The sequence below is a fragment of the Xenopus laevis genome, chromosome 7S (genome assembly GCF_017654675.1).
Source record: "Xenopus laevis strain J_2021 chromosome 7S, Xenopus_laevis_v10.1, whole genome shotgun sequence".
In the NCBI taxonomy this organism is placed as follows: Eukaryota; Metazoa; Chordata; class Amphibia; order Anura; family Pipidae; genus Xenopus; species Xenopus laevis.
Genome location: NC_054384.1, coordinates 91,243,009 through 91,303,790, shown reverse-complemented (window position 1 = coordinate 91,303,790; position 60,782 = coordinate 91,243,009). Strand labels below are relative to the sequence as shown.

Here is a 60,782-nt window from a genome sequence, read left to right as displayed (position 1 = left end):
TATTAGATAAAGGTTAAGTACTGAGTAGATTTTTTTCCAGTAGCACTTAACCAGATCACTAAACTGGTCTTTGTCTTGTGTTTTTGTGACTTTTGAAGTCTTACTATTCTGGTATGCTAGAGCTCTTATGGTTCTGTGTTCTAGAGTCTAAAAACCTGGCCAACAGAACATTAATGTATTGGTATTATTATGTTGCTAATATATCTAGTCAGGTTCTCTCCAATACATCATCCAGTTTGTCTTTGTCAGCTACTGCCAAGATGCTCAGGTTGGTAACCTTAATAACCAGATTGAGGTTGAAATTGCAAGCCAGACAACTGTTACGCAAATGTTAATTTAGAAACACAAAATGAAAGACCATCTGCAAATTTTGAAATCCATCGAAACCTGTATGGGAAGTGTTTATTGACGCATGACATTTTGTCACCGTACCTGAACAGGGTATGAAAGATCCTGTTCTGGTGTGTCCCCGCATTTCATTTATAGGGGTACTGTGATATTAATAAACATATACTCAAAGTTTAGTGGATACTTAACAATACTGTCTCACGAATACATTTAATTTTATTTTTCCTTCTTGTTTTGGAGATGTAGCGATTCTACAAACATTTTTACTGCTGCAAGATAGTTGTGCTATTTGAAAGTTTGTCATTTCACTTACCTTATTTTAGCCTTTAACTAGTATTTGTAAATTGCAACAGGAAAAAGAAATTTTTTTTTTTAAAGTTTAGCAACTCAAGCGTCTATTTGTGTAAAGAAAACTGAAAGATTTAAACATAGAAACGGTTAACATTTTTAAAATTCTGGTAATTCTTAATGACTTGGATTTAAGAAGTGGCCGGATAGCTGTTGAATATACAGTTGTGTTCAGAATAATACCAATCCAACATGACTTACCTGACCAATCAATGGTTTTTGGTAGAAATTATATTTCTACATGGCAAATAATTTACTAGTAGGTGTAGTAGAGTAATAGCAAACCAGCAGGCCCAACACTCATGACATGCATGCTGCTGATTCTGTGTCATTTAATTATTAATTGAGGCTTGTTCCAAATAATAGCAGTGTGGAGTTTTTTGGGTCCAGGGGCTCAGACATTTTGCCATACAACCCCCAAACACTGAATTCATGCCACAGTACAGTGAGAAGACAGTGAAGCATGGTGACCAGCATCATGATATGGGAATGTTTATCATACTTTGGTGTTGGGCCTATTTATCACATACCAGGGATCATGGATCAGTTTCAATACATCAAAATACTTGAAGAGATCAAGTTGCCTTATGCCGAAGAGGAAATGCCCTTAAAATTGGTGTTTCAACAAGACAACGACCCCAAACACACCAGTAAACAGCTTATCCTAGACCAGTGATCCCCAACCAGTAGCTTGTGAGCAACATATTGCTCTCCAACTCCTTGAATGTTGCTCTCCGTGTCCTCAAAGCAGGTGCTTCTTTTTGAATTCTCGGCTTGGAAGCAAGTTTTAATTGCATAACAACTAAATATATTGCCAAGTAGAGCCTCTTGTAGGCTGCCAGTCCACATAGGGGCTACCAGATAGCAATTTTGGGGTGCCAAAGTCCCTTTGGCACCCCAAGGCATTTTTTTTATGCTTGTGTTGCTCCCCAACTCTTTTTACATTTGAATGTTGCTCATGGGTAAAAAAGGTTGGGGACCCCTGTTCGAGATTGACGTTATGGTGTAGCCAGACCAATCCCCGGACCTTAAACTTGAACTAGACGGGGTGACATCAAAAATGCCATTTCTGAGGCAAAACCAAGAAATGCAGAATTTTGGAATGTAACAGGTGCCAGAAGTTGGTGGACTCCATGTAACACAGATGTGCAGCAGTTCTCAGAAACACTGATTATACAACTAAATATTAGTTCATTGATTCAAAGGAAAGCAAAATCTTGAAACATTTTTCAGTTTATACAGTGAATGTTTCAGCTTGTAAAGAAGAATGCAGACACTGCTATTTTTTTGGAACAGCCTAATCATTTTTCTTCACTTTCTGTAAAGGAATAACACAAATGTATCATGTTTTGTATTTGGAATAGAACGTGCAGTGTTCCCCATGCATGTATGGAAATAAAAGCTATTTCTTTTGACCTTTATTCACTTTTTTAAAGCACATTGCTATTATTCTGAACACAACTGGGGCAGATTTATTAAAAATGTAAAAAGTTTTTGTGTTGCAGTCAAAATGTTGAATGTTTCACAACTCTTGAAATTGCTAAATTTATAAAAAATTTACTCTGTAAAAAAAAAAATGTCAGATTCTTGTCTACTAGAAGTTTAGGAAGTGTTCAGTTGAAATACAATAATGTCCCCATCATTTTGAAGTACCAAAAATGTAAGTCATTACAAGCATAGCGTTATTTTTCCCTTTCAGATCAAGCACCCTGTGTGCCTCAAGATAAAGCATTTAGAAGGGACACCTTGAATTAGGTGGTTTCTCATATATATATATATTTAGCTGAACGTATATAAATATATATATTAGCCTTCGCCTGCTCAGACCAGGCGAAGTGCAATGGAGTGTATTGGACTTCCTCAAATTTTTGGTGCAAAAGTCCCCATTTTTCTAAGATCGCAGCCATCACAACACTTCGTCAGGCATAAATTCACTAGGACAACACTAATTCACTAAAGTGTGAAGTTGCGTCCAGGGTGCTGAACGTTGGCGAATTTTCGCTAGCGTTACTTCAGCAATCAAAGCAAAGATGTGCTAGCGTTGCCTAATTTGTATACGGCGCGAAATGATGGATGGATGTATATGTTGCAGCAAATACATTAAGGTTAAGGAACCTTAATAAATAAAATAGTTGTTATAATGCCCTACACATGAGCCCACTGTATAGTTTATGTTCCATATGTTAGAAAATGGAGGGGGGTAACTCAGTTACCCAAAAAAAAATGTAAAAAATTTTTTTGCAGGCTATCACTCCGAAAAAAGGAAAAGACGCCAGCGTTTTTTGTGACTTAGAAAAATTTTGCACTAAAAATTGTGGAAGTCCTGTGCACTTCTGAGCTGGCGAAGGCAAGTCTGGCCAATGAGGTAACGTTCAGTAAAATCCGCATCTTAGTGAATTTGCAGTTACGTCCATTGGCCAGAGTGAAAATTCGCCTGGCGTTAGAGTGAGAAGCAACACTAGCATCTTATCTCCTTCGCTAGCGAAGTGACGCCTGCGCCCGTTAGGAAATCAGCAAAGTCCCTGTAGGCGGTAACACTAGCGAATTGACGCTAGCATTAACCTCTTCGCCCTTTAGGGAATCTACCCCATAGTGAATGCAGACATAGTGGGCCCTGCAGCTATTAACTTCCTTGCATATCTCAAATGCTGAGCTATTCCTCGATTTTTGGCCTTTGTCAATGGAACAAAAACAAGTGTTTTTTTCCTCCACAAATAAACCTTTTACACCTCTTTGTAGTATTCAGAATTACGCCATACTCTACTGAAATACCATTTTAAAAAATCACCTGCTTTGTATTGATGGTGCTTTATATCCAGTTGCTTTTAGCACATACTGTACGTCGAAGGCACATTGAAGTAAATTTTAACGGTGGCCTGATGTTTAATTCAAGAAGTACGTGGAGTACTTTCCAAGTCAAACATGGTAGTTTCATTTGTGAGTAGACTCATGCCAGTTTCAGATAGCCACTAAGCCCCAAATTTTAGATAAGCCTGAAAACAGAGTGGTGCTCAATCAATCAATCAATGGATTTAACGGTTAATTTTGGGGTTTCACGTGATAAAAAAACAAATTCACATGATTTTTTTTTTTACACCTTTCAACCCAAATCTGATCATAGAATAATAAATCTGGCTTTCCTTCAGATAACCTCAATCTAAACTTTTGAAATGATATTAAAACATGGATAATCTGCAGAAATACAATTTCCTATAGTCCTTTTTTTAAATATATGTTTAACTCTATGCACCATGTGTTTCAGATCCTTCAATTCAAGGATTAGCGATTCTTTTTCCCATAAAGTTTGTGAAAATTATATATATATCTGCTACTTGAAGAATTTTAAAGGTGAAGATATCCCAATCAAATGTCTTTTCAAATGCTCTTGTACTTTAAGGGTAAGGGCACACACTAAGATTCCGGGAGATTTAGTCGCCCGATGACTACAGGGGCTTGCCCTGCAAATGCATGTCTTGTGTGCCAGTGAATCTTTGCATACCTTTTCTTTCTTCAGCAGTAAATTTGTTAACCTATATAGAGCTGCACACTTGTAGTAGCCGCTTTCCTATTAAGGCTAGAGAGATTTTGCTAAACAAACCATGCCTACTCTTGGATCCTTGGTTGCCCACCCGCTGAGTGGGAAAGTTTTTTTTTTTTTTCTCCTGCAGAGATGTATGTGGTATGTTGGATTGTTTACAAGTAGGGATGCACCAAATCCACTATTTTGCATTCAGCCGAACCCCTGAATCCTTCGCGAAAGATGTGGCAGAATACCGTACCGAAATCTAATTTGCATATGCAAATTAGGGGTGGGAAGGGGAAAACCCTTTTTACTTCATTGGTTTGTGACAAAAATCACACAATTTCCCTCTCTGCCCCTAACTTACATATGTAAATTCAGTTCGGCCCGGGCAGAAGGATTCGTCTGAATCCTGCTGAAAAAAGATGAATCCTGAACCGAATACAGGATTCTGTGCATCCCTAGTTACAAGCAATGTCAAAGTTTTCAAACCTGCCCAAAGAACAGATATCCATACCAAAAATTGCAAAAACAATAGTATAGGTAGGAGTATGGCCGGCATATGGTCTTTCAGTGGGTAGCACATTGTATGTATTATTGCTACGAAAATTTTAGAGGAGAAATTTCTGTCTTGGTATTTGTGTCTACGGAACCCATTATATGGTTTATTTTCTTTTATTACCCATTGAATCTGATCACATTTCTTAGACTCTTTAGGATTGATATAGATCACTGGAAGCTGCTGTATTGTTATCTTTTAATAAAGTTCTTCTAAGGGTCTGGCAGCGCTTCGTTTTCTGAAGTCGCCCGAAGTTGCCTCACAAGGAAACTTCGGGCGACTTTGGAAAACGAAGGCGCCACGTGTGCATTGCCGCAGGCGATTTTCATTTTAGCTGGCGGAGGGCAAGGGGAAGGTAGTTTGGGGTGATTGTCGCCCCGAAGAAGAGATTTGTCGCTGGGGCGACTAATCTTCCCGAATCTGCTCGTGTGGCCAGACCCTAAAGCTAGCCATAGATACAAAGATATAGTCGTAGGAAACAAAGATTTGTATATTTTTGGATCGTGTGTGGCATGTCCCAACATTTTTCATACCATGGGGATTGGTCGTTTAGTCGATTGGACAGGTTGAAAGATTAATGTCCGCTACCGATAAGATTGCTGCATGTATTGGCCTGATTGTCACTAATATTTGTTGGACATAACGTTTGTGTGATTTGCTTTCTGTCAATTAATGGCCAGAACATCTGATTTGTTATTTTTCCTACTTATTTAGTCTGAATGGTTAGTTGTAGATCGCCAGACGGACTTGAACAAGCGTTCGTCGCACAAAGAATAAAATCTGCATGTCTGTGGCCCGCTTAAGGCTGTAATGCCTCTCTTGCCCCACACCAGGTACAAAAGCTTTTTATATTTCTGTCAGTGAAATATGCTACTAAGTAAACCAATAGCGTTGCTCCCTATTACTGTAGTAATGTATAAATGCAGAGAGGATTGTTCTGGGCTTATTTTCAAAGCTGTCCTGATTCAGCTTTGATTTATTTTCATATACGCCAATATTTTGATTTAAAAAAAAAATCATATATTCAAGGAGATTGTACACATGGAGAAATGAAATTGTTGCAGAAAACACAAGAAAAAGTGTCAAAATATATATGTATTTCTTTTCATATCATGTGTAGTCTATACTTTTATTTAATGGACACATCATAATATAGATGCACTACTGTAAGATGTAGAAGTAACAGTGAGGATACTGGAACCTCTGTGGTCACACAATCTCCAGCTATGAAACCAGTAGTATGAGTTATGGACCTCTGTTCCTCCGACAAAGCGTTTATGCTGCAAATCTATATACTATTCTGCCCAATTTTTCAAACTTTGTTTTTTTTGGGGAGGTTTCCCAGTTGATAAATTAAAAGCAAGGCAAATAGTATGGTGTATGCTTTGCTCCACATCCAGCAAAAAAATCGATATGTTTATAGCCTTAAGGTGACCGTATCGTACGAAACAAATTTTCATACAATATTCGGTGCGTGTATGGTAGGAAAATAGCCGACCGATATTGGCAGAAGACTTGAATATTGGTCGGCTTGTCGGAAAATTTTTATCGGGTGCCTTTAAAGGCATCCAAACATCGGCCATTGTTAGTGCTGAATCCTTACAGGTAGAATTCTATTGTTTTTACCTGTATATCTGACGATTGAGCTCTACACGTGTGTATTGAAACGAACCTTTTCCAAGAAAGATCGTAATTGTTACGCCTATGGCCACCTTTAGATCCATAACGGCTATAGTGAAGGTCTAATATGCTTCTTAAAGTGTTAAGGAATTGTTCTATAGGCAAATCATGACATACTCTGTAATGTAAATCTTATTATCTAATCCAGCTACTCATGGCAATGCAGGGGGAATATGAATGAAACATAAGGTTCACTTTTACATAAAGAATGCATTTTCAATTACTTTTGCATAGTCTTGTTACACTACCCAGTACTATGGGGGAAACTCGGGAGCCACTAGATGACGTGGAGCAGATGTATCCTGATTTATGTAGAGCTTTCTCACTGGTGCCAGTGGCTGGATGGGATAATGCCTCTACTGACATGGGAACAACACTGCAAAACATCAAAATAGTGTTTTTACTAAACTGTTGTATTAAAAACAAATAAAAGTTTAGAAACAAAACCTTTTTTTTTGTGGGTTTCTTTAAAATAAGCTATTGGGTTAAAATACAATTAGACCTTTCAAAGACAGAGAGGTTTGGGCGAGGAAGGTTCACTGGAGTCAAACCAAAAAGGAGACGGCACTCCGCTAAGGGGAAGGCAGATTTATTGCAGTATCCTGCAAAGAAGATAGGCTTTACGCGTTTCGGGACACAATCCTTTAATCAAAAGCATACCACTATTGCCTTGCGGCCATATTTTATACAAAAAGTGTATGGCGACCATCAGGGGGGAGAGTTAAGGGGGGCCCGGCCACACTTACTTGATTAGCCGGGCCCCCCATCTTTCTGAGAGCTGTTGACTTCGGGAAGGCATGGACGTTTAAGGGGCCCTGGCCACCAATTTTCTTATGTGGGGGGGGGGCCTGGCCACCAATTTTTTTTTTCATGTGCGGTCATAGCCACCAATATTTTTTAATGGGGAGGCCCTGGCCACAAATCTTTTTTTAAGGGGTGCCCTGACCACCAATATCTTTTTATTAACATGTGGGAACCCTAGCCACCAATATTTTTTTTTTGTTTTTTTACTGTGTGGTGGGGGCGGACCTGTGGGGTGGGTGGACCTGTAGGTGGGGCTTGTGGTGGGCGCAGCCCAGGAAATGTCATATGGGGCCCTGCAATTTCTGATGGCGGTCCTGGCGACCACTGTTGGGCTCACTGGAGTCAAATTCCCCCAATGTAAATTGTTGTCCCCCAACTGAATTCTGCTGGAGCAGTGGGATGATTCCTCCTGAGCTGCTATTGCTTGATATACAAAGTCAGAATTAGCATGTACTGTACATAACTAGCAATAGCAGCTCCAAAACAAGGCATTCACGACTATGCATGGTGGGGCTAAACGGGTGCCCCTAAAATATATCTTACTAAAATAAAAGGGAACTTGCTAGAAGGCATTTTGAGCTGAGACATACAAAATGTTGTGGTGATAGCAGCAGCCATCAGCTCTGTCCTTCCTAAGGGCAAGGCCAGACATGGTGTTTTTAAAAAAACTAAGCCGGGCGTAAATACACCACTGAAACCACACGCGACCGTCAACATGCGTTTTTCAGCATGTAGGTTTATTTTCCCAACATGCACTTCTCATTGTTCTCGTTCCCCATAATTCCACTGGCCAGAAATAGAAAAGCTATTTAGAAATAGAAAAACTATTTACATGCAAAATGGAGAAGGAATGATCATCAATACGCAACGTAATTACGTCACCGGCCGTAAAAAAATAAATGCGTCGTTTATCTTGCGCGAATTTGGACGCCTTATTTAAAATACGCTGCATATTTACGTAAAGTGTAGTTTTAAACTTGCAGATCCCATAGAGTCTATGACGTATTGGCGTTTCTGCTAAAAAAACGCCAATACTGGTGTCCCATGGCGGATTTCAATTTGCAAACGCCCTGTGAGAATTGCCATAGTGCGTTTTCCATTCGTTTCAGTGGTAGTGCAGTTTATGCGTTTTTACACCCGACGGAGTTTTTTTTTTAAAAACCCAACGTCTGGCCTTGCCCTAAGCCCAGCTCAGTGACTAGACAGTGCTCCCTAACCTTACAGTCATAAATTTGTATTTGTAGACATGTTACCATGAACGCATTGACATGACGTGAACGCATTCTTTACAACGTAATATTATGTTAGTACTTGTACCCTAAAGTATTGTCACCTTAGCAAAATTAATGAAATCGAGATGACAATTTGGACAATTCTTATTTTTAAAACTTCACCAGTTTTCCCAGATTTGAAGGATGCCGTGATTAGAGAACTAAAGAAGTAGCTAGAAATTTTGTACATTATGTTTTGGGTTTCTGTACCGGCCCAAGGCAACCACAGCCCTTTAGCAGTAAAGATCTGTGTCTCCAAAGATGCCCCAGTAGCTCCCCATCTTCTTTTCTGATGATTCACTGCACATGCTCTGTGCTGCTGTTACTTACTGAGCTTAGAGACCCACTCACAATATACAGTACACATAGAATAGAAATGTCACAGTATAAGGCTGATTAGTAATTAATACAGATAATTACTACATGGCAGCACAGAAACCAGTGCAATTAGCATCAGAATTTAATAATCAGCCCTGTAGCATCAGCTTATATTACAGGCCAACCTCATTTTCTGCTTGATAATTTGCGACGACCCCTAAGCTTAGCTTCTCAACAGCTGCTCAGAGCCCACTGAGCATGTGAGTGTCACAGACACTTTCCAAGATGGTGACCCCCTGTGACAAGCTTGAAGTCCTGGATCATTGCTGCTATTGACAGGCTGGTGCAATAAATTGTCTATAAAATACAGTATGCCATTTTTAGACATTTATTTTTAGGATTAATTCTCCTTTAAGATGTGGACTTGCCGACAACTTTATAAGGATCCAACTTTTTCTTTGCAACCATCCCAGCATTTTGGGTTTAAAGGGGTGGTTCGCCTTTAAGGTATCATTAGTATGTAATAGAATAGCCAATTCTCTGTAAGGCTACACAATTATTGTTATTGCTACTTTTTATTTCTCATCTTTCTAATAAGGTCCTCTCTTATTCATATTTCAGTCTTTTATTCAAATCAGTACATGGTTGCTAGGGTAATTTGGACCCTAGCTACCAGATTGTTTATAATGCATACCTTTCGCCTCCCTGAGCGCAACTTCGGGTTTTAGTGAATTAGCGGCGCCCTGGCGAAGTGCGGCAAAGCCAATGCTGCCGCAACTTCGGAGGTAAGTAAATTTGCCCCTTTGACTGGGGAGACACCATTCGCTTTAGAGGATTAATTATATGTAGTTAAATATGAGTAGAAGGCCCGGTTGTACTGTGTATGTGCCAGATTTAACTGGTGAGTATCCGGTGCCAGTGGAGATTTATTTTTCCTCATTTTAATTTAAAATATAACATGGCCCCAATGTACAGGGCTGCATTTAGGTCTGGTGCCACCCTAGTCACCAGACCTCGCAGCGCCCCCAACGTTATAATGCAACATCACGCCTACATTCCCCCTACGTCACTTCCACCCACCCATACTAAGATGCCTGCACCCATCACCCCACAAGGGGAGGCAATTTCTATTTTTCTTTAATTCCCCCCCCCGTTATTTAGGCACCCTAGTTATTTGGGGTGCCTATATACAGATTCCCTGCTGCCCATACGTGCCTATATCCTCCTATGGCAGGGAAAACAGTAAAAAGCCATGTATCCAATATCTTCCTTCATTTAAACGATTACAATATAATAATGAAAAATTTCAACATTCTAATAAGGCTTCACAGTTGCTGTGTCATACCTAGAATAACCAACTGCTGTAAGATTTGGAAATTATGGGTCACATATTAAAGAGGTGTGGTTCACCTTTAAGGTAACTTTTATTATGTTATAGAACGGCCAATTATAAGCAACTTTTCAATTGGTTTCCATTATTTTTTTATTATAGTTTTATAGTTATTTGCCTTTTTCTTCTGACTCTTTGCAGCTTTCAAATGGGCTTTGCTGACCCCTTCTAAAAAACAAATGCTCTTTAAGGCTACAAATGTATCGTTATTGCTACTTTTTATTACTGATCCTTCTGTTCAGGCCTCTCCTATTCATATTCCAGTCTCTTATGCAAATCAATGCATGGTTGCTAGGGGAATTTGGACCCTAGTTACCAGATTGGTCAGAATGCAAATTAAAGAGCTGCTGAATAAAAAGCTCAATAACTCAAAAACCTTCAATAATAAAAAAATTAAAACCAATTGCAAATCGTCTCAGAATATCACTCTCTACATCATACTTACGGGCAGATTTATCAAAGAATTTTCGGATGAAAAAAATTAGAATTCAAGCTATTTTTTTGTGTACTTTGACTAGGGAATATTACAAATTCAATTTGAATTTGACAAAAATTCAAATATCGAAATTTATCTTGTACGGTCTCTTTAAAAATCCAACTTCATCCATTCACCATCTAAAACCTGCCGAATTGCTGTTTTAGCCTATGGGGGACCTCCTAGAACCTATTTGGAGACAATTGGTGGACTTTTGAAAAACTTCGAATTGAATTCGATCGAATTCGCTATTCCTTCGATTTGTACAATTTGAATTCGGCTGAATACGGACCTATTTGATCGAAAATGAACCTATTCAACCAAAAAAGAAACATCGACTTCATTTTAGTTGGTCTTTTTGAATTCGAATTTCGAAGTATTTTCATTTCAAAATTCGACCCTTGATAAATATGCCCCTAAAAGTTATCTCAAAAGGTGAACAACCACTTTAAACCTATGCAGATGAACAAACAGTCGATCAATATCTGCATTGGTATAAGTTATCTGTTTGCTTTAAAAAACACTATGTTAAATGCCAAATAAAGGAACAGTAACACCAAAAAATGAAAGTGCTTTAAAGTAATTAAAATATCATGTACTGTTTCCCTGCACTGGTAAAACTGGTGTGTCTCCTTCAGAAACTCTAATATAGTTTATATAAATAGGCTGCTGTGTAGCCATGAGGGCAGCCATTTAGGCTGAAAAAAACAGAAAAGGCACAGGATACTTAGCAGATAACCGATAAACTCTGTAATATAATCCAATGGGATTCTTCACAGTGTATCTGTTATCTGCTATGTAACCTGATCCTTGAATGGCTGCCACCATAGCTACACAGCAGCTTGTTTCTATAAACTATTGTAGAGTTTCTGAAGCAAACACACCAGTTTTACCAGTGCAAGGAAACAGTACATTTTATTTCAATAACTTTAAAGCACTTTCATTTTTTGGTGTTACTGATCCTTTAATCGGCATTTAACATTTATAATGTTAATGAGAAGAGAAGCTATTCTGTAGAAACTGTGCTTTGAAACTAGAAAAATGTTCTGCTTCTCTGCATCTATTACAATAAACAGATTGATATGACTTTTGTATTTTATTGAGAGACGACACTATTACAAATGCACAATAGTTGAAAATGCATCGTTTAATAGCGGATTTGTCCTGACTGTTCTCAAGACAGAATAGACTGGAGCTTCGATGTTTACTGGCAGGGATATTCAAAAGAAAGAAAAGCTTCACAAATTGCATGAATAATTTGAGTACACTAAAACCATGTCAAAAGCAGGGGAACATTATGGGGCATATTCATCAAGGATCGAATTTCGAATTTGAAAAACTTCCAACTTCGAATTCAAATTAAGAAATTTTTTTTTGGCAGAATAGGTCAGTTTTCGATCGAATAGATCTATATTCGGCCAATATCGAATCGTACGAATCAAAGTAATATCGATTTCGATCGAATTCGAATCAAAGTTTTTCCAAAAAAAACCTTTGATTTCTAAAAGTCCACCAATGGACTCCATATAGGTTCTAGGAGGTCCCCCATAGGCTAAAACAGCAATTTTTTTTTCAAATTCAAATCAAATTTGGACTATTCCCTAGTTGAAGTACAAAAAAAAAAAAAAATAGCTCGAAATTCTATTTTTTTTTTTTTTGATTCGAAAATTCACCTCGACCGTTGATAAATCTGCCCCTAAAAATCCATAAGAAACAAAAGCGGGGAATATATGCAGTTGTACAGCATACATATGGAAAGAACATGAAATGCAATATTTGGGTACCTTTGGACATAGCAGCTTGGCACAAAGACAATCACAGTGTTTCAGTGAAATGAAGGACTTTGAAATATCAGATAGATTTTTTTTTTTTAAATCTCTCTTGCGGCATTTTTAAGTTAGAAAAAATAGATTGGACCTCAATTATGCTTAATAAGTTACAATTATTATGAATGGATTTCCGATTCAGAAGACAGTAAGGGTAGTTTAAATACTATAGGGGTTGTTCACCTTTATATTAACTTTTAGGGGCAGATTTACCAAGGGTTGAATTGAAAATTCGAATATTTAAATTCCAATTTCGAGTTCATTTTAGTGTAATTCGACTAGTGAATATGCCAAATTTGATTTGAATTAAAAAAAAAAAAAATCAAATTTGAATATACTGTCCCTTTAAGAATTCAAATTAGACTATTCACCATCTAAAACCTGCCGAATTGGTGTTTTAGCCTTTGGGGACCTCCTACAATCAATTTGGTGGACTTTTGGAAAAAAAAGTCATTTTTGGGTGAAAAACCTTGAATCAAATTAGATTGAATTCGATCCAAATTTTAATAAATTTGTTTGTTTTTTGTTTTTGTTTTTTAAATAAATTTCGATTGGTAATTTTTTTTCCGAATTTCGAGTTGATGGGAGTTTTTAGAAACTCCCATCAACTCGAAATTTGACCCTTGTATGATATAGAAAGTGATATTGGTAGACAATTGGTTTTCATTTTTTATTATTTGTGGTTTTTGAGTTATTTACCTTTTTATTCAGCAGCTCACAATTTGCAATTTCAGCAATCATGCACTGATTTGAATAAGAGACTGGAATATGAATAGGAGAGGCCTGAATAGAAAGAGGATTAATAAAAAGTTGCAACAATAAAACATTTGTTGTCTTACAGCATTTGTTTTTTAGATGGGGTCAGTGACCCCTATTTAAAAAGTTGGAAAGAGTTGACTTCGGTGCGTTTCCGGCGGATCCAACAAGCTGTGCCGAAACGCAGGCGTCAAATCGGATGCGACGGAAAATAGGGTAAGCAATAGCAATGTCGGATGGTGTCGCATCGTTAATCCGATACAACTGTCGGATCAGACTGCAGCGTCTGCATCCGACAGTCGTGTCTGATGAACTCTTCCCCCCCCCCAGCCTAGCTGCTACCCCAGGCAAACGGCGCTAACTTTTTACTTACCCCTCGGTGCAGATTCACGGCTTCGGAGTTTATGGCGCCATCTTCTTCGCGTCTTCTTCTGGCGCTGCGGCAATTTTCATGACTTTTGCCGCATGCACAGTTGACAAAAAGAGTGCTCCAACTGCGCATGCGCCGATACAGAACTTACTTCCTGATGAAGACTGAAGAGCAGATGGCTGCCGTGAACTCCAATGCTGTGAATCTGCACTGAGGGGTAAGTAAAGAGTTAGGGGCATTTGCCCAGGGTAGCAGCTAAGCTGGGGGGGAGGAGTCTATGTAGGGTAGGGGGGTAGGTTTTTTTTTTAACAAGGGGTTTACTTCTCCTTTAAGTTGGATGTACTTGGGCAGACACTGGCTGCTGACTCTACTGCCACTATAAAACCAAACCACCCTATTATATTGGATCCAATGTGGTGCCAAAATATTGGCCTGTCCAACAGATATCTTGTTGGGTATCGGCCAGATATTTATCACCAGGTTTGAAAAGGCCACCATGCAAAAGCGCACCAGGCTGTGGTTATGTCGACCCTAGAAAATAATAAAAGTAGGTGAAAACTGTTTAATGGAACCAATACGATTACCTTATTAAAATATTATGTGAATAGTCCTGAGCTTTTTCTTTTTTTTTTTTAAATATCTGCTTAATTGTACTGACCTGAATATGGGATAAGGTTACAATTAAAAACAGAAGTATTCATTGTACAACACACTGGATTGAAAACTAGAAAACAATGTTGTCTAGTGGATTAGTGACCTTAATGAGGGGTATATAAATAATACATGGTGTAATCAGACACTTGCAGTTTCTGTACGCAGAAGCAGACTTTAATGGGCAGATTTATCAAAGGTCGAATTTATGTGATTTTTTTTTTTTACTGTGATTCAAATGTACTCACAATTCGAATGGGAAGTTATTTCAGAAAAAAATGTGAACATCTAGTATTCGATCGAATAGTCCCGACCCGAAAATTTGAATTTAAATCGAATCGAGTTTTCCCCCTGAAGAAAAAAACGTGAATGTCAGGAAGGCAATTAACATATTCAATTGGTTCAATGGACCTCTGCCATGGACTTGTAAATGAACTCGGCAGGTTTAGGGCTCTTACTGACGAGCGGTTGTAGCTGCACTCCCAGTAAGGCGCGTGTAGGCGCAGGAATAGACGCATTACGTTTTTTCCAATGGGGCTGTACTCACACAGGCGCGTGTAGGCGCTGAACGCAGGTTGAGACACAACATGCTGCATTTTTCCTGCGTTCGGCGCCTACACGCGCCTGTGTGAGTACAGCCCCATTGGAAAAAACGTAATGCGTCTATTCCTGCGCACCCCTGTGGCTGAACGCAGAAAAACGGAACGCAGAGGAGCGCAGCTACAACCGCTCGTCAGTAAGAGCCCTTAAGGTGGCGAATATTCTAATTCAATTTAATAAATATGCCCCTAAATATGAATTAAAGTTTAAATGTTAGGCACCTCCAGTGATTATATTCGCCTACCTGATACACTAGGCCGGTGCTTTTGTTTGCACTGTCCCTCGTTACTTCTGTGCGAGCCTCTTCTTCCATTTCTGTGCATGCGCATCTGCTCAAAGAAAGAATACGTGGAAGAAGAGGGTGGCTCTGTGGTAGTCGCACAAAAGTATCCCGGGCTGACGCAGTGAGCATACAACGCAAGCACAGGTCCCGGTTATCAGGTGAGTAATTACAATCAATTGGCAGCCCCAGTGATTTTAGCTTTCCTTCTCCTTTAAGCGAGTATTTTTGTTCTAGCTTCAATGACATTTAAAAGGGATATGAAAACTTAATGTTACACTCAACCCAAACGTTGCCCAGTAGTTCAACAAAAAAGCGGTGATGTCAATTTCTGTAACCAACAAACCCTGCACAGACTGATTTGTAGGGGCAAATTCAATAACCTGCGAAAATTCGCCAGCGACGGCTTCGCTCACATCACCACACTTCGCCAGGTGAAAATCGCCAGGACAACTGTAATTCACTAAAATGCGAAGTTGCGTCCAGGGCGCCGAACGATGGCGAAGTTTCGCTAGCGTTATTTCGGCAAGCAAAGCGAAGTTGCGCTAGCGTTGGCTAATTTGCATACGGCGGAAAGTTAAATTTCAATGGACGTATATGTAGCAGCAAATACATTACACTACACAAGGCCAGGGAAGCTTAATAAAGAAAATAGACTTGTTATATTGCCCTACACATGAGCCCACTGTATAGTTTATGTGCCATATGTTAAGAAATGAAGGGGGAAAAAAATTACGATCTTTTGCAACCTATCACCCTGAAAATTGAAAAGTCGCCAGCGTTTTTTGGGACTTGGGAAAATTCGCCTGGCATTAGAGTGCCAAGTAGCGCTAGAGTCAATCTCCTTCGCTAGCAAATTTACGCCTGCGCCCGTTAGTAAATCGGCAAAGTTCTGAAATGACGTCACGCTGGCGAATTAGTCACTTTGCCCTTTCGTAATTTTACCCCGTAGTATCTTAGTGAAGCCAATGACATTGTTAGCATAACCTACTACTATTTTCTTTGGTTATTTATTTCATAATGCCTTTTATCAGGTCCATTTCTTCTGTGCCAAATCCAAAAACTCTTTTTTTTTTTTTTACATCTAGATAGGAAATGGACCCTTTTTACAACATTTTAGAATTCTTTTTTTGTATATTTCAGATTCACTGTTCTCTTGGGTAAATGATATTATTACAGTTTATAGCATTTATTTCTGTTTGTACATTACTTTTGCAGTTTTACCATTCTCAACAGTAGAAAATGATAATGGCAGTAATTCACAGCACTGACTATATTTCATTATTACTTGTAGCCGATGTTACAGCAGCAAAGGTTTTAATATTCAATGAACAGATACCCACCTGTCCAGCACAGGTAATGTCTAACTCTGCTCACAGTCTCCTGTGACACTGCATTTAAACACAAAATATGGACTAATTACAATATCTCAACCCTCTTATAGTTACAGTAAGGGAACGTTACATAAAATGTGGTCGGTGAGGAGCAATAGCAAGGTTATAATATTTGCAAGTAGTTAGTAAGAACCTGGTTACAAAGTCTTCTGTCCTTCAACAAGTGCTGCAGCAGCAGCTAATCTCTCCATTTTATGTGTGTGCCGATGCTTCTTTAGTCCATAGGTATTGTTGAAGGCCTCACCACAGGCTCCACATTTGAAAGGCCGACCACCCTGGTGGGTTTGCACATGTTTACTAAAATACTTTGGGTCCTTGAAAAGCTTGAGGCAACAAGAACAACGCAGGTCTGGTTTAGCATCATGGGAACGCTGGTGCCGAAGGATGGACGAAATGTAAAAGAAACTCTTCCCGCATTGGTCGCAGCGGTAAATCTTTTCACCTAAGTGCACACGTTGATGTTCTAAAAGATTGGAACGGTAACGGAAAGTCTTGCCACAGGTCGCGCAACGCTGAGGACGAGCCACAATGTGCAACCGCTGATGTTCCGCCAGACTAGATGACTGGGCGAATCGTTTGTTGCACAGAGCACACTTGTACGCTCTCTCCCCAGTGTGCACCACTTTGTGCTGACGAAGATACCAAGAATGCAAGAAGCCACGGCCGCAAATAGTGCAGCGGTAAGGTCTTTCTTCAGTATGGCAGCGCTGATGACGCATGAGGAGAGCTGCTTCCCAAAAACGCTTTCCACACACAGAGCAAGTGAAATGCCGCTTCTGCAAGTGGGTGCGCCGATGAATTAGCAGTTCATATGCCCCTGCAAAATTCTGTCCACATACATTGCAAGCAAGAGTGCGTCTTACTAAGTGAACATACTTATGTGTAACCAGGCCAAGAAAGTGCTTGAAACTTTGACCACAAATACTGCATGAAAACCTCTCCCCACTTGGGACCATAGGGTGTTCCTCAAAAGTAGAAGACACAACTCCAGCAGCTACTGCTGCTGCGGCAACTTCAGTTCCAGAAACCACACTGGGGGCACTATTCTCTGAGCAATTTACTTGCTGACCTTCTGCTACATCTTGACATTGACTTACAGGATGGAGACGTTCCAGCGCGGTCTGATGTACTAGCTTGTGCCACATCAAATTTTCTATAAATCCAAAACATTTACCACATGTATCACATACATAAGGCTTCTCATTCATGTGCAACTCCTTGTGGTTCATAAGGTGAAAAGAGTCAGGAAACCTCTCTCCGCAATCTGTACATCCAAATGTAAGTATGTCCGGCGGAAGAGTCCCAATTGCCACTGAACAAGGTAGCTGGAGTCTGTGGATCTGTTTATGGCGTGTCAAGCTCTGAGGATAGCCAAAGACCTTTCCACATAACTCACATTTATACGGTCGCTCTCTGGTATGCACTACATGGTGTTTAGTGAGGTGAAATGACTCTCTGAATCGCTTGCCACAGATTGAACACTGATGCGGCTTCTCTCCAGTGTGAATGCGTTCATGTCGCTTAAGAGTTTCCCGTCTACCAAAGCCACGTCCACAAACATTGCAGCAGAAAGTCTTAGCATTGTTATTTACAGAAGACGGTTTTTGTAAAGAGGTAGGACCAAAAATAGATCCAATTTTCCCAATTACACTAACAGCAGCTTGGCCAACATTTGCTACATCTGTACCTAGAAGAGAAGCTGCATCTATTGTAACCGATGATGTGGGTTCTTTAATCACTTCATTGAGGGATGGTTGCTGCTGTACCAATGGATGCTGCACCAATGGCTGCTGTAGCAATGGCTGCTGCACTAATGATGGCTGCACCAATGGCTGCTGCAAGGCCAGACCTTGCTCATGAACCTGTTTATGTCTCAAAAGGCTCTGGGGGGCAGCATAAGACTTGCCGCACAATTCACATTTGTAATCTGGCCTCTCACCTGTATGCGTGGCTTGGTGCTTCAACAGGTATGAAGTGTCCCGAAATGATTTTCCACAAACCTCACACTGAACTTTCATGGAGTCAGAATGGGTCTTCACGTGACGTTTTAAACTCTCGCGACGATTAAAGCTCTTTGCGCACACGCTACAGCTGAATGGCTTCTCTCCCGTGTGTATGATCTGGTGCTGATGAAGATGACTTTGTTTCTTAAACACCTTCCAGCAAAGGCTGCACGTGAATGGCCCATCTTGGGTTAAAGAAATACTCTGATCACTGCCAGTTACAGACATCTCAGCAGACCCAGCTGCTGCCTCAGACATTGCAGCGGCGGCTGCCGCCACCACTGCAGCTGCTGCAGCCGCCTCTCCGTCTGGGGGAGGGAGTGTATTAGCTTCTGTTTCCTCTTTATGGCAACGTCTGTGTCTTATCAAACTGGAGATGTGATTGTATGTGCGCCCGCAAGTGTTGCACTCGTAGGGCCGTTCACCAGTGTGCACCAGCATGTGCTGTACTAGATGGGATGATTGCTTAAATGACTTTTGACAAACTGTGCAAGGAAAGCGACGGTCAATGAGATATTTTAGGCGGCGAAAGTAGTTTTTATCGTCCTTGTTCTCGTCTTCAGCTTGCACCTGTCCCTGAGCTACAGGGAGACTACGTTTCAGATTGTTGAAAAGATGTTGGTGACTTGATAGATCAACAATCCCCCACTGTGCTGTATTGAAAGTACTGTCAAAAATTGTCTGGGTAGCTGCGATTGGGGGCTGATTGTTGAACTGCTGTGTGGTAGCTATTATATCTGGCTTTTTGCTGGGAGAAAGTGAAGAGGAAGAAGGGGCTTCAACTTTAAATTCTTTAGGTTTTGAAGTGCTAGTGCTTGCAAACTGAACGTGATTGGGCTGGGCCTGATGATTATAATCGTACTGAGGTGGAGGGCAAGGAAGTGCTGCTACGGCCTTTGCGTGCTCATGGTGGTTGTACAATTCCATAGGCTCAAAGCGTTGATGGTTCAGGAACTCCAAGAAATCAAAAGGGTAGTTCTGAAAGTGGATGCCCTCCTCCCCTGCATTAGCTTCCATTTCACAAGTCCAAACTTTCCTGAAAAAGACCAATGAAAAACCAGCAATAAGTTGAGATAAAGTTACATTCATATACAGTCATTGCACTGAATCCCCTAGTTTGCCTTCATCTACTGATGTCTTAACCAAAGTAAGATGCCTCCCCTATGCTTGGGGCCCATGGTATATATCAAAATCAGTAATAATGTAGGAACCTGCCCCAGATGAAGAAAAGTGTTGCAACCACCACCATTCATCTTGTTAAGGGTTCTTACACATGAGCGTTCTGACCTGCGCTCCCCTGCGTTTTGTTGATTGAGCAGGTTGGACCATTTTGCCTGGTTTGGATTAAACACTGCTAATCTAACTATAACAGTAGAACTATAGCAGCAAGAATAGTGTTCCTGGATTGTTCCTTACCAGTGTCTTTACATGTATGGCTAGTCTGCCTACCCAGTTTTTTTTTGTGGAAAAATCATAATACCAAAGGAACGGTCTTCATGTCACTGACTCATCACTCTATGTATCAAACCATTGGTCTTATGAGTACTACAGAAATAACTAGGTATGTATGGCTGCCTTAAATAACAAAGTAGGGCTAAAAAGGTGATACGGAATGGATGTGGAGATGTACCTTACACATAATTGTTTTGCAATCAGGGCAGTCATAGTTATTATTGAATCCCTATTGGTGAATAGATACTATAAGGGCGGGGGCACACGGGCAGATTCGGGGAGATTTAGTCACCTGGCGACTAATCGCCTCTTCTACGGGGCGACAATCTCCCCGAACTACCTTCCCCCTGCTATAATGAGAAAACACCTGTGCCAATGCACTCGCGGCGATTCAATTTCCGAAGTTTCCTCGTGAGGCAACTTCAGACGACTTTGGAAATCGAAGCGATGTGAGTACTATTGCGCTGGTGTTTTCTCATTATAGCAGGCAGAAGGCAGGGGCAAGGCAGTTCGGGGATATTGTCACCCCGCAGAAGAGGCGATTAGTCGCCAGGCGACTAAATCTCCCCGACTCTGCCCGTGTGCCCCTGCCCTTAGGATCTGGGGTGTCCAGTTATATAAACTATATTAAACACCAAAACACATTTAGGACTTAAACCCCAGATGCTAAGACTGAACTAAACATGCATATTTATTGTTTAAGAAAAAGTCATATTTATTAATTAATTATACCTTAGGGGCAGAGACACACAGGCAGATTCGGGACAATCATTCTACAGGCGACAAATCTCCTCTTCTTCAGGGCGACTAATCTCCCCAAACTGCCTCCCTGCCGGCTAGGATGACCGACCGGATGGCACTTGGAACGCTTTGTTTTGGGAAGTCGCCCGAAGTTTCCTTGTAAGGCAACTTTGAAAAACGAAGCTTTCCAAGTGCCATCCTGCTGGCGATTTACATTCTAGCCGGCAAGAAGGCAGTTTGGGAAGATAAGTCGCCGGGCGACTAGTCTCCCTGAATCTGCCCCCGCGTCTCTGCCCTTAGCCAGGATAATTAAAAACACCCTAACGCATAAAAATAAAGACAATGCGGATTAGATCAAGGGGCCCCTTGTATAAATAATCCCATTCAGATATAAATTAGTGAGTCATAGAATCCACTATAAAAAGTTCCCAATGCCAATACCAGGGGATAATAGATGTATAGGTCTGATTCTGCAGATACATTTTGTCCATTGGTTGATCCCACTTTACATAAAACATTTGCTCATGTGTAATTACTACTTTTTATATCTCAAGTCCCAGCATATTATAAAGACAAAAAAAATTATGCTTTTATACTCTGTGAATGTAGACTCAATTTGAACATAAATCACAGAAAAAGGGGATATATTAAATTCCCAAAGTCTGTCTGTAGGTTGCCTGACATGATCCAATATTGTATCGCTTGCCATGAGCAGCTGTTAGGCGCCTTTAGAGTGTCAGCAGATGAGTCAGGGAAGATCACATGTGATGGGACGAATGTGACCCTGTTTAGGTGGCTGGGTATTATATATACAGTGGGCTGAGGCTCAGTTTAGCGAATAATGAATAGGGCAGATTGTAGGAGATTTCTAAAGATATGCCCCAATTTAAATAAATAAATTCTGCAACAAATAGCAAATGTGTCATTTGCCTTTGACTAAATTAAAAGGGTGGTTCACCTTTAAAAGGGGTTGTTCACCTTCAAACAACTAGTTCTTGTCTGATTGTTCACCAGAAATAACGACTTTGTCCAATTACTTTCTATTTTCTAGGTGTCACCGTTTTTCTAATATTAATTATTAAATTAATAAAAGTGTAAAGTGTCTTTTTCACCTTCTAAAGTAGCTCTGGGAAGGGGGGGGTCGCCGACCCTGTAAACTGTTCTAAATTGATACATTTCTTATCTCTGGGTTTCATTACAGGCAGCTGTTAGAATTGATAACAATAGTTGCTAATACTCCAGAGATGCTGCTGAGAAATGGATCAACTAAGGGGCAGATTTATCAAGGGTCGAATTTCAAAGTAGAAAAAGCTCAGAAATTCGACCATCGCATTGGAATACTTCGAATATCGAAGTCGAAGTTTTTTTACATCGAATTTGGCCATTTGCGGTCGAAGTAAAATAATTAGATTGAACAATGAAATCCTTCAAATCGAACGATTTCATCCATCGATCGAACGATTTTTCTTCGACTTCAAAAAAAGTAGAAAAAGGTCCCCATAGGCTAACATAGCACTTTCGGCAGGTTTAGTATCAAAGTCAAAGTTTTTTTACATCGAATTTGGCCATTTGCGGCCGAAGTAAAATAATTTGATCGAACAATGAAATCCTTCTAATTGAACGGTTTTTCTTTGACTTTAAAAAACTTAGAAAAATGCTCTAGAAGGTTCCCATAGGCTAATATAGCACTACGCCAGGTTTAGTATCGAAGTCAAAGTTTTTTTTAAAGAGACAGTACTTCGATTATCGAATGGTCGAATATTCGAGCGATTTTCCTTCGAATCGAAGGCGTAGTATCCTATTCGATGGTCGAAGTATCCAAAAAATTACTTCGAATTTTATTACTTCGAAAATTCCCTTCGAACCTTGATAAATCTGCCCCTAAATGTTGCAGAATTGTAACAATTCAGAGTCTGCGCCTGAATTACTGAGCTGCCCGGCTCAAACACCAACATTCAACTTTAAACTTTTTGGAAAAACAGTAAAAAATAAATAATGGAAAGTAATTGAAAAAAGTCTTTATTTCTGGGGAATAATCTAAAAACAACTGAACTGGGGAAAAAAAGTGTTTGGAAGAAGAAGAACCCCTGTAAATAGATGAGAAGATCTGATGTAGAGGTTGATAATATATTGGGACTGTTCCAATGACATCTATGGATAAATAGTTCACAGGCTCATCTGAGATCCATTGTTTTTTTACTTAAAAACTAAATCCCACACTTATTGCCTAATTGCCTTTGGATGTAGATGGGCGCTGGCAACTGTTGGTCAGAAGCAAATGGGACAGGGAGGACCTGCTTATAAATTCATCAACCTGTCAAATAGATTTCCTGCTCAGCAATGAGATCCCTGGTAGGGACAGCAAGCTGCAGACTGCAATGCATTCCAGTGATCTGAGTGCTAAGCAGGGAAGCTTTTGGACAGCTTTGGTGGAATTGCTGCTGTAGGAAAAGGATGGGCAGCAACATTAGAGGAGCATGTGACACAATCACCTGTTTAAATGAAAGAAAGCCCGAGCCTCCCAGCGGCAGCCACACCCCCTCCTCTGAGCATACCGCCCAACAGTCCCGCCCGATTCTCATCGGTCCCGGATCGCCGTTTAAAATGCCCAGCTCCACGGCACCAGCAGGCCAGCTCTCCCACAGTTTTCGTCACAGTCTCGCGAGATGAGACGGTGACATCACGGCTTCAGGAATGTTTGCGCGCGGTGACGCAGCACGTAGCGTCCCGGGAAGTGAGCGTAGGACGGAAACTATAGTTGTCACGCAGGGCAATGGCTGCATGTGAGCAAAAGTGAAATTGACATTTTTGGCTCTCTTTCCCAGTGATTTGTGACAACAAGGTCTACATTTATTTATATATGTATTTATTTATGTATAATTAATTATTATTAAATTATAATATTAAAGGACCAGTAACTTTTTTTTTTTAAATTTGTTTCTACTTAAAGGGGAAGGAAACCTAGTCGGCGCAAACCCCCCACGCCTCCCGTGTGTTGCCCACCCTCCCTCCTCCCCCCTGGCCTACCCGTCCCGCTGGGCAAATGCCCCTAATTTGTTACTTACCCTTCTGCGCAGGTCCAGTCCAGGGAGCTCACCGACGACATCTTCTTCCACGCGATCTTCTTCCTGCTGTGAACGGCGCATGCGCAGTAGGATCAGTTCGCCGGCGCGTGACTTTTGGCGCATGCGCAGAAGATCCGTACCGGCGAAATGCTCCTACTGCGCATGCGCCAAAACGCCGTTCACAGCAGGAAGAATTTCGCGTGGAAGAAGATGTTGTCTGTGAACTCCTTGGACTGGACCTGCGCAGAAGGGTAAGTAACAAATTAGGGGCATTTGCCCAGCGGGACGGGTAGGCCAGGGGGAGGAGGGAGGGGGGGGGTGGGGGGTTTGCGCCGACTAGGTTTCCTTCCCCTTAAACGAAAAATAAAAACAAGGCAGTTTTAACTTTCAATTTGCAAAGTTTTTATTAAGAAATGACTTACCGATTCTCTGCTTGCGCTCCTCTTCAGAAACGGCGACTGGGCGGCGATCCATCGTTCAGCACTCAATTTCTCCTCCCTGCCTTCTATATAGGGTTGCCACCCGGCCGGTATTTTACCGGCTTGGCCGGTAAAATACCTGCCAGGGCCGGTATTCCAAATTTACCGGCAATGTAGCTGCTGGTAAATTTGTAATATGATCAAAAGGAGCCCTCGGCCTGCCCCCAATCCCCTGCAACTTACCTTTTTTTTCTTCTAGCGCCCCGCCCCTTTTGACATCACGCCCGCCCCTTTTGACGTCACACTCCGCCCATTTGAGGTCCCGCCCCCAGCAGCCGGTAAAAAATTTTATAAAAGGTGGGAGATAGCCAGGGAGGAGAAATCGAGCGCTGCGCGAGGGATCATCGCCCCGTCGCCGTTACTGAAGAAGAGCGCAAGCGGAGAATCGGTAAGTAATTTCTTAATAAAGACTTTGCGAATTGAAATTTAAAACTGCCTTGTTTTTTTATTTCCGTTAAGTAGAAACAATTTTTTTAAAAAATGTTACTGGTCCTTTAATATTATAATTTAGGGAAAAACTGGCAACTTGATTTAAGAAAACACACATTGGATCCAATGTAGTCTCTAGTTCTTTTTAAGATGGCCATAGACTTGCAGATTTTAGTAAAATGCACATACCCATCAAGTGGCTAAACAATTAAGTGAGGAGGGAAGGGGGGGATGTGAGGAGGGCAGTGTCAACTAGGAAGTGCAGAATGGAAAATGAAAGTAACTGCGTGCCCCACATTTTAGTTAAAGAATTTGGGTTTTCGTCTTTAATTAGAAAGGAAAATAATTGTGCACGCACTCCTGCAGCCAAGGTGGTTGAGGTAAAACTTGAAGCTTTATTCCATCATGTTAAAAGGTAAACGCCCTAACGCGTTTCTTATTGAATGATACGTAGTCATTAGTGCCTATTACTATGTATCATTCAATATGAAAAGACGTTTACCTTTTAACATGATGGAATAAAGCTTCAAGTAACTATTAAATTTAAGCACAACTATAGTTTGGTGCTTTAGATAATTAGAAGAGATTTAATGAGCAAGATTGGAGCCAGACCTTTCCTTTTCTTATGTGTTTAATTAGAAAAGGACTTTCATTATCCAGCATCTCATATCAAGTCCCCTTTAAAGGAGAAATCAACCCCTTAGGCGCAAAAATCCCTCCCCCTCCCCCCAGGCAAATGCCACTAACTTGTTACTTACCCCTCCTTCTAGGTCCTCTCCAGCGGAGTTCACGGCAGCCATCTTCTCCCGAGCGATCCTCTTCCTGTATTCCCCGGCGTTTGGGGCAGTTGGAGGCATTTGCCGGTACGGAGCTAATGTGCATGCGCCCGAAAGTCACAAAATTTCCGATTTCTTTTTTCAGAAACTTCGTGACTTTCATCGCATGCTCAGTAGATCCTTACCAGTAAATGCCTCCTACTACGCTTGCGCCACCAAACGCCGGGGAATAAAGGAAGAAGAGCACTTGGGAGATGATGACTGCCTTGAACTCCGCTGGAGAGGACCTAGAAGGAGGGGTAAGTAACAAGTTAGGGGTATTTGCCTGATGGGGGAGGAGGGCCTATGCAGTGGAGGGATTTTGCGCCTAGGCGGTTGAATTCTCCTTTAAGAAAAGAGAATGGTTGAAATTGGTCAAAAGTAATCTTGAGTGTTTAGGATTTTTTTACTCTTGTATCATATGGTCCTAGAGTTTTTTTTATGTATACTATGGTCACATTTTTTACAATATAGGGATGCAGCAAGGGCTAATTCAAGAAAAGTTAATAGTAACCGAATGTAATATTGGCTTTTTAGGCTTTTTCCCCACTCTGGTATCATACAGTTCCAGTGGTTTTTGCACAAACTAGGGTCACATTTTTCACAATTTAGGAATAAGATGGCTGATTTTGAGTTTTGTTTTTTTTCACTGTGAGATCAGAGGGTCCCAGTGTTGTTTGTAGAAACAATGGCAACATTTGACTAAACAGTTTACATCATATTAAGCGGCATATTAAAGAATCTTACCAAACTGGTCTATATATTTAAGTAAATCTTGCCCTTACATCTCTTGCCTTGAAACAACATTTTGTGATGGTCTGTGTGCTGCCTCAGAGATCACCTGACCAGAAATACTGCAACTGTAACAGGAAAAAGTGTTGAAGCAAAAGACAGAACTCTGTATGTTAATTGGCTCATGTGACCTAACAAGTATCGCTTGTTGGTATGTTTGTGTGCAAAGTGATGATCCCAGGGGGCTGCCCTTATTTTTTTTTAAAATGGCAGTTTTCTATTTATGATTAACCAATGGTACATTTTATATAGTAACATAGTAAGTAAGGTTGAAAAAAAGACACATGTCCATCAAGTTCAACCTTTTAATTCTATTTTAACCTGCCTAACTGCTAGTTGATCCAGAGGAAGAAAAAAAAAAAAACACATTTGAAGCTTCTCCAGTTTAACTCAGAGTAGTAATCTACAAAGTAAACCAAATAAAGGTATCACCTACTCTATATTTTGCTATTTTAATCTATGACTAACAAGGTACAACACTCCGTTACTAATACTTAATTTTTTTTAAGTTGGAGACCTCTGATTTGCTTCCATACAAAGGAGAGGCAGTTTAACTTAAAGGGATACTATCATGGGAAACCATGTTTTTTTCAAAATGCATCAGTTAATGGTGCTGCTCCAGCAGACTTCTGTGCTGAAATCCATTTTGCAAAAGAGTAAACAGATTTTTTCTTACATTTAATTTTAAAATCTGACATGAGGCTTAACATCAGCTTCCCAGGTACCCCCGGGCATTTGACTTGTGCTCTGATAAACTTCAGTCACTCTTTACTGCTACGCGGCAAGTTGGAGTGGAATCAGCCTAACCCCCCCCTTTCCCAGCAGCCTTATCAGCAGAACAATGGGACGGTAACCAGAAAACAGCTCCCTGGTAGATATAAGAACTGCACTTCTTAGTAAAAATCCATGTCCCACTGAGACATATTCAGTTACATTGAGTAGGAGAAACAACAGCCTGTCAGAAAGCAGTTCCATCCTAAAGTGCTGGCTCCTTCTGAAAGCACATGACCAGGCAAAATTACCTGAGATGGCTGCCTACACACCAATATTACAACTAAAAAATAATGCACTGGTTGGATTATGAATTAAATTTTATATGGTAGAGTGAATTATTTGCAGTGTAAACAGTGTAATTTAGAAATAAAAAGGCACCATAAAAATCATGACAGAATCCCTTTAATGTCCTAGATGGAAATGTAATGATAGATGCATAGATTAATTACCGGTATTACATTGCAACTTTAATTTAATAGAACTGAAATACTATTATTTTTATTTCAAGCAATCTTTCTGAGAGTAGAACCTTTTTAAAACTAGGATAGGAGAAATAATTGTTGAAACTTTAATTGACAATTTGCTAGAAATATAATATTGCTGTTGAAACTGGATTTTAGGGGTATGTGGGTTCTATTAGCACTTTCCACCCCTGCATTAAATAATTTACTCCGACAGTATATTGTTCTAAGAGAAGGTGTGTTGGAGAATTGTTGCATTGCCTGTTCTTTGCTGCAGTTGCTTGTTCTTGCAACACACCCAAATTTACTGGAACGTAAGGGATACTCATGAAGATTTCCGCTGTATAGTAATATAGTATAAGATGTCTATCAAATCTAACAGGATAAGGAGAAAGCCATAGATATATAATTATCCTATAACGTGTGGAAAAGTTATATTGTGGGAAGTTTGATCACTGCATAACAATAAGTCTAATACACAAGTGGAGTTTAAATATAAAACATAATAACACTAACTAAAATAATAGAAATCTGTACACTATGTCATACTATATATGAGTAAAATATATCTGTAAATCGTATTTGTCATTCTTAGCCCTTCCACTTTTTTCCACACATACATACATACATACATACCTCCCAACTGTCCCGTTTTCAGAGGGACAGTCCCACTTTTGACAGCTCAACCTGCAGTCCCGCATTTGTACTGAAATGTCCCGACTTTCTCTTTGATCTCTTGCACTGAACAGCCAGAAAAATATGTAAAGTTTCTAACTTAATTGGCTTTTTGAAGAGAGCCCAGAAAAGATACTCAAGATACTTTTGTAACAGCTTTAGATAAGCAGGTCTCTTGGGGAAACTGATTTGCAGCTTAAAGGGCAATTTGCCTTCATTAGCAAAACTGTAATAACACATAAAAACCACAGAAACGTGTTCAGACTTTCATACCCTGGCACATTTTGTAAAATGGACATGGTAATAAGGGTGTGTGGCACAAAAATAGGGGTGGTCAAAAGTTTGTTGCATTTCACGCACCAAATCTTTTTGTCCCTCTTTCGGTTTCCAAAATGTTGGGAAGTATGCATTTGTTTATTGCAGTCGAACATATAAATCAACACAATCTACAAAAACTTACAAAGGACATATAACAGCCATCGTTCACTATAAATGAAGCAATGTTTCCTAAAAGGCAATGAACAAAAGTTTCCAGTTAAACCTACAAGACAGAACGGCTGGCAGTCTGCAATCGTACGTCAGTCTTTCCCACTCACAGAAGAATTCAATGGAAATGTTTTCCCGTCCTTTAAGCCACATAGTAATTTATGGGGCAACTGTGATCATTTTAGCCAAGGATAGTGATCTGTTCATTAAAGAAGTTACTATACATTGCATATATTTTACATTGCTTTTTGCCACAAATTGTAGCTCCTCTTTTTAATCAGCAGGAAAACTCTAAGGCCCGAGGCCTAAGGCACTTTGAGTAGCGATCAAAACCCAAAGGTATCATTTAATGCCTTTGTGCTTTTTCAGATGGAAACAGTTCACACAGGGGGACTAATGCTTGATATTGATGTCAATGGGGCGTTTTCTGTTGTGGGCAGCAAAAGTCTTATTACTATAGCTTGCAGCAATCAAAATGATCTGTGTGATGTAGCCCCAATCCATGCTAATGATGGAAGCAATACATTTTAAAAATATTAGTTGCATGAAAGTGTTTTGGACTTTTGGTATAAATGGCATATATACATATATGTACTCATCCATTATTGGCTTCTAAGCCCCACCAGTCAGTCGATGTTAAATTTGGATAACACAGGGCAAGTAGCACCACAACACGATAGAAGGGAATAGTAGGGCACTTCTTATTTGGTATTACTGTCCCTTCAAACACTGGAAATGAATATGAATTTATAGTAGCTATTGTATAAATCTATTTTATATTTATAAACACTATTGCCATGCATTAACCTGAACAAACTTTGCTCTGTTTAACTTGAATCACCTAGGCTTTATGCTACACTAACTCATAGCAAACCTTTATATATTATTTGGCTTTGTTACACTGGTGTTTATTCTACATTATGTAGAAAGTCTCTCCATTCCATTTTGCAAATATTGGAACGTGCCCTTTACTGTTGTGCTGTAGGAAAACAAGCCCAAAACATTGGCTAGCGGCTTTTTGAATACTCATTTTCTCATTTCCATGCACAGGTATGGGACCGGTTATTCAGGGTTTTTCCTGGGTTTTTTCTGATAATTAATCGTTCATTAATTTGGATCTTCATACATCATGTAATCATTAATTGCCCATATTTTAATAATGCAGGGTCTACTTTTAGTGATGTTATCCCATTATGATCTACAGCCATAAAAGTATTGTAAGCCTTCTGTTCCATGGAAAATATTACTTAATTATATTGATTTATAAGAGAATTTATATTACCGGTATAGGATCCCTTATCCGGAAACCCAATATCCAGAAAGCTCTGAATTACGGAATGGCTGTCTCCCATAGACTCCATTTTATCCAAATGTTTAAAAATGATTTCCTTTTTCTCCGTAAGAATAAAACAGTAGCTTGTACTTGATCCAAACTAAGATATAATTAATCCTTATTGGAAGCAAAACCAGCCTATTGGGTTTATTTAATGTTTAAATGATTTCCTAGTAGACTTAAGGCATGAAGACCCAAATTACGAAAAGATCCCCAGGTCCCGAGCATTCTGGATAACTTGTACTATATTTAAAAGACAACTATTTCTTATGTAACCGTAACAGAATAAATATCTGAATGAAAACAAAAAATAAAACAGGAGGGTAATTTAGTCAAGCTGTTTGTTGACAGTGTCTTAAGATCTACTGGTAGAACCTGATCTACCTTTTGGACACCCCTGCATTAAATAAACCCAAAAGGCTGGGATTCATTTTATCTTAGTTTGGATGACGTCCAAGGTACTGTTTTAATATTACAGAGAAAAAGGTAATGACTTTTAAAAAAAACTTTGTATTATTTGGATAAAAGGGAGTAGTTTAGAGCTTTTTGGATAACAGGTTTCAGGATAACAGATCCCATACCTGTACGATAAATCATATCAATGTTGATGCTAAGATAGGCTCAAGGTTAGTTCTAAATAGACCAGTTAAAAATCCTAATTTAGCAAAGTAAAAGGTTGTATAGGTATGTAACCTGTTATCCAGAATGCTCGGGGCTTGGGGATTGCTGGATAAGGAGTCTTTCTTTAATTTGGATCTCTATAACTTGTCATAAAAATATTTAATCATGAAATAAACCCAATAGGATTGTTTTGCCTCAGTAAGGATTAATTATTGCTTAGCTTGGATTAAGTACAATGTACTGTTTTACTATTACAGAAAAAGAGGAAGACATTTTGAAACATTCAGATTATTTCTCTTACATGGGGTTTATGGCATCCCATAATTTAGAGCTTTCTGAAAAACAGGTTTCCAGATAATGGATGCCATACCTATAGTTGAATTGGTGGTAAAATGGTCGGTAGCTGGTTTATTCTGAAACTGTAAAGTGGGGCTTTTCCTGTAGACAGATCATTCTATTGGAAACATCAGGGGTTTGAAGGCAGCATGGCTGCATGGAAACCATGGTATTTTGGCCAGACGAGGAATACTGCTCTTTACATCTCACTGAAATTACAGGCTACTTCACTTCGCTACATTTATACAGGTATCATCATAAAAAAATGGGATGCAGTTTCATAAATGCATGCCTTTATATATTTTAACATTCCATTTTTACATTTAAAGGAGAACTAAACAACCAAATAATAAAACCTCCTGTAGTCACCCCCTCCCTAGGTATCAAGTCCTATAGAAGAGGGTTTTACACTGATTAGAGTTTGTATCTCACTTCTTGTGATGGTTCCCTGGATTCTCCGTCTCTGGCACCCTATATAGATCCAATGTATTATGAAATGTGGGAATCGCTCACAACAGCAGGTTACCTGCAATTCAGCTGTTTATTTATCACTACATGTTTCGGGCCTATTGGCCCTTTTTCAAGTGTGTGACACTTGAAAAAGGGTCAATAGGCCCGAAACATGTAGTGTGGCTACACAATAAACAGCTGAATTGCAGGTAACCTGCCGTTGTGAGTGATTCCCACATTTCACAATACATAGGTATCAAGTCCTGTAATTGCCCAATTCTTTACTCACCTATAGGTGCAGATTCAGCGCAGCTCACAGGCGCCATCTTTAGCTCTTTGGTCTTCTTTGGGAAGTGAACGCTTGGAAAAGGGAAGAAAGAAGACCTTAAGAAGATTGGTGTGAGCTCCGATTATGAATATGCACCTAAAGGTGAGTAAAGAATTAGGGGCAATTACAAAAGTTAGCACATAGGCTGGGGGGGGGAGCAGGGAGGGGAATATGTAGGGTAGGGGGTAGCAATTTTTATTAGTAGGAGGGTTTGGTTCCCCTTTAAGTGCATCTTGTTACTGCTTCCTAGTTTTCTAGCAGCTCATATGGTTTATTGGATGTCTTCCAAAATTACTTCAATTGAGTTGCTGTTATCCTCATCGCCGAAAATGTTAGTATCGAAAAAATCATTTTTTCCATGACTTAGTTCATGTGCCTGAAGTTGTTGTATTTGTGTATAAGTCTCCCGACACAGACGGCAACGGAACAAGTTGTCCGTAGTGTGTACCTTCTGGTGACGGAGCAGATCACTAGACTCACGGAAAGCTTTCTGGCAGATTGTACAACGATACAGTTTTTCTCCAGTGTGAATTTTCTTATGCCGGTTCAGATGAGAAAGCTGCCTAAAAGTCTTCTCACATAGATGACAACCAAAAGGACGAAGTCCTGTATGAATCTGGTAGTGGCAACGAAGACCTGAAACTCGAGCAAAAGTTTTTTTGCAAATTGTACATTTAAAGCTATCTCCACGGTTTTCATTTTCCGCCACAGGAACAGCAGGATCGCATGCTTTATGTTTGGAATGTAATTCTTCTTGTGAAAATTGTGGTTCTGTATCTGTGTTTTTTAAAGGGAATACGGGATGAGAGTAAATGGAGGAAGAAGGATGCTCGTCAGGAATAGGTCTACATTTAAAGCTATCTTCACTGTTTTCTATTTTAACTACAGGAACAACAGATTCAAGTGCTTTATGTTTAGAATCCAATTCTTCTTGTGAATATTTTGGTTCTGCATCTGTGTTTTTTAAAGAGAATACAGGCTGAGAGTATAAAGAGGAAGAAGGATGCTCATCAGGAATAGGTCTACATTTAAAGCTATCTTCACTGTTTTTTATTTTAACTACAGGAACAGCAGGATCAAATACTTTATGTTTAGAATCCAATTCTTGTGAATATTCTGTTTCTGCATCTGTGTTTTTTAAAGAGAATACGGGCTGAGAGTATAAAGAGGAAGAAGGATGCTCATCATGAATAGGTCTACAATTAAAGCTATCTTCACTGTTTTCTATTTTAACTACAGGAACAGCAGATTCAAGTGCTTTATGTTTAGAATCCAATTCTTCTTGTGAATATTCTGGTTCTGCATCTGTCGTTTTTAAAGAGGATACTGGCTGAGAGTAAAAAGAGGAAGAAGATTGCTCATCAGAAATAGACTTTTCTTTAAAATGCTTTTGCTTGTGCGTATTAGCATTAGACAGGTCCTTGAAGCTTTTTCCACATATAGAACACTGAAATGGCCTCTCCCCAGTGTGAACTCGTTGATGCTTTAACAAATCACTAGTGTCACGAAATCCTTTCTGGCAGATAGAACATTTGAAGTGCCGCTCTCCAGTATGGATAAAATAATGTCGCTGAAGGTGAGTGGCTTGTCGGAATTGTTGGTTACACACATTACAGGTGAAAGGCTTCATCCCAGTGTGAATGAGAACGTGTTGCCTCAGATTGGATGGATTAGTAAAGCATTTCTTACATTCCTCACATTCGTACAGCTTCTGTCCTGAAGGCCCAAATTTTAGGTGCAAGGGACGATGTGCTTGAAGCTCTTCCTTAGTGACAAAGCATTTACTACAGAACGAACACTGCAATTCCACTGGTAAATCCTCATCTTCTTTCACAGAAATTACCTGCGGTTTGTTTTGCATTTGTAGATTCTTTTGTGTTGTGTGTTTCTCCTGATGTATTTTCATATAACGGACACAGGAAAAGCTCTTCTGACACACAGGACAACTGTAGGGCCTTTCTCCTGTGTGCTTGCGGGAATGCACGCGTAGAGCAGCAGAGTCTCGAAAACCTTTGGAGCAGTAGGCACACTGGAATGTGTATTCCCCTGTATGAACTAGGCGGTGGCGGACAAGCAGAGCTTTCCGTTGGTAGCTGCTTCCACATTCATCACAGACATAAGGCTTCAGTCCTGTGTGGATATATTTATGATGCCTAAGGTCTGTGTTTTTTAAAGAGAATACTGGCTGAGAGTATAAAGAGGAAGAAGGATGCTCATCAGGAATAGGTCTACATTTAAAGCTATCTTCACTGTTTTCATTTTCAGCCACAGGTACAGCAGGATCGTGTGATTTATGTTGGGAATCGAATTCTTCTTGTGAATATTCTAGTTCTGCATCTGTGTTTTTTAAAGAGAATACTGGCTGAGAGTAAAAAGAGGAAGGAGGTTGCTCATCAGGAATAGGTCTACATTTAAAGCTATCTTCACTGTTTTCATTTTCAGCCACAGGTACAGCAGGATTGTGTGATTTATGTTGGGAATCTAATTCTTCTTGTGAATATTCTGGTTCTGCATCTGTGTTTTTTAAAGAGAATACAGGCTGAGAGTAAAAAGAGGAAGGAGGTTGCTCATCAGGAATAGGTCTACAATTAAAGCTATCTTCACTGTTTTCATTTTCAGCCACAGGAACAGCAGGATCGTGTGCTTTATGCTTGGAATCTAATTTTTCTTGTGAAGAGTTTGGTTCTGTATCTGTGTTTTTTAAAGAGAATACAGGCTGAGAGTAAAAAGAGGAAGAAGATTGCTCATCAGAAATAGACTTTTCTTTAAAATGCTTTTGCTTGTGAGTATTAGCATTAGACAGGTCCTTGAAGCTTTTTCCACATATAGAACACTGAAATGGCCTCTCCCCAGTGTGAACTCGTTGATGCTTTAACAAATCACTAGTGTCACGAAATCCTTTCTGGCAGATAGAACATTTGAAGTGCCGCTCTCCAGTATGGATAAAATAATGTCGCTGAAGGTGAGTGGCTTGTCGGAATTGTTGGTTACACACATTACAGGTGAAAGGCTTCATCCCAGTGTGAATGAGAACGTGTTGCCTCAGATTCGATGGATTAGTAAAGCATTTCTTACATTCTTCACATTCGTACAAGTTCTGTCCCGAAGGCCCAAATTTTATGTGCAAGGGGCGATGTGCTTCAAGCTCTTCCTTAGTGACAAAGCATTTACTACAGAACGAACACTGCAATTCCACTGGTAAATCCTCATCTTCTTTCACAGAAATTATCTGCGCTTTGTTTTGCATTTGCAGATTCTTTTGTGTTGTGTGTTTCTCCTGATGTATTTTCATATAACGGACACAGGAAAAGCTCTTCTGACACACAGGACAACTGTAGGGCCTTTCTCCTGTGTGCTTGCGGGAATGCACGCGTAGAGCAGCAGAGTCTCGAAAACCTTTGGAGCAGTAGGCACACTGGAATGTGTATTCCCCTGTATGAACTAGGCGGTGGCGGACAAGCAGAGCTTTCCGTCGGTAGCTGCTTCCACATTCATCACAGACATAAGGCTTCAGTCCTGTGTGGATATATTTATGATGCTTAAGGTCTGTGTTTTTTAAAGAGAATTCGGGCTGAGAGTAAACAGAGGAAGAAGGATTTTCATCATGAATAGATCTACATTTAAAGCTATCTTCACTGTTTTCATTTTCAGCCACAGGAACAGCAGGATCGTGTGCTTTATGTTTGGAATCCAATTGTTCTTGTGAATATTTTGGTTCTGTATCTGTGTTTTTTAAAGAGAATACAGGCTGAGAGTAAAAAGAGGAAGAAGATTGCTCATCAGAAATAGGATTTTCTTTAAAATGCTTTTGCTTGTGAATATTAGCATTAGAGAGGTCCTTGAAGCTTTTTCCACATATAGAACACTGAAATGGCCTCTCCCCAGTGTGAACTCGTTGATGCTTTAACAAATCACTAGTGTCACGAAATCCTTTCTGGCAGATAGAACATTTGAAGTGCCGCTCTCCAGTATGAATCAAATGGTGTCGCTGAAGGTGAGTGGCTTGTCGGAATCGTTGGTTACACACATTACAGGTGAAAGGCTTCATCCCAGTGTGAATGAGAACGTGTTGCCTCAGATTGGATGGATTAGTAAAGCATTTCTTACATTCTTCACATTCGTACAGCTTCTGTCCCGAAGGCCCAAATTTTATGTGCAAGGGTCGATGTCCTTGTAGCTCTTCCTTAGTGACAAAGCATTTACTACAGAACGAACACTGAAATTCCATTGGTAAATCATCATCTTTAGTCACAGAACTTTCCTGCGGTTTGTTTTGCATTTGTAAATTCTTTTGTGTGGTGTGTTTTTCCTGATGTATTTTCATATAGCGGACAGTGGAAAAGCTCTTCTGACACACAGGACAACTGTAGGGCCTTTCTCCTGTGTGCTTGCGGGAATGCACGCGTAGAGCAGCAGAGTCTCGAAAACCTTTGGAGCAGTAGGCACACTGGAATGGGTATTCCCCTGTATGAACTAGGCGGTGGCGGACAAGCAAAGATTTCCGTCGGTAGCTGCTTCCACATTCATCACAGACATAAGGCTTCACTTCTGTGTGGATATATTTATGACGCCTAAGGTTAGAAGAGTCAGAGAAGCAACGGCCACACAGATCACATTCATACTGTTTGTGTCCCATTACTATAGCTGGCTGATTGCTGGAATCGCCAACTTTCTTCAATACTTCTCCCATGGTGAAGGGGTTGCTGTCCAGTTTGGCCTGTGCTGCCTCAACACTGCTGAGCATTTCACTTAAACAGGGTGTTGAGCCTTCCATCTTTCTTTGTTATTGTCCACTATAACGACAAAACAGAAATGCAGTTGAATATTCCTGATACATACAGTGGATCAAATGGGTAATACATACATAACATTTGCCACTTGTCTAGCTGAAACTAAAGTTGGGGACAGATATATATGGACCGTTTTGTAAACTGGTTAAAGGGGATGTAAAGGCAAAAAAATAAATTCCAATTTTTACTTTCTTTAATGAAAAAGAAATTTACTGTATCTCCAATATACTTTAACTTAAAAAATGTCTACAGTTTTTATAAGAAACCTGTATGCAGTGAAATTCCCTCTTCGTTTTACTTGCTCTGACAGCTGTGGATAGGAAACTTCAGACAGTCCCTAACTGCTCTGCAGGGAAACACTCATACTTTAAACAGGAAGGGGGAGCCCTCCTCCACCTTACTTCCCTGACCTCAAGCAGCTTTGTTTGTTTCCCTGTAAAGCAGAAGGCGACTGAGTAGAGATTTGTATCCACAGACCCAGTGCAGTCTGTATATTCTGATTATTAATCAGTCTTGCTGTATCGGCTTCTGTGGCACATATTATTTGACTTGTGCTCTTTTGATAATTGATGACGATCCCTAAGCTTAACCTCCCAACAGAAGCCCAGACCACACTGAGCATGTGCGTAGTCTTGGTCTTGCAAAGATGTTTAACAAAGTTACAAGATGACAGGTCCCTCCACCAACTTTGAAAGCATAAATCATTTGTTTAATTAGGCTTCTGGTGCAGTAAGTTCATGTTTATATTTAGTATACAAAATACAGCATGTCTAGCATTATTTTATTTTAGACTTTAGTTCCCCTTTAAGCATCTCTATTTGTGGGATTTCTATCATAAAACTGTCCTCCTCAGCCTGAATATTTGAGGAGATGTATCATATTTTGGAAATGTAATGCAAAGTTTTCATTTGATCAGCATTTTTTTTTGATTCTCATTTTATGAATCCATTTTATCTCCATCACAGGTATGCCACCCCACAAAGAATAAGCCAATTAAGTTATGTTGCGTGAAAAAAAAAATCTGCATAAATATCATGTCTAAAGGTGGCCATAGACTCAAAGATCCGCTTCGTTTGGCGACATCGCCAAATGAGCGGATCTTTTCCCGATATGCCACTAACGGCATGGCTATATCGGGGGTAATTCGAACGTTCGGCCAAACGATTGAATTACGATGCGCCAAGGGGACCTTCCCGATCGATATCGTGGCCAGATATCGATCGGGAAGACCCGTTGGAAGCCCCCACACACGGGCAGATAAGCTGTCAAATTGGTCCAAACGACCGATATCGGCAGCTTTATCTGCCCGTGTATGACCTTTATATCCATACCAAAAAAATAACAAGTATTTTTAATGCTATCCCGCACAGCAGTGGTCTTCTGATTTTTCTGATGTGTGCATATTATTTAAAGTAATTAAAATAGAATGTTCTGTTTCCCTGCACTGGTAAAACTGGTGTGTTTTCTTCAGAAAGACTACTATAGTTTATAGAAACAAGCTGCTGTGCAGCCATAGGGGCAGCCATTCAAGGTTCAGGTTACATAGCAGACAGACACATTTAGCAGAATACCATTGTATTGTATCACAAAGCTTATCTACTAAGGAACCTGAAAATTTTCAGCCTAAATTCTTGCCCCCATGGCTACACAGCAGCCTATTTATGTAACCTACAGCAGTCTTTCTAAAGCAAACACATAACTTTTACCAATGTAGGGCAACAGTACATTATATTTTAAATTTTTACTTTAAAAAAAGTAGTGTTACAGGCCGATTTATTGAATATTTCTGCAAAAACTCTAATAATCCCTTCCCTTCCACTTACTGCTCCCTGAATTCCCAGGCTGTGCAGGGGAGTCACTCGGTTCACTGCACTGTAGGACAAGAACCAATCAGCAGCTAGCAGGACCTGATAGGGAACTGAAGCCTGTCTGTGATTGTGTGACTGCAGGGCTGTGATTGTCTCCCTCCTACTGCGCTTCTGACAGGGACCATTAGGACACGCCCACCCCTCATTTGAATCCGGGACAGGGAACATCTATAGGGAGCTCTAATAAAAGGGCTATATTTAAAGACAATATTAAATTTTAGCACCATGTAAAAGCAACACCATATATTACTCATCATTGCCTACAAAAGTAGGGTTTTTTTCATTTATCCTATATATCTCCTTTAAAATCCAATTACTTTGGTGAACGATTTGTTTCTGTCGGGGAGCTCATAATGTGACACTAAAAATCCAAATCAGAGCTCAGGCATGCACACATTGTACCAGTGTCACACACATTCTACCCAGAATACCTCGTTTTAGTAAAATGATCAAATAACAGCAACGCGAGATTAATCTTGTCCTCTTGTTGATGACATCATTATGCAAATCAAGGGAGCCTTTTAGCAGCTTTTCATTGTGTGCTCCAGACAGGGTTATTTGGGCTAATTTTTGAGCCTTTGGCTGGTTTGTAGTTTGGAAACCAGCCAAAGTTTTTTCTTGCCCTAATGGGCCGAGCCTGCGCCTCCCAATGCATGTTGGGTAACGTAGTTTTTGTTTAACAATCTGCCAAGTTTAATGTAAGACTACAATACCCAGCATGCAATGGGACCGACTTGTGTAGAAGTCAGGAGTTACCAGATTTTGGGCTCTGTACCCCTCTTAAAGGGGTTGTTCACCTTTGAGATAACTTTTAGTATGATGTAGAGAGGGGTATTCTGAGACAATTTGCAATTGGTTTTAATTTTTTTTATTATTTAAGGTTTTTGAGTTATTTAGCTTTTTATTCAGCTGCTCTTTAATTTGCATTTTAAGCAATCTGGTAGCTAGGGTCCAAATTACCCTAGCAACCATGCATTGATTTGAATAAGAGACTGGAATATGAATAGTAGAGGCCTGAATAGAAATACGAGCAATAAAAAGTAGCAATAACAATTAATGTGTAGCCTTATAGAGCATTTGTTTTTAGAAGGGGTCAGCAACGCCCATTTGGAAGCTGCAAAGAGTCAGAAGAAAAGGGCAAATAACTATAAAACTAATTTGAAAAGTTGCTTAGAATTTGCCATTTTATAACATACTAAAAGTTACCTTAAAGGAGAATTCAACCCTTTAAGAAATAAACCCGTACCCCCCACCCCATGTAGACCCCCCTCCCTCCAGCCTAATTGCCCCCCCCCCAGGGAAAATGCCCCCTACTTTGTACTTACCCCTCGGCGCAGTTCTGGCATCCGAGTTCCACGTAGCCATCTTCCGGGTCTTCTTCTGGCGTTCAGGAATTTTTGTTTATTTCAGTGCATGCGCAGTTGCCGAAGGCCAGCAAATTGCTCCAACTGCGCATGCGCCGACATGCCGATCTCCCACTCAGCTTGCCGAAGACCCGGAAGATGGCTGCGTGGAACTTGGATGCCAGAAACTGCGCAGAGGGCTAAGTATAAAGTAGGGGGCATTTCCCCGGTTAGGGGGGGGGGGCAGTTAGGCTGGGGGGGAGGAGGGAGGGGGTCTACATGGGGTGGGAGGTATGGGTTTCCATTCTCCATACTTACCCCTCGTCGCAGATTCTTCCAGCTCCTCGGTAAGCTGACTGGGAGATCGCCAATTTCCATGTAATTCTGCACATGCGCAGTTGCCGCAAACCAGCAAACTGCTCCAACTGCGCATGCGCAGAAATACTGATCTCCCAGTCAGCTTACAGAGGATGTGGAAGATGGATGCGTGGAACTCCGCTGGAAGAATCTGCGACAAGAGGTAAGTATGGAGTATGGGGCATTTCCCCGTGGGGTGGCTAGCCTGGGGGAGGAGGGAGGGGGTCTACGTGGGGTGGGGGGTACAGGGTTTTTTGCAAAAGGGTTTCCTTTAAAGGGTTTAATTCTTCTTTAAAGGTGAGCCATCCCTTTAAGCATTTCCGTGTTTTCTGGTGACTTTCCTCAATTTCAGACAATTTTGGGGCAAAAATCTGCCGGCCACCAAAATGTCTAGATCAGTGATCCCCAACCAGTAGCTCACAAGCAACACGTTGCTCTCCAACCCCTTGGAGGTTGCTCTCAGTGGCCTCAAAGCAGCTGCTTATTTTTGAATTCCAGGCTTGGAGGCAAGTTTTGGTTGTATAAAAACCAGGTGCACTGCCAAACAGAGTCTCCTGTAGGCCGCCAGTCCAAATAGTGGCTACCAAATAGCCAATCACAGTCCTTATTCGGCACCCTAGGAACTTTTTGCATGCCTGTGTTGCTCCCCCACTCTTTTTATTTTTGAATGTGGCTCACAGGTAAAAAAGGTTGGGGGACCCCTGGTCTAGAGGTTGACCTGTTTTACAAATATTTAATTAAACTGTATATGTATTAGGGCGTTATGGAGCCCCTATACCTCCCAGGCCCCCCTCTGTAGTTACATCCCCTGTTGTCAGGCGACTCTGTCCCATTTTGCTTCATGGAAAAATTTGCTAAACCTCCCACCCGTCTCGTTTTGAGCAGGACAGTCCCGCTTTTGACAGCTCAACCCACAGTCCCGGATATGAATCGATATGTCTCGAGTTTCTCTTTGATCTCCTGCACTGAACTGCCAGAAAAAAAATAAAAAGTTTCTGACTAAATTGTCTCTTGGCAGACAGCCCAAAATACATACTTGACATTCTTTTGTAAGGGTTTTAGATAAGATAAGAACTTACACAGTTTAAAGGGCAATGCACCTTCATAAGCAAAACGAATAAACTAGCAAATGTAATAACACATAAAAAAAAAACCACAGACGTGTTCAAACTTTCATAACCTGCCAAATTTAGTAAAATGGACATGGTAATCAGGGGTGTGTGGCCACAACATTTTTTACGCGCGGCAAATCTTTCTGTTCCTCTTTCGGTTTCCAAAATGTGAGGCGGTATGAAACAGTGTAAAGATTTTTAAAAAAGTCATATTTACACATATATCCATTTATTTTTTAGACTTTTTTTTTCACTGCACATATTGTGCTATTTTTGGGCTGCCTTTGAAGAGCTAGTGTTGGGCTGGTTTTGAAAATTGAAAACCCCTGGCTCCACATTGCCTCCCAGCTTTATGTAAAGACTGCTCGTCTGGGAGTCAATAATGGGCACGTACAGTCAATCTGACTTTTAAAGTTGCCTGATCGTTGTCAGTTCCTGCGCCTCCCTTTACTCTCCCCCGTCTCCTGTTCTTCTTAGAAGCACTTCTGTCTGGCTACAAACACGATCAGCGGTGCTCATTCTGTGAATTCACACTGTATAGTCAGCACTGCCGATCTCGTGTGTAGCCACGTTCTGTGAGTTCTGGGGGTTGAGTTGATAATCCCGTTTACTATTCCCAGCCATTACCTGAGAGACGTGCTGTTCCTATTGGATGCGAGCAGCTTGTACAGACGTGCAGTGCAGACACTCTGCTTCCCCTCTCACTCTGCTGCAAGCCCCGCCCTCTAACTGAGTATTTAATGTATTCTGTGAGCTAACAGGAAGAGTGTCCTGCATTTCCAGACTACAGGGGAACAGAGCAAGAAATATTAGTTCCTACCACAATTGTCCTGCTGTGGGGAATCAAGGTTTAGTAGCACTGATAGTTCTACAATCCTGTCGTTTTTTTCTGTATGATGTTTTTGTAATTGCACTACTAGCACCTTCTGTTGTTGTTTTTGTTTTTTTGTAATAGCAAATTTGTCCTATGGAGATATGGAAAATGCCCCGGCCATACCTCCCAACATTTTGGAAGTAAAAAGAGGGACAAAAAAAATTTTCGCGCACGTAGTGCAGCAATTTTTTTGACGACACCCCTTTCTGTGGCCACACACCCTACTTACCATGTTTGTTTTACAAAATTTGGCAGGTTATGTAAGTTTGAAAATATTTCTCCTTATCTAAACTGTGTTTTTGTTTCTCAAAATTGTTACAAAGTATCGTATTTGCACCTGTTACCTGTTCTGGGCTCTCTGCTAAAAGCCAATTAAGTTAGAAATGTTGTTTCTTTTTCTGGCTGTTCAGTGCAGAGAAAAGAGGGACTTTCCAGTACAAATGAGGGACTGCGGGTTGAGCTGTCAAAAGAGGGACTGTCCCTCCGAAAAAGGGACAGTTGGGAGGTATGCCCTTGTCACCCATTAAAAGGGTGGTTCACCTTTAAAGGGTACTGTCATGGGAATTTTTTTTTTTCCCAAAATGAATCAGCTAATAGTGCTGCTCCAGCAGAATTCTGCACTGAAATCCATTTCTCAAAATAGCAAACAGATTTTTTATATTCAATTTTGAAATCTGACATGGGGCTAGACATATTGTCAATTTCCCAGCTGCCCCAAGTCATGTGACTTGTGTTCTTATAAACTTCAATCACTCTTTACTGCTGTACTGCTGGAGTGATATCACCCCTCCCCCCCCAGCAGCCAAACAAAAGAACAACGGGAAGGTAACCAGATAGCAGCTCTCTAACACAAGATAACAGCTGCCTGGTAGATCTAAGAACAGCACTCAATAGTAAAAACCCATGTCCCACTGAGACACATTCAGTTACATTGAGAAGGAAAAACAGCAGCCTGCCAGAAAGCATTTCTCTCCTTAAGTGCAGGCACAAGTCACATGACTGGGGGCAGCTGGGAAATTGACAAAATGTCTAGCCCCATGTCAGATTTCATAATTTAATATAAAAAAATCTGTTTGCTCTTTTGAGAAATGGATTTCAGTGCAGAATTCTGCTGGAGTAGCACTATTAACTGATGCGTTTTGAAAAAAAACATGTTTTCCAATGACAGTATCCCTTTAACTTTTAGCATGCTATAGAATGGCTAATTATAAGCACCTTTTCCACTGGCCTTCATTATTTATATGTTATAGTTTTTTTTTATTATTTGCCTTCTTCTTCTGATTCTTTCCAGCTTTCAAATGGGGGGGGGGGTCACTGACCCTATTTAAAAACAAATCCTTTATAAAGCTGGCCATAGACGTGCAGATTTACCTGTAATATCGGACGTACGAACAGACGTACCCATCTCCCGACCTGCCATTAGGGTTGCCACCTTTACCAAAAAATGTTACCGGACAGTGGTGGGGGCGGGAACTAAAGGGGCCGGCCATGATGCAAAAAGGGTTGGGTCCGTAGCACAAAAAGGGGCCTGGCCACGCCACGTGATGCCCAGAAGATGAAGAAACTGTACGTTTCCACCGGAGGGCTATGGGCTTTGTTAAGGGTATTACAAATTACCGGAAACTACATTGCCGGTAAATTTGTAATACCGGCTATATATATATATATATATATATATATATATATATATATATATATATATATACACTAAAAAGTATGATTGGTCAACCAATATGTTTGGAGAATGTAACTGGTCAATCCTTATAGTGATACAAGCACATGCATGAAAATTAAAACTCTATCTATATTTAGCTTAATTTTATGTTTAATATATTATTCTGGAATATAGATGGTTCCTTCAAACCTGGAACAGGATTCTGAAAAAGAGAATTGTCAGTGGGAAATATGAGATAGCTTAGGTCCTATTATCCATTGAATCATTAAGTTCATTTAAATTCATTACAAATATCACCCATTAAAGTCTTTATTGACTTTTTTTGGCCATGTATGGTATCTCACCCTGGTTGGCGGTAGGACAGCAGCCCTTATTCATGTCCCCTATTATATCAGCGCTGCTGATAATCGTTTAATGGCAAATCTTGGGTGCACTGTGTAATCAGATATCATGTTTGACATTTTTGCAACGTTTCGTAAGGATTATGGATCATAGAATTCTGATTAAGAACCTCGTAGTCTAATAAATCATTTTGAAAGCTGATGACCCTCTCATATATGGCGCTGTCGGAATCTTGTCCGGGTTCCATAGTGCTGAGCAGTTCTCTCCAGTATATGCCAATCTCTTGCGTATTGAGTTCATGGCTAGGATGTTGGGGCGTTATGCTCTGGATTGTTTTTAACTCTTTGCTTCTGTCATTTGCTGTCTGGAAACCTTCTGGGACATGTTCATTTTCTGCAAGATAAATTTATATGATTACCCTGTAGTCAGTAGTTTCTTGATTCCTGGTGTTTTCTTTATTTGTCATGACATAAACAAACTTAAAATTCCATTAATGGAATCACACAATCCTTTAAAGAGCAATGTTCATATTGTTATTACATTAAAGCACTGATATTGTGTTTTAATTTGCACTTGGTCTTGATTATTTGCCCTGTGTTTTGTTTGTTCCCAACAAATCTAACACATTTCATTCATGTTAGTAACTGGTTGAAGATTAGAAGGTATATCAATAAATTTATAGCATAGGAACTGAACCCCAGTAGCTGAATGCAGACACCTGTTAGGGCCTACTTCTCCCCCCTCCCCCCACATTCTTAGAGTCAATAGATTAATTGATTATTATAGCCTGCATAGCTATATTAATATAATATGTCAATTAGCTAGTATATTAACAGTGCTTACATTTACTGGGGTTGGCCACGTGGCTATATACGGTAATAAAGAATAAAAAAAACAACTTGATAATTATCAGCACAATGAAAGGATATTGGGACATGGACTTGAGAAACTAAAGTTTGCCTAGGAACAATTTTGCATATGCATAATGACTAAGTGAATATTAACCAATGAATACACGTAAGTTTGCTATGGTATGCTAAGTAAGAAAAGAATGGGCAGCAAAGGAGAGATCTCTCCAAGCCACTGAATGCTTCTGTATTCTGTACTTGATCACACAGCTATGAACCCAACATCAGGGCCGCCATCAGGGGGGGATAGGGGGGACAAGCGTACCGGGCCCGGGCATGAAGGGGGGCCCGGCAGCGCTGCATTTTTTTGAAGATCCGGGCCCCCCTTACGAGCGCCCGAGCCGTACGTCATTCCTCTTCAGTGCCGAATGCGGAAGTGCCGAAAAGCCGAAGCCGATGCGCCGAAAAGACCCGAAGTCACGGAAAAAGCCGAAGTCCCGAAGTCACGAAGCGCCGAAAAGACCCGAAGTCACGAAAACAGCCGAAGCCGAAGTCCTGAAGCAGCGCAAAGACCCGAAGTCACGAAAACAGCCGAAATTGAAGTCCTGAAGCGGTGAAAAGACCCGAAGTCACGAAAGGAGGCGAAGTTGAAGTACTGAAGCCATGAGTTCAATTCTACTGAACACCAGTTTGTGTTTTTTTTTTTTTTAATCCCCTGGCCACCAATGTATTATTTTAATATTCTATAGGCCCCTGCCACCAATCTTTTTTTTAAAACTTTTGTTTTTGGGGCCCCAATTTTTTTTTAACTCGTAAGGGGCCCCTTGCCACCATTGTTTTTTTTTGGTTTTTTTTTTTAAAAAAAAAATTAATTTTCTTTTTGGGGCCCCAATTTGTTTTTAACTTGTAAGGGGGCCCCTGCCACCAGTTTTTTTTTTTTTTTTTTTTCAAAAAAAAATTATTTTTTTAAATTTTTTTTTGGGGCCCCAATTTGTTTTTAACTTGTAAGGGGGCCCCTGCCACCATTTTTTTTTTTTCAAAAAAATTTTTTTTTTTCCAAATTTTTTTTTTGGGGCCCCAATTTGTTTTTAACTTATAAGGGGGCCCCTGCCGCCAATGTTTGTTTATTTTTTAGTTTTTTTTTACATTTTTTTTGTTGGGGCCCCAAGTTTTTTTAACTTATAAGGGGGCCCCTGACACCAATGTTTGTTTATTTTTTAGGTTTTTTTTACATTTTTTTTTGTTGGGGCCCCAAGTTTTTTTTAACTTATAAGGGGGCCCCTGCCACTAATGTTTGTTTATTTTTTAGTTTTTTTTACATTTTTTTTGTTGGGGCCCCAAGTTTTTTTTAACTCATAAGGGGGCCCCTGCCACCAATGTTTTTAAAAAAAAAAAAAAAAAATTTTAATTTTTTTTTTTTTGGGGCCCCAATTTTTTTTATAAGGGGGCCCTGACCATCAATAGCTTTTTACAATTTGTGTGGGGGGGGGTTACTTTTTTAGCGCTGATGTCTGTGTGGTCTTTTAACTGCGATGTGGGCGGGATATGGGGCGGAGCTTGGTCGTCAGTGTGGGCGGGGCCCCAAAAATTTTGTTGTACGGGGCCCCGTGATTTCTAATGGCGGCCCTGCCCAACATACCCAATCATTTTAAGTGCACAGTTAAGATTGGTGAGATGCAAAATAGGTAAATCCCATTCTTGTTGGGCGTTAATTCCACATACAGAACTGGTCCATCAGTATTGCACCTTAGACACATACTGCTCATCCCTACCTCAAGCCCTGACTACAGAATATTTTCCCGCTATTGAGCTTTTGCTGTCTATCAAAATGACAACGTTTGCCCAACTCGCATATATGCATCTTCTGCTGACCCCAGACCGAGGGTGTGTGAGACCCAATAGACTTACAAGTCATATATAAACAAGAGCTTTGCCTGACCTAGGCGTAAAGGGCACCTGTTGGGCAAAAATATTTTCCCCAAGCAAAGGTGTGGGCTTATGGAGCCTGCACTCTAGTTGGGGGTAACGGTCGTTTTTTTAAAAAACACTGCCAGTGTTAGGACTCTCGCACCAGGAGGGAGCTCCTGATGTAAAAGGCCATGTAGTGCAGAGCGCATGAGTACCTGAATAAGCTTCTGATGTCATGCATATAACAAGCAAGTGGTGGCATATGCTCATTTTTTGCAGGCATGTGCCCCAACATGGCTGCTCTAACTGGGAGCTCCCACCTGGTGTGGGTGTCCTATCACTGGCAGGGGGGAAATTTACAAAATAAATTACTGTTACCCTCAACCGGAGTGTGCGCTCTATTATCCCGCACTTATGGTTGGTGAAAATATTTTTGCCCTTTAAAGGAGATACTGCATATACTAGTGAAGTATTGTATGTATATGGTGAATGGTGACCCCAACTGCATGTAACACTGTATAAACTTCATATAGTGTTTTTAAGGGGTGGTTCACCTTTAATTTAACTTTTAGTATGTTATAGCCAATTCTAAGGCAATTTTCAATTGGTCCTCATTATTTATTTATTTTTAGAGTTTTTTAAGGATTTGCCTGATTTGCTGAAACTGCAAACTGGAGAGCTGCTGAATAAAAAAGCTAAATAATTAAAAAACACAAATAATAAAAAATGAAAACCAATTGTCTCACTCTCTACATCATACTAAAAGTTAACTCAAAGGTGAACAACCCATTTAAAAAGGAGAATCTGCAGTGATTGTACATACAGTATATGTAAGTTCCTATTGAACTTTAATGAGTTGTATATTCTAAATATTAGGCTCAGAATTGGCACCACTAGATGGCACCACATATTTAAGTAGGATGTGTATCAGGAGCTATAAACATCTATGGCAGTATTTAATGCTATTGCTCTGTTATTCTGTAAATCTCAATTTATTAAATTTGACAATTGAGAGACAGATATTTGTAGAATATTGTAATCCCTATATTCCATCAATGGTTTTTCTGTTTCTCACTACTCTGTTGCATTATGCATTGTTTATTAATTGGCTCCCTTGCCTGCTGTGGCTGGGCAGTAACCATGGGAAGGAGTGGCAGGAGTTATGAAGAATTCAGTAGGGAGGATCTTCTCTATTAAAAAAAAAATATTTCAGGAGGGTCATGTTATCAGCTTTTCCTCAGTTGCAGACAAGGATATTTCTTGACCTTGTAATACTTAGCCAAGTAACTGTGAGCAGAAGTAATAACAACTGGTGAGAATTGCTCATTAAGCAAAGCTTTTTGCCATACTTGGTGCTTGGGGTGACTCGGGACTAGTGATCTAAGCCTTCACTACTTTCCCACAGAGAAAGCCCATTATCAAATTTAAGGACACAATGTACCCCTTGTACTTCATGCTGGTTTGCACAGGGTCGTTGGAACGAATGATGGCTACAGTATGGCCGATCATTCTGTAATTTCATACCTCCCAACTGTCCCTTTTTTGGAAGGACAGTCCCTCTTTTAACAGCTCAGCCTGCAGTCCCTCATTTGTACTGGAAAGTCCCTCTTTTCTCTGCACTGAACAGCCAGAAAAAGAAACAACATTTCTAACTTACAAGAAGTCATCTGTAGTGTGGGTACTTCAATGTGGTAAACAAATTACTCACCATGTAAGGGAAGTGGCCCAGGTGCACTGCCCTGAGCCCTCAGCATAGGGGGCGGATGAACCGAAATATAAAAAGGAGCAGGCACTCAATGAACACAGACTTCCAGCAGGCACCAATTCAAAGTGTAAAGATCTTTATTGTGTCCAAAAGTTCTAACTTAATTGGCTTTTGGCAGAGAGGCCAGTACAGCTAACAGGTGCAACTAAGATACTTTGTAACAATTTTGAGATAAGAAATTTTAACAGTTTAGATAAGGAGAAATATTTTCAAACTTTTATAACCTGCCAAACTTTGTAAAATGAAAATGGAAATTACGGGGTGTGGCCACAAAAATGGGTGTTGTCAATAAAATTTGCCGCGCTACATGACAAAAATTTTTTTGTCCCTCTTTTTACTTCCAAAATGTTGGGAGGTATGTAATTTTGCTTTGGAAAGTAACAAATATTTCATATCACAGTCTCTCATCCCAGAGATGCAGCACAAGGGGGCAGTTGTACAATGAAATCACAGGTGTAGAATGGCTCAAAGAACTGCAAAATATCTACAAACTTTTAGCAACTACTTTCCCTTTTCTTTGGTCATAAATTACATCTTCCAGAGCCATTACAAGAGTCAAAGTAAACTTTATTGTCAGTATACGAATACACAGTGAGACAAGACGACGTGGCTCCAGCTAGTACAAATCACACAAAAAAGAGAGCTCCAAGTGTAAAATTATGCATTACCCAGATGTGTGTGTCCTACTAGTCTTAAGCTAAGAGTAAACTGCTCTTAAATGGGACCTATGATCATTTATATAAATATAATTGATTTTACCTTGCCCCGTGTCTCTGTGAGGTTCTTCTCTTTGTTTGTATGCAATAAAGATGCCAAGGAGAACTATCAGCAGGAGTGTTAAGGCTGAAGCAAGAACTATAGCACTCAAAACATCTGAAAATGAAAATATACTATATTATTCATGCTCATATGTGCTGTGATAAATAATGGATTAGGGTGTATATGGTGTTATCTATCCAGTGCCCTAAAATATTCAGTACTTTAGGGACATTTAAATCAACGTGCACCTGCCCCACAACTGCCTTCACTAGACTAAAGCTAATTGTTTTACTTAGTATTATGGACACTGGAGGACTCTGAGAATGTTGCCTGTTTATATGAAGAACAAAATGTTACACATGAGAGCTTGTATTTCTGTGATATATGCCTGCATGTAATTTCAATTTCAATTCAGGATTCACTATGATTGACGTGGCAATCGACTGATCGTCATATTATAGCTCCGCCCCTGCCATCACAGCTCCGCCACTGGCGCCTCATGGCTCCGCCCCATTATGTCACATCCCCGCCCCCTGCCTAGAGTTAGATTGGGAAAAAGGTGGCAACCCAACCCACAAGTGCCTTGTTCAGTATAGCTGTGGATATACCTCCACCAAATAAGTTGCTTTCGGCTGAAGTCAGAATATCTAAAGAGAGAGATAGAGAAACATATCAGTTGCAGCACCTCCTTTGTAAAATATACTATATAGTTTAGGTTTATCATATTTTCCTTCTGTTAAAATTTAAATGTTTGTAGACAATGGGGGTCATTTATCAACACTGGGCAAATTTGCCCATGGTCAGTGACCCATGGCAACCAATCAGATTGCTGCATTCATTGTTCTACTTGCAGCTGGCTTTAAAAAGCTAATCACTGATTGGTTGCTATAGGTAACTGCCCATGGACAAATTTGCCCAGTGTTGATAAATGAGCCCCAATGTGCTCCACTTATTAACCTGCATAAACATGATGTTCAAGTCAACATAAAGCGATATCTTTATTTCCACATATTTCATTATAAATATCCACTGTCTTGCCTTCTATTCTCCTCCTGTGTTGCTCTAACAAGAAGCCTATGAAGTATGACGCTTTATAGGGCAAATTTTTCAAGCTGTTGATTTATTACAGTGGAATGGTGTTCATGATAACACAGCTAAATACATAACATTTCTATTTTATACCACTTTCTACACTTCCTTGGTGTAAACATTGTACATGGTTAGATAGACCCCTTTATGTTTTTAATAATGCTTGGGACTTGGGGTTTTCGGGATAAGTGATCTTTCTGTAATTTGGATCATTACACTTAAAGACTGCTAGAAAAATCATGTAAACATGAAATAAAAATAATAGACAGTTTATTCTTCCAATAAGGATTAATTGAAATCTTAGGGGCACATTTACTATTTGTCGAATATCGAGGGTTAATTAACCCTCGATATTCGAATCTCGAAGTTTAATCCTTGGACTTCGCATATCGAAGTCAAAGGATTTACCGCGATTCGTTCGATCGGGCGATCGAAGGAAAAATCAATGAAATCCTTGGAATTGAACGATTCGAAGGATTTTAATTCATCGATCGAACGATTTTCCTTCGATTCCAAATTGCCTATAAAGTCTATGGGGACCTTCCCCATAGGCTAACATTGGTGCTCGGTAGGTTTTAGGTGGCGAAGTAGGTGGTCGAAGTTTTTTTTAAAGAGACAGTACTTCGACTATTGAATGGTCGAATAGTCAAACGATTTTTAGTTCAATTCGAAGTCGTTGTCGAAGGTCGAAGTAGCCATTTCGATAGTCGAAGTAGCCAAAAAAAACTTCGAAATTCGAAGGATTTTTTATTCTTATCCTTCACTCGAACTTAGTAAATGTGCCCCTTAGTTTTGACCAAGTACAAGGAACTGTTTTATGATTACAGAGAAAAACAAACAAGTTTTTTAAAATTTGGATTATTTAGCTAAAATGGAGTCTATGGAAGACAGCCTTCACGTAGTTCAGAACTTTCTGGATAACCAGTTTCCGGATAAGGGATCCCATACCTGTAGTGTAACTTGAATACAGTTATAATGTAGTTTCCCAAGCTGTGCAGATTGTTCACCTTAAGTCTTAATGTAATACAAGGGAGGGCGAATATGATGGCCAGTTATGTAAGTTCTTAGTCACATAAAGTGAGATTTAAAAGGGGTGGGTCATCTGATTTTCAAATGGGAATCACTGACCCCATCTAAAAAAAACTGCTCTGTAAGGCTACACATTTATTGTTATTGCTACTTTTTATAACTTATCTTCTATTTAGGCTCTGTCCTATTCATATTCCTGTCTCTCATTCAGATAAATGCCTGGTTGCTAGGGTAATTTGCACCCTAGCAACCAGATTGCTGAAATTGCAATCTGAAGAGCTGCTGAAGAAAAAGCTAAATAACGCAAAAACCACAAGTAATAATAAATGAAAACCAATTGCAAATTGTCTCAGAATTTCAATCTGTATGTCATACCAAAAGTTATTTTAAAGGTAGACAACCCATTTAAGATAAATATGTATTATTGTTATTATTACTACTATAACAGGGAGACAGAGAGCAGAGTGGGTCTATTGTTCCAGTTGAGATTTAAGGAGAGTGCTTTTTTAAAGGAGACTGAAGGTGAGATTCAGGATAAACACTTATGCTCTATATTTACTGCACAGGGACAGGAAAAGTGCTAACAAGTTTTCTAACTAAATATCATTCACTAAGTAGCTGAACCTTTTGGGCAAATTTACTAAAGGGCAAAAATTCGCCAGCGTGACGTCATTTTGCCACTTTGCCAATTTACTAACAGTGTCCCTGGCAAAAATTCGCTAGCGAAGTAGATAGACTAGCACAACTTCGCACCCTAACGCCTGGCGAGGTTGCACTCTAGCGAAGGGGCGAAACGACGCAAATTTATTAAGTTTTTGCTTTTCTGAACGTTACCTCTTTCGCCAGAGTTTACTTCGCCAGGTCAGACCAGATGAAGTGAGTAGATAGGAGTTTGAAAAAAAAAAGTTGAAAAAAAAAGCTGAAAACGCTGGCGTTTTTACTTTTTAAAGGGTGATAGGCTGAAAAAGATCAACATTTTTTTTTAGAGTTCCCACCTTCCCCCCTACATTTGATAACATATGGCACCTAAACTATACTGTGGGCACATGTGTAGGGCAATATAACACCTCTGTATAATTTTATTAAGTTTCCCTGGGCTTGTGTAGTGTTAGTGTTATTCATTTGCTGCAGTATATATGTCCAGTCAAACTTCTATTTGGCGCTGTATGCAAATTTCCGATCGCTAACTTCGAAGCGCTGATCATAACATCGCTAGCGCAACTTCGCAAACGATCGGTAACTTCCGGCTAGAATATAAATCGCCAGCAGGATGCTTTGTTTTTCTGAAGTCGCCCGAAGTTGCCTCACGAGGAAACTTCGGGTGACCTAGGAAAACGAAGAGCTCCGAGTGCCATCCCGCCGGCGATTTGCCATTCATGACTAATACCATACTTTCCCATATGAGAATAACATCAGAGAGTCTTAATACTTTCATTATCATTTAGAGAGTTCAAGAAGCATTTTAAATGGTACATTTCACATACTTGATTCCGTTGGATTGATTGACGTTTTATTGAGGGAACCATCTGCAAAACACAAATTCATAGGGTTCATGGTAGAGGCAAATACGTTTAACCCTTTAAGTGCCACAGAACGTAGAATCTATGTTCTGTGGAAAAGTAACTTGAAATGCCACAGAACGTAGATTCTACGTTCTGGAGCGGAGGAGCGGCTGTTAGAGCCGCTCACTCTGTTCCGCTTCGATCCCCTGCCCCTAGGCAACGAGCAGAGCAGGGGATCGAGTGGCCCCTGGGGCGCGATCGCCCAGGGGCCCAAAAGCAGCAGCAGGTACGTGTTACTTACGTGTCCTGCTGCTGCAGCCTACACTGCGATGATCAGCTCCGCCCACACAGCACAGGGACAGCGATGACGACGCAGATCTGTTCCTGGGGCCCTTCCAGATCGCCTGCAACAGTCTCCAGCGACTTTTTCAGGTTAGTGCAACAATTACACACACAAACACACCAACACACACTTATTACAGTAATACACACTTAGATTCACACTTACACATACATTTTTGGGGATTGGGGGGGTCACTTACACTCACTGCACTCACACACACGTGCACACGCACACACGCGCACATAACATGTAATTTACCAATTGTACACACGCACACGCACATACATGGCATTGTGGCTTTTTTTTTTCTTATCGCATCGTCTCTTTTTTTGGCTGAACAAAAATGTTTTATTGCCATTACAAATAGCGTATTCGCTAACCGTACTGTGCAATACCTTTTTTTTAATTTATTTCGGTGATTATATTGCAATTTTGGGTATTTTGGTGCATTTTTAGCCATTTTATTGAATTTTTAGCCATTTTATTGCATTTTCAGCTCTGCATATGTTGTGTTCACTTGTTTCTAGCCGTATAACCTGTTTGGCCCAGCTAAAATATTCAAACTGTGATTCTGACGGCCGATAACACTAGTCTGGAAAAAAAACATTGATTTTTGTGGTTTTATTGGATTTTTTTGCATTTCACTCTTTACTGCCTTATTTTGTTTTGCCTTGTAAATTTTATCTACTATATATCCATTTGGGGGTCTCTGTGCGCCACATAGTTTGGTATATCTATGCATATTGGGCATCAAAGTGTTCAGTAGACCCCTGGCGTTCATATTTAGGATGTTTTATGCTGATAAGTTACGAAATGTGGGGCATATAATGGGGTAAAATTCAAGCTTTGTGACGATTTTCAGAAATTTGATAAAAACCGTTATGTTCAGCATTGCATTGCAGTTTGGCAGTTTGCAGTAGAAACACATATTTACCCATATTGGATTCGTCAGAATGTGTACTTTCTGAAAATATATGGTTTTCTGGGGTCTCTGTACTGTTAGGGGGGTCTAATGTCGCATAATACACACCAGGTGCTTATATTGCAGCAGCCAGCGCGTCAGCTGTGAAAATGTATATACACTAATGTCATTTGGTGGTCTCTGTGCGCCACATAGTTTGGTATATCTATGCATATTGGGCATCAAAGTGTTCAGTAGACCCCTGGCGTTCATATTTAGGATGTTTTATGCTGATACGTTACGAAATGTGGGGTGTATAATGGGGTAAAATTCAAGCTTTGTGACGATTTTCAGAAATTTGATAAAAACCGTTATGTTAAGCATTGCTTTGCAGTTTGGCAGTTTGCAGTAGAAACACATATTTACCCATATTGGATTCGTCAGAATGTGTACTTTCTGAAAATATATGGTTTTCTGGGGTCTCTGTACTGTTAGGGGGGTCTAATGTCGCATAATACACACACCAGGTGCTTATATTGCAGCAGCCAGCGCATCAGCCGTGAAAATGTATATACACTATTGTCATTTGGGGGTCTCTGTGCGCCACATAGTTTGGTATATCTTTTCATATTGGGCATCAAAGTGTTCAGCAGACGCCTGGCGTTCATATTTAGGATGTTTTATGCTGATAAGTTACGAAATGTGGGGCATATAATGGGGTAAAATTCAAGCTTTGTGACGATTTTCAGAAATTTGATAAAAACCGTTATGTTCAGCATTGCTTTGCAGTTTGGCAGTTTGCAGTAGAAACACTTATTTACCCATATTGGATTCGTCAGAATGTGTACTTTCTGAAAATATATGGTTTTCTGGGGTCTCTGTACTGTTAGGGGGGTCTAATGTCGCATAATACACACACCAGGTGCTTATATTGCAGCAGCCAGCGCATCAGCCGTGAAAATGTATATACACTATTGTCATTTGGGGGTCTCTGTGCGCCACATAGTTTGGTATATCTTTTCATATTGGGCATCAAAGTGTTCAGTAGACGCCTGGCGTTCATATTTAGGATGTTTTATGCTGATAAGTTATGAAATGTGGGGCATATAATGGGGTAAAATTCAAGCTTTGTGACGATTTTCAGAAATTTGATAAAAACCGTTATGTTCAGCATTGCTTTGCAGTTTGGCAGTTTGCAGTAGAAACACTTATTTACCCATATTGGATTCGTCAGAAGGTGTACTTTCTGAAAATATATGGTTTTCTGGGGTCTCTGTACTGTTAGGGGGGTCTAATGTTGCATAATACACACACAGGTGCTTATATTGCAGCAGCCAGCGCGTCAGCCGTGAAAATGTATATACACTATTGTCATTTGGGGGTCTCTGTGCGCCACATAGTTTGGTATATCTATGCATATTGGGCATTACAGTGTTCAGTAGACCCCTGGCGTTCATATTTAGGATGTTTTATGCTGATAAGTTACGAAATGTGGGGCATATAATGGGGTAAAATTCAAGCTTTGTGACGATTTTCAGAAATTTGATAAAAACCATTATGTTCAGCATTGTTTTGCAGTTTGGCAGTTTGCAGTAGAAACACTTATTTACCCATATTGGATTCGTCAGAATATGTACTTTCTGAAAATATATGGTTTTCTGGGGTCTCTGTACTGTTAGGGGGGTCTAATGTCGCATAATACACACACCAGGTGCTTATATTGCAGCAGCCAGCGCGTCAGCTGTGAAAATGTATATACACTATTGTCATTTGGGGGTCTCTGTGCGCCACATAGTTTGGTATATCTATGCACATTGGGCATCAAACTGTTTAGTAGACCCCTATGTTTATATTTAGGATGCTTTATGCTGGTAATGATACATGGACAATACGATGCTGGAAAGTTGAAACTTTGAGGCAATTTTCAGATATTTCACCAAAACCGCCAATTTTGGGAAAGCCTTGTGACTCAGTAGTTTGGAGCAATAAGGCATGGGTACCCATTTTAGATTCTGTAGAATGTGTACTTTCCAAAAATGTATGGGTTTGGGGGGTAAACATATATTTCTGTGTTTTTACCCCACAAAAATGCAGTTAATGTGTTGATCTTTCATTAGCTGAAGTTACCCACAGGACTATTTTTATGCGCTAACTTCATTTTGGGGCCTCTAAATGCCAGATACTTTGGTAAACCTATGAACAATGGCCACCAAACTGTTTGGAGGAACCCTGGCAATCATATTTAGGGTGCTTTTTCTTGGTGTATAACGATACATGGGTGATATGGTGCTGAGAAGTTGAAGCTTTGAGGCACTTTTCAGATATTTCACCAAAACCGACAATTGTGGGAAAGCCTTGCGACTCATTAGTTTGGAGTAGAAAGGCATGGGTACCCATTTTAGATTCGGTAGAATGTGTACTTTCCAAAAATATATGGGTTTTGGGGGGTAAACATTTATTTCTGTGTTTTTACCCCACAAAAATGCAGTCAATGTGTTGATTTTTCATTAGCTGAAGTTACCCACGGGACTGTTTGTATGCGCTAACTTCATTTTGGGGCCTCTAAATGCCAGATACTTTGGTAAACTTATGAACAATGGCCACCAAAATGTTCAGAGGAACCCTGGCAATCATATTTAGGGTGCTTTTTCTTAGTACGTAATGACACATGGGTGATATGGTGCTGGGAAGTTGAAGCTTTGAGGCAATTTTCAGATATTTCACCAAAACCGACAACTTTGGGAAAGCCTTGCGACTCAGTAGTTTGGAGCAATAAGGCATGGGTACCCATTTTACATTCAGTAGAATGTGTACTTTCCAAAAATATATGGGTTTGGGGGGTAAACATATATTTCTGTGTTTTTACCCCAGAAAAGTGCAGTCAATGTGTTGATTTTTCATTAGATGATGTTACCCACAGGACTATTTGTATGCGCTAACTTCATTTTGAGGACTCTAAATGCCAGATACTTTGGTAAACCTATGAACAATGGCCACCAAACTGTTTGGAGGAACCCTGGCAATCATTTTTAGGGTGCTTTTTCTTGGTGCATAACGATACATGGGTGATATGGTGCTGAGAAGTTGAAGCTTTGAGGCAATTTTCAGATATTTCACTAAAACCGACAATTGTGGGAAAGCCTTGCGACTCAGTAGTTTGGAGCAGAAAGGCATGGGTACCCATTTTAGATTCGGTAGAATGTGTACTTTCCAAAAATATATGGGTTTTGGGGGGTAAACATATATTTCTGTGCTTTTACCCCACAAAAATGCAGTCAATGTGTTGATTTCTCATTAGATGAAGTTACCCACAGGACTATTTTTATGCGCTAACTTCATTTTGGGGCCTCTAAATGCCAGATACTTTGGTAAACCTATGAACAATGGCCACCAAACTGTTTGGAGGAACCCTGGCAATCATATTTAGGGTGCTTTTTCTTGGTGTATAACGATACATGGGTGATATGGTGCTGAGAAGTTGAAGCTTTGAGGCACTTTTCAGATATTTCACCAAAACCGACAATTGTGGGAAAGCCTTGCGACTCATTAGTTTGGAGTAGAAAGGCATGGGTACCCATTTTAGATTCGGTAGAATGTGTACTTTCCAAAAATATATGGGTTTTTGGGGGTAAACATTTATTTCTGTGTTTTTACCCCACAAAAATGCAGTCAATGTGTTGATTTTTCATTAGCTGAAGTTACCCACGGGACTATTTGTATGCGCTAACTTCATTTTGTGGCCTCTAAATGCCAGATACTTTTGTAAACCTATGAACAATGGCCACCAAACTGTTCGGAGGAAACATGGCAATCATATTTAGGGTGCTTTTTCTTGGTGCGTAACGATACATGGGTGATATGGTGCTGGGAAGTTGAAGGTTTGATGCAATTTTCAGATATTTCACCAAAACCGACAATTTTGGGAAAGCCTTGCGACTCAGTAGTTTGGAGCAGAAAGGCATGGGTACCCATTTTAGATTCTGTAGAATGTGTACTTTCCAAAAATATATGGGTTTGGGGGGTAAACATATATTTCTGTGTTTTTACCCCACAAAAAATGCAGTCAATGTGTTGATTTCTCAGTAGCTGAAGTAAAGTCTTGAACAATTTGGATGTGCTAACTTCATATTGGTGTCTCTAAATGCCAGATACTTTGGTAAACCTATGAATAATGGGTATCAAACTGTTCAGTGGACCCCTGGCAATCATATTTCAGGTGCTTTTTCTTGGTACCTAATATAGTTTGGGATATGCGGAGCAGCAAAATAAAACCTTTGAAATGATTTTTCAGAATTTTGAATTTTTTTTTTGAAAAACCGCTATGTTCAGACAAGCTTTTATGTTTGGTAGTTGGGAGTAGAGAGACATAGTTACCCATTTTGTAATCGGCAGAATGTGTACTTTTCAAAAATGTATGGTTTTCTGGGGTAAACCTACGGTTTCAGGATTTTTTGCCTTGGAATCTAAAGCATGCCGTTTTCTGCCTTAGTGCTTTCAAAATTCGATAATATACTGCCGGGAGTTTTTGCTGTACAGAAATTCTAAATCTCTCTAAAACTATACATATCTGGTATTGGCACGTTCGAGAGACATAGGGCTTTCCAAATCAGTTGGATTTTCATCTGTAAAATGAAATATTTTTCTGGTATAAATTGATATACAATGAAAAATGGTAATTTTTCATTTTTTTTGGTATTTAGCACTATAAATTTTTTTGCACAGGTGGAAATACATGAAAACTCAGGCAGATTTAGAAAGCTCAGTTTCTACCGAAAAAAAAAATGTATAGTTTTCCTAGGTAAACTATAGGTTTCCCCTCAGAAAATGCCCCTAAAGTGAGAGAGCACAAAATGTTTCAAAAACGGCTGGCATTTCGTGTAACCAAAATGTGAAATTCTGCTGGCACTTAAAGGGTTAAAACAGAGGCAAATACATATTATAGTACTAACGTTTTCATTTGAAATCTAGTTAGGAATGCTGTAACTTGCTGTGGTTATAAGATCAGTCTTTCGAGGTCATTTAGTAATATTGCGACTGATTAACAAATTCTAACTTATATGTCTTTAGGCCCTTTTATGGGCATCACTGAATTAGGTGAAATAATGTAAACAGAGACAATGGGGCAAATTTACTAAAGGGCAAAGTGGTTGACGCTAGTGAAAATTTGGTAGAAAGCACATCCGCAGGGACACCACCATGGAACGAAACCGTCACTAGCATTTGTTCGCACCCTATGGCCAGACGACTTTTTGGTCTGGTGAACATTCGTTACTCCACAAATTCACTAAGATGTGAATATTACTGAACGTTACTTCTTTCGCCAGAGTTTACTGTGCAATCTCTGACCAGGTGAACTGATAAAAAGAAGCAACATCTTCCTCAATCTTATGTCAGTGACATCATATCCTGTATGCCAGAAATGCATTCAAGTTGTAAAAAACGCTGGCGACTTTTCTTTTTTTAAAGCAAAGTCAGAACTATTAAAGATTTATGTGTGAACAATTTTTTGAACTAATTTGAGGGGCATGTTACATTTGTTTAAGGGTGAACTCTAGGAATGGGCGGATTTTTTCGCCTTGTTTCGCTGAAAAAATGACGCCCATAGACTTGTATGGTGTTGTGAGTCAAAATAAAAAGACGCGCGTCAAAAAAAATTTCGCCGTGTGATAAAATTTTTTGACGCCCATAGACTTTAAAGGGCGTCAGCGTCATTTTGGTGGCGGCGATTTTTTGGCGAAACGAAATGGGTCAAATTCACCCATCCCCTAGGACATTAGAGAATCTCTTCTGTCTTTATTTTGCTTCCTTGGACATTTGTATTAAAAAGTGGACACTTCAAGCATTTGCACCAACATTACTATTAAAGACGTCATACGACTTTTATGTACCCGCCCTATTCAAATTGGCCTAAGCGTAAGAGTAATAGGGCAGTTTCGCTAGGCAGAAATGAGCTCTATGAAATGCTCGCACTGCCGAAGAAACGCTAGCGAAAATTCAAAAGCGTTCAGCAGCTGAGACTCAACTTCACATTTTAGTGAATTAGCGTAGTGATAATCATTTTGCGCCTGGCACGGAGTGTGGCAAATCGTTCACTTGCGAAAATTCACCCTTTAGTGAATTTGCCCCAATAAGTTTCTAATAAATGCGCCAATCCTTTAACTGCTCTTGTGTTTCAGGTTTATAGATAACAGCAGTTTATTAAACAGGGTTTCTTTGTGAAGGGTGATTTAATCAACTCCCTCCTCCCAAAATTGCTCTTAACAATCAAGGAGCAATCAAGTATTAAGAGAAAGTGCTTTCAATTTCACTTATCTGTGCTGTTTTTAAGGGCAGAGACACATGCTCAGATTCAGGGAGATTAGTTTCCCTGCGAGAAATCTCCTCTTCTTCAGGGCGACTAATCTCCCCGAACTGCCTCCCCTGCCTTCCCGCTGGCTAGAATGTAAA

The 60,782-nt window shown here is 40.0% G+C and overlaps 1 protein-coding gene across 1 annotated transcript; it reads right to left on the bottom strand.

Annotated features, from left to right (window-relative positions):
- Positions 1 to 16,209: 16,209 nt before the first annotated feature.
- On the bottom strand, positions 16,210 to 42,067 carry LOC108697732. Its single transcript, XM_018228049.2, has 6 exons — positions 41,928 to 42,067; positions 32,103 to 36,623; positions 31,792 to 31,862; positions 27,863 to 27,941; positions 25,721 to 25,822; positions 16,210 to 19,629 (listed from the first exon to the last, which is right to left on the bottom strand). The coding sequence occupies exons 2-6, from the start codon at positions 36,602 to 36,604 to the stop codon at positions 16,728 to 16,730; spliced, it is 7,656 nt and encodes a 2,551-aa protein (XP_018083538.2). The 5' UTR covers positions 36,605 to 36,623; positions 41,928 to 42,067; the 3' UTR covers positions 16,210 to 16,727.
- Between the last annotated feature and the right edge of the window lie 18,715 nt (positions 42,068 to 60,782).

Excerpts from the sequence above, each read along its gene's own strand:
- LOC108697732 (XM_018228049.2), bottom strand. The coding sequence starts at position 36,604 with ATGGAAGGCTCAACACCCTGTTTAAGTGAAATGCTCAGCAGTGTTGAG. Across the intron at positions 31,863-32,102 it reads ATTTTGGAAGACATCCAATA|CGTTCACTTCCCAAAGAAGA; the intron begins AACCATATGAGC and ends CCCTTTTCCAAG. Across the intron at positions 19,630-25,720 it reads GTAGTAGGAGGCATTTACTG|GAAAGTTTGGACTTGTGAAA; the intron begins GTAAGGATCTAC and ends GGTCTTTTTCAG.